At 39.6% G+C, this 72,089-nt stretch overlaps 1 long non-coding RNA gene across 2 annotated transcripts; it reads right to left on the bottom strand.

Annotated features, from left to right (window-relative positions):
• Positions 1-64,330: 64,330 nt before the first annotated feature.
• Positions 64,331-68,093, bottom strand: LOC138891088 (uncharacterized). 2 transcript variants are annotated; one of them, XR_011407398.1, is made up of 3 exons: positions 67,631-68,093; positions 65,556-65,623; positions 64,331-64,602 (listed from the first exon to the last, which is right to left on the bottom strand). It is a non-coding gene; the product is annotated as an uncharacterized lncRNA (long non-coding RNA). The 2 variants fall into 2 exon arrangements; XR_011407399.1 differs by lacking the exon at positions 65,556-65,623.
• Between the last annotated feature and the right edge of the window lie 3,996 nt (positions 68,094-72,089).

Raw genomic sequence — 72,089 nt, 5'->3', positions numbered from 1 at the left:
ATCTTTGCCAAACATCAATATTTCTATTTTAAATCCAATACCCGACACTACCCACAACCTGTCTACGGAGCCTCTAAACATAACTGAAGAGTAATGTAATATGGAAATGTCGGTAACAAGGCTCCGGCTATACCTCAAATACAAAGTACATGATAAACAGATGAATCAGGACCCCGAAATGAAGTGGGGCTCACCAAGTCAGCTGAAAGGAAGATGTGACTCTAGTTGTGACCAACACTGCCTGCTATAGAAATACCTACATCCATTTAAAGACGTAGCGCCCCCGGCAAAAGGGACGTTAGTGCCATCGAATAGCACTAGTATATATAACTAAACATCATCTAGTTAGAAAGAATTATCATACCAGACCAAGAAATCATAAACACCTTCTCATTAGAAAGAACTAACAAACAAGAATAAGGAAATCATAAAGGTCAATTAAGAGCTTTAACAATCACCACATAATCAAACAAACGAACCATGTAATCTTTCACATAATTTCCATGACATTAGTTCGGGCCACTTGATATTGTACATCATCATTCATAATACCACCGCTTTCTTGAGCAAAGTCTGATCACGACCCGATCGGTTAGGTCGCATCATTTGAGACATGTATGTTAATCACAATCTCATTCTCAATTTTCGGAGTTCAATATCAGCACAATACCACCATGTGTGCGGCATGGTGTCCGATCACGACCCGATCGGCTAGGTCGTCTTACCAAGACATTGTTCCTTTCTCATTAATCATCTCATTTCAATCTTTATTTCACATATATCAATTCAGAGGCACCTGGGGCCACAATTATCACATCATACTTGGCACTAGGCCACATTTCATAACTCAATCTCTTCTTCCCCACATTTCACATTATTTCCACATATTTCACATCAATATCAATTTCAACAGCAAGTCATTCAATTCAAGATGTCAAGTACACATAAGAGGAATCATGAATCATGGGCATATACAATATTTCAGAAATCATACACCTCAAATTTATTAACACTGGAACTTTAAACACAACGGATTCTTCCAAAAAGGAGGGGACACATCATACCGCAATAAAACACACATCAAAGGCATAAGTAAACAATTAAATCAATTGTTCTTGAATTACTCTTTTCCAATCATGACAATATACAATTTTAACATCGAAGTATGTAACAACTCGGATCACATTAGATGTACTCATAAGGCAAAACATTAACTCGGACAACCACTTATGGCATAAATTGTGTATAAAGCCTTTAAGACACTTTATTATTGGAGTCATTTAAGGAAAGCAAAGTCGAGGCTCATTTCATAATTTGTTTCATATTTTCTCATGTCATATGTATCACCAGGTACAATTAGAATTCAAGTTCTCGGTACATTGGCCACACTCTATTTCCTAAATTCGTTTGATTACTTCAAACATTTTCATACATAGAGGATTTCACATAGTGTTGGCATAACATTTTCAATTTAAACTAGACTTTAAATCTAGGCATTTTAGCACATAGTTCACATTTTTCACATATCCTCATTTACCAAGAATAATACATTAAACATATGAATAATTACCTTCCACATACATTTTCACAACATTAATTCGCTAAACATAACCAAAAGCAAGTACTGCATAAATCACGTTTGGAACTTACAATATTACGCGGGCACCATGAAAGCTCAATTTCTAAAAGATGGGGTTTTAGCCATACATACCTCGTTTAAGCTTTCCTTAAATTACTATGACGTTCCGAAAATTCTAGCAATCTCAATCTACTTTGAAACATAACAAAATTGAACACAAATTAGGAAGGTATTCATGATTTCAGCTCATTTGAGCATTTTATCAAACACTAGTTGAGCATCTTGATATCAAATCTCTTTTACAAGGTTTCCTTCATTCCCCAACCCAATCTTTACTTATTTATGATCAATAATCTTCCCACAAACCTAATTTGTACATGCGTGTATACATAATACTATTACACCCAAGAATCATACCTCAATAACCCATCTCACAATCGCTACAATACCAACACAACCTAGGTTAGGCACCTATGGCTTCCAATCAGCATCCCATGAGTTACAATACTTAATCCACACTCATAACTCCATATATGTAAGTCTAAGGTGCTGGATTACCTCTTGTAGACCAAATCTTGAAAGACAACTTTGGGGTGTTCTTGAGATTTTTGAAGAAATCCTATGAAATCCAATCAAAATCATGTTGTAACTAGTGATTGAGAAGTGAAATCACCATGAAAACACACTTAAAAACTCACCTTAGGTGTGCAATTGGATGCCTTGGTCGAGTTGGGGGTGTAGAGGAAGCCCTAAGCTTGAGAAATGACTCAAATTCTCTTATTTCCGGTCCTTAGGTGTATTTAAAAGCCTTCCACTAGCGCGATCGTGCACCTGGTCGCGCTAAAGTAGTGCGACGAAGGCAGAAAGCTTTGCAATATGCGCGTCCACTAGCGTGATCGCGCATCTGGGCCCGCTAGTGACGCAGGCTCAGTAAAATGGTCATAACTTTCTGTATACACCTCCAAATGACGAACACTTTGTTGCGTTGGAAACTAGACTCAAAGGGATTTAATATGATAGGTTGTGAATCACACAATTCATTATATAACTGGAGATATGATTGTTCAAACAGAGGTCTTGTGCGCACTCATTTACAACTTTCGTCTATTATGAAATTTTCCAACTTGGCTTAAACTTAGGCCTCTCCTTAGACCCCAATTCACTTCTAATATGACTTATACGCTTATTGACATATCCAATTGATATCCATCATATCATGAATCCTTATTTGCACACAAAATAAAATAATTAGCCTACCTTGGCACGATGAAATCTTAAGTTACTTGAAGAAAAAAAACCGGGGCCTTACATTCTCCCCCCCCCCTTAGGGTCATTCGTCCTCGAATGAGGATCGAGGTTCACTCATTAGCCATCCTTATGTAACTTCAACTTGTTCACATCATGAAATATATCAATAGCCCCGAATTTGACTAACTCCCTAAATTTCCGAAAATTTCGCCAGAGTTTCCTTTGTAATTAGGCCTATCTACCTGTCAGAGAGCCCCCGAAACATATTTCCAAGTACCATTACACAGTTTCTGTCATCCCTACAACTGGTATACAATTCATTACCTCAACAACTTATGCATATTCATACACTTTAAACAACTAACACTTAGTTCATTCTCTTTATACCACAAATTGCACCTGGTTCAACCAATGTTATTTACTTGCATACAACTGGATCACTTCAATGAGCCCCATACAATTCAATCACTTTAACATTTCAAAAACGCTTCAATTACTCATTTACCTACCACATAAGTTTCATAAAAAAAATCATTTACCTCAAGGGTTGCACATTACCCTAATAGCATCAACATTTCAAATTTGGTACACATTAAGAAGTTACAACAATAAGGCAATTCGGGAAAATGGGGTGCCTTTGCACAAATCTGCACACTACCTCAAATTTCTTAAAGACAATAGTTCGCACGATCACTACTAGGCATGTTCGAACAGATTGGGATATTTCTCTTTCATTTATTTTTCCGCTTCCCTCGTGGCTTCCTCGACTTGTTGACTTCGCCACAAAACTTTAACTGAAGCAATTTCCTTGTTCCTCAATTTTCGGACTTGCCTATCAAGAATGGAAAATGGGATTTCTTCATATAACATCTCTTCACTAACCTCGATAGTTTCAACCAGCACAATAGCGGATGAATCTCCAACTACCTTCTACAACATGGACACATGGAACACTGGGGGTACTAATAACATCTTAGGTGGTAGCTCAAGCTTGTATGCCACCTGACTAATCTTTTGAATGATTCTATACGGCCCGACATATCTCGGACTTAACTTTCCTTTCTTTCCAAAACGCATAATATCCTTGATGGGGAAAACATTCAAGAATACCCAATAGTCTTTCTTGAATTCCAAATCTCTTTGACGAACATCTGAATCAGACTTTTGGCGACTCTAAGCAGTTTTCAACCGCTACTTAATGACCATAACCTTCTCCATAGCCTGATGCACGAGGTCTGGCCCTATCAATTCAGCTTCTCCAACCTCGAACCACCCACTGAGAGATCTACATCTCCTACCATATAATACTCAAAATAGTACCATCTTTTACTAGCATGGAAGTTGTTGTTGTAAGCAAACTCTATGATGGCTAAATGATCATCCCTGCTACCTTTTAAATCATAACACAAGCACACAACATATCCTCAAGCATCTGAATAGTCCGCTCTGCCTGCCCATAAGTTTGTGGATGAAGGGTTGTACTAAGATTTACTTGAGTACCCAAATCTTGCTGAAATTTTTTTCCAAAGGTTTGCCGTGAATTGAGCCCCTCGATCGGAAATGATTTAGGCTAGAGTGCCATGCAACCTGTCTATTTCTTTGATATACAGTTGAGCATACTGCTCCACTACAAGCGACGATTCAACCCTATTTTGCATAATTTCCCTACCTTCACTAGACTTTACAAGACAAACTCTCAAACTAGCCACTGGTGAACCTCCATGGCCAACGATCTTTGACATATCTCCAAGTGAGCTAAACTACCCTTCATACATATTCAATTCAGAAAGCTCCACTGGTCCGAACAATATGTCGGTACCATCTTTTCTTTCTAGCTGGAATATTCATTCCCATTCTATTTTGCTCATATTGCATAATTGATAGCATTATTGTGCCACACACTTTTCTAACTCCGTGAACTTGTAATATCATTGTGCCTGGTTTAGTGAGTTTATCATACCACAACTTCACCACTATTAGTCTCACTTTCCATTATATATAGACATGATCTATCTCTAGCTTCTTTAGTTACCATTCAGTGTCACCAAAGTCGGTAGCATTACGGTTAGTCCTTTATACCTTCTATTAACATTTGTGCTCCAGGTGAGTCCACCATTATGATATGAACTATTTTGTGATAACCATGGACATCTCAATTTATAGGTTTTCTTCCCATTTCCTCTCGCCTCATTCTTCCTAGCTAGTGAATAGCCATACACTCTTCCTTATGTTATGAGGTTTTTTCCATTAGTTATTTCATTCCGCTCACCTCTTAACTCTCGTTAGGCTATCCGTGGGAAAGTGTGTTCATCGTCATATCACTTAACACTTCTTTGCTTGTAATATGCTTTAGAGGCTCTCCATCAAGCCCAAATATCCTCTTGGGTCATTATAGCCTCACATTTATTTCTCCCACTCGTTCCAATTTTCTTAATGCCTTCGTACTTTGATTAAATCACAGATCTATGATTAACCCATTCTAAAAACTCGCAACCTTTCACCTTTGACCTATAGTACTTACTTAGGTTCCATTGTTCCTGACCCTCTAACAAGTATAAAATCCCTCTACAAACATATTCTTAGTTTCTAGAATCATTGACCTTATCATTCACATTGCCCTGTATGGAGAATTTACCTTCTTTAACCTTCCACCTTCTTGGGGGTACTAGCGGTCTATCATTAGAATATCCTTTCAGATAATCACGTCATCCATTATCACTTTTCTAGACTACGCATGTCTTCAACAAAATATTCAAACATCATATCTACATGGTCTTACTCTTGTTTCAGTGCATTTAAGTGGCCTTACTATGGCCCTTCCTCCCCCACTTAGGGCGAATGTCCCGGATTTTGACACAAGTCTTGAATTTAGCAACTTCATGGACATAAGTCTCATTTCTCTATCCCTCACATATATGTTCAACTATTAGGGAGATTGAAGTCACAATGGTATTAACCTCATAAGTTCTCTGCTCTTATTCAGCCACACGGGCTTGGGATTCCAATTCCTCATATCAATATCCTTTAGGAGTGTAATATCACTTTGTACACTTCTGGATTTTTATAATGTTCGTAGTACATGGGCCTTCTCATTATGGGTTTAGTTGACTCTCATTTCATAACTTCTTGTCTCCTAGGAGAGACTTGCACTCTCATCATTAATCTCCTAGTCATGTCTCCCATATATCACGTGCTTATATAAACAATTTTCTTTCACACCTTAGGATCATTTACATACTTCTCACACTATCCACATGCTCTATTCAAGTTTACATATCACTTATCAATTCAATGTTTCTTTGGAGGTCACAATCATTTTTTTAACACTTCCTCAAATAAAGTATGCTTATGGTACTATGTACGTACCTCATTAATTCGTACCATTTGTTCAACATGATACGTATGCCATCTCCTTAATATTCAGGCCTTTGCCCATTGGTCATGCCATACGACAACATTACTTGAAACAGACGAAAGAGCGTTTGAACTTATCTTGAATCTCAATGACGAGTTAGAAGACAATCTCATAATCAATCTTTATCGCACGATCTGGAGTGTTGAAGAAGGGTAACATTCCTAAATGTCCGTGTAGCCTCCAACTTATAGATGTGGTCGACAACACATCGATAAGAAGGACTCTACTAGACACGGCTCTGAGACATCCTAGGACACTTTAAAACCTTAGGCTCTGATACCAAGTTTGTCACGCCCCAAAATCCGAAGAGCGCGACCAGCGCTCAACCGAGTAAACCCGACTGAGCAAGCCTATTAGGTTTCATTCTACCCAAGCCAACTCATGATTAAATAGGAGATGGACTCCATTGTTCAGAATTAGTAAGTATTTCATTAACAACTTCCCATTTCATTTCCATTAGCAACTTAAGTCATAATTATCAAAGTATTACAAGTTTTATAAATCTTTGCCAAACATCAATATTTCTATTTTAAATCCAATACCCACTACCCACAACCTGTCTACGGAGCCTCTAAACATAACTGAAGAGTAATGTAATATAGAAATGCCGGTAACAAGGCTCCGGCTATACCTCAAATACAAAGTACATGATAAACAGATGAATCAGGACCCCGAAATGAAGTGGGGCTCACCAAGTTAGCTGAAAGGATGATGCGACTCTAGCTGCGACCAACACTACCTGCTATAGAAATACCTACATCCATTTAAAGACGTAGCGCCCTCGGCAAAAGAGACCTTAGTGCCATCGAATAGCACTAGTATGTATATCTAAACACCATCTAGTTAGAAAGAACTATCATACCAGACCAAGAAATCATAAACACCTTCTCATTAGAAAGAACTAACAAACAAGAATAAGGAAATCATAAAGGTCAATTAAGAGCTTTAACAATCACCACATCATCAAACAAGCGAACCATGTAATCTTTCACATAATTTCCATGACATTAGTTTGGGCCACTTGATATTGTTCATCATCATTCATAATACCACCATTTTCTTGAGCGGAGTCCGATCACGACCCGATCGGCAAGGTCGCCTCATTTGAGACATGTACCTCAATCATAATCACAATCTCATTCTCAATTTTCGGAGTTCAATATCAGCACAATACCACCATGTGTGCGGCATGGTGTCCGATCACGGCCTGATCGGCTAGGCCGTCTTACCAAGATATTGTTCCTTTCTTATTAATCATCTCATTTCTATCTTTATTTCACATATATCAATTCATAGGCACCTGGGGCCACAATTATCACATCATACTTGGCACTAGGCCACATTTCATAACTCAATCTCTTCTCCCCCACATTTCACATTATTTTCACATATTTCACATCAATATCAATTTCAACAACAAGTCATTCAGTTCAAGATGTCAAGTACACATAAGAGGAATCATGAATCATGGGCATATACAATATTTCAGAAATCATACACCTCAAATTTATTAACACTGGAACTTTAAACACAACGGATTCTTCCAAAAAGGAGGGGACACAACATACCGCAATAAAACACACATCAAAGGCATAAGCAAACAATTACACCAATTGTTCTTGAATTACTCTTTTCCAATCATGACAATATACAATTTCAACATCGAAGTATGTAACAACCCGGATCACATTAGATGTACTCATAAGGCAAAACATTATCTCGGACAACCACTTATGGCATAAATTGTGTACAAAGCCTTTAGGACACATTATTATTGGAGTCATTTATGGAAAGCAAAGTCGAGGCTCATTTCATAATCTGTTTCATATTTTCTCATGTCATAGGTATCACCAGCTACAATTATAATTCAAGTTCTCGGTACATTGGCCACACTCTATTTCCCAAATTTGTTTGATTACTTTAAACATCTTCATACATAGAGGATTTCACATAGTGTTGGCATAACATTTTCAATTTAAACTAGACTTTAAATCTAGGCGTTTTAGCACATAGTTCACATTCTTCACATATCCTCATTTACCAAGAATAACATATTAAACATATGAATAAGTACCTACCACATACATTTTCACAACATTAATTCACTAAACATAACCAAAAGCAAGTACTGCATCAATCACGTTTCGAACTTAAAATATTTACGCGGGCACCATGAAAGCTCAATTTCTAAAAGACGGGGTTTTAGCCATACATACCTCGTTTAAGCTTTCCTTAAATTACTACGACGTTTCGAAAATTCTAGCAATCCCAATCTACTTTGAAACATAACAAAATTGAACACAAATTAGGAAGGTATTCATGATTTCAGCTCATTTGAGCATTTTATCAAACACTAGTTGAGCATCTTGATATCAAATCTCTTTTACAAGGTTTCCTTCATTTCCCAACCCAATCTTTACTTATTTATGATCAATAATCTTCCCACAAACCTAATTTGTACATGCGTGTATACATAATACTATTACACCCAAGAATCATACCTCAATAACCCATCTCACAATCGCTACAATACCAACACAACCTAGGTTAGGCACCTATGGCTTCCAATCAGCATCCCATGAGTTACAATACTTAATCCACACTTATAACTCCATATATGTAAGTCTAAGGTGTAGGATTACCTCTTGTAGACCAAATCTTGAAAGACAACTTTGGGGTGTTCTTGAGATTTTTGAAGAAATCCTATGAAATCCAATCAAAATCATGTTGTAACTAGTGATTGAGAAGTGAAATCACCATGAAAACACACTTAAAAACTCACCTTAGGTGTGCAATTGGATGCCTTGGTCGAGTTGGGGGTGTAGAGGAAGCCCTAAGCTTGAGAAATGACTCAAATTCTCTTATTTCCGGTCCTTAGGTGTATTTAAAAGCCTTCCACTAGCGCGATCGCGCACCTGGTCGCGCTAAAATAGTGCGACGAAGGCAGAAAGCTTTGCAATATGCGCGTCCACTAGCGTGATCGCGCATCTGGGCGCGCTAGTGACGCAGGCTCAGTAAAATGGTCATAACTTTCTGTATACACCTCCAAATGATGAACAGTTTGTTGCGTTGGAAACTAGACTCAAGGGCTTTAATATTATAGGTTGTGAATCACACAATTCATTATATAACTGGAGATATGATTGTTCAAATAGAGGTCTTGTGCGCACTCATTTACAACTTTCGTCTATTATGAAATTTTCCAACTTGGCTTAAACTTAGGCCTCTCCTTAGACCCCAATTCACTTCTAATATGACTTATACGCTTATTCACATATCCAATTGATATCCATCATATCATGAATCCTCATTTGTTGGGGACGGTTGTTGCTCCAACTATTCTACACGAAATATACAAGAACTCTTCCTTTTCTCTCTAACATATTCTCTCGGTATTATTGCTCATATTTATTGCATGCATACTTGTTCTTCATTTTGTAATTGGCCATAAAGAGCATCCCTTAATTATATCCTAACTATTAGCCCTTTCCCATTCTCCTCGATAGCTCGAGCCCGAGCCCAGGCATCAACCTCGAGGCCCCTCATCGGTCAGTCCGAGGCCCGAATAGCTAACCCCTCGGTTTTGTCATAACTCTATTTAATTTGTATTTCGTCTTTAAACTTCACATACCCAGCATCAACTGCTTAACAACTAGCATAAAAATAGATCACGTATTTTTAGAGTCCCATCAATAAATTTAATTGTTATTACTATTTTCATGCTAAATAGTTTGGCGCCCACCGTGGGGCTAAAAATAAGAGTGATTATTTTCTTGTTGGTTACGTTACACAACGGAAGTTATCTTTCACACTTTTTCTTGTCCAAGGTCTTCGATTTCAGGTCAAAATGTTTGGCTCAGTGAACAGATTTGAGAACGACAACCTTGAAAACTATGGAGAAAACAGTGTGGATGTTCCATTTGTTGGCACGCCACCACAGAACCTTGATAATGCACTTGGACCGATTCCAGCGGACGCGGGTTCACAAGACGCACAATAGGTCAACGAAACCTCACACAGCGATAGGAGCATACAACATGGCGACCAACAGGAAGCCCAAAAAACCCTAGCTCGGGAATAACGGGATGTTAGCCTTCATGTTACTTTTGAAATGTTGCAGGCACAATGGCTGGCTATCATTCAGCTGCAAAGCCACCCGAAGAATCCCAGTACAGTAGCACCGGAAGCTACTCCCTCGACCGAACAGGTACTGGAGAGATCGAGCAACAACGGATCAGTAGCCGATCCTGCCATCGTAAAAATGCTCGAGGACCTCACCAAAAGGATCGAGTCGGGAGAGAAAATAATAGCAGCCAACGACAAGAAGGTCGAAACCTATAACTTTAGGGTCGACCAAATCCCGGGCGCACCCTCGGTCTTGAAAGGTGTAGATTCGAAGAAGTTCATGCAATGGCCGTTCCCAGAGGAAGCGGCTCCAAAACCCATTCCAAAGAAGTTCAGAATGCTAGAACTCCCAAAATACAATGGGACCTCAGATCCCAACGAACATGCCACTGCCTATACATGTGCAGTAAAGGGAAACGACATAAAAGACGACGAAATCGAGTCTGTCTTACTGAAGAAGTTCGGAGAAACAATCTCGAAGGGGGCCATGATATGGTATCACAACCTAGCTCCCAACTCCATAGACTCATTTGCCATGCTAGCAAACTCCTTCATAAAGGCACACTTCGGTGCCATCAAAGTAGCAACAAGGAAGTTTGACGTATTCAAGATTAAGCAGAGGGAGAATGAAATGCTGCGAGAATTCGTATCTCGCTTCCAAATGGAACGAATGGAACTACCCCCGGTCTCTGACGACTAGCTGTGTAGGCCTTCACTCAAGGCCTGAATGAACGAAGCTCAGTGGCCTCAAGGCAGCTGAAAGAGAATCTGATCGAGTATCCCACCGTAACCTGGTCGGACATCCATAACTGGTACCAATCAAAGTTCAGGGTCGAGGATGACCAGCTGGGAGCCCCCTCGGGCTCAGTATATCCGAGCAAACTCCTGACGAAGGAGTTTAAAACCGAATAGAGAGAGGTATCAGCCGTACCCTAAAGATAGGAGGAATGTCCCGAGACTCAATCCTCCCCACAATGATCGATTGGTAAACCGAGGATAGAACCCTCGAGGACTCATCAACAGAAGCGAATTTGATGGGTACACGGAGCCAACAGGAGCGCCTCACCTATCAGAATACAACTTCAGCATCGATGTATTAAACATCGTGTTCGCCATCAGTAAAATTAGGGATGCCAAACGGCCCAAGCCTATTCAGTCGGATCGTTCCCAGATGAATCACAACTTAGTATGTGAACCTCATAATACGCACGGCCATAGGACCGATGATTGCCACCAGCTCCGATATGAAATAGACAGGCCACTCAATAAAAGTCACCTCCAACATTGTTTGAGCGATCGGGCTAAAATTCAGTTCTGAGAAAGAGAGGCGGCCTAAAAGAACGAAGAAAATGAGCCACAACATGTTATCCACATGATATTGGGGGCGTCAACACTCCCCAGGAACCCGTGATGAGAAGGACAAAAATATCCATCACCAGAGAAAGGCGAACCCGGGGATATGTACCCGAAGATGCCCTCACTTTCAGCGAGGAGGACTCAAAAACTCATCCCAACCTCATAACGATGCACTAGTAACCTCTTTCCTCGTTAATTCATTTTGAATAAAACATGTGCTCGTGGATCCATGTAGCTCGGCCAACATTATCAGGTCGAGGGTAATAGAGCAGCTCGGACTGCTAGACCAAATTGTGCCCCCCACTCGGGTCCTTAATGGATTCAACACGTCGATCGAAACAACAAAAGAAGAGATCACTCTCCCAGTCAGCGTGGTCGGCACGACCCAAAATGTCAAATCCCATGTCATTAAAGGAGACATGAGATACAACGCCTTATTCGGGTGACCATGGATACACTATATGAGAGCGGTACCATCCACTCTTCACCAACATGCGGCAAGGGAAATGTTTGCAGTACACGACATGGCACCGGCACTCGCACCTTCGCCCGCAAAAGAGCCAAAGGGTAATCGAGCCACACCCTCGATCAAGCCTGATTAAACGAAATAAGGGATCATATCGTGTCCTCATCTCGAGTGATTGTAACATATCGATCCCCAAAACATCGTCGGCGCGTCTCACATTAAGGTACGACCATCTCCCTTTTTATTTTTTATTTCAGACTAACCCTTATGCAGGTGCCCGATCGAAGCGGTCAGAACGCTAACACAGCTCAAAGACCTTAAGGTTTTAAAGCATCCATTGCACTCTTTTCCTTCGACCGAGTTTTTATCCCGAAGAGGGTTTCGCCGGCAAGGTTTCTAACGAAACAACACCTACATGCTACCTAAGGTGGATCCAACAAGTATTCAAGGCTTGTTTTGCAATCAACCCCGAACACTGGAGGGCATCCCCTCGAAAGGTCATAGTCGGAAAAACCAAGGAACGCTGAGCAAGGTTCCAGTAGGAAATGATATACCGGGCCATACGGTCAAATAAACTGTGTCCGTATAAGCCAGACCTATGGTAGCAAAACGACATGTACTTGTGCCAAGCAATCAAAGACTGTCTTTTGCCAAAGCATCTCGTACTCCAAAGGAAACTCAGCATTGTCACAGCAAAGATTTCTCCACCGAGGACGCCCCAAAATACTCGGAGACTGGCGTCATCAACTCGGCACCCGCATGACCTCAGGGTCAGAACCCCAAACTCATAAGCCCTCAATAAGGCAGCACAAAAATCATGAAACATCTCAAGGAAAGAAAAACTTCCCGAACACTCGGAAACTGGCATCATGACCTCAAGGTCGGAATCTCCAAAATCGTAAGCCCTCAACAAGTCAATTCCGAGCTTACGAGTAATGGCTCCCGAGCCTAAACAAACTCGATGACTCGAATACTATCACCAATCGCCATTCATTAAAAAACCCAAGGCAATAAGACCCCGAGCGAGTAGACTTGGTCTTGTAAGGCCTACACAAGGCAACAACACAAAACTGTAAGACCTCAAGCAAGGCATGAATCATATTTGTACCAAGTATCAACAAAACAGTAAGACCTCAAGCAAGGCATGAATAATACTTGTACCAAGTATCAACTATATCTGTAAGACCTCAACGGCATGAAAAACCTGTAAGACCTCAACGGCATGAAAAACCTGTAAGACCTCAACGGCATGAAAAAACTGTAAGACCTCAACGGCATGAAAAAATGTAAGACCTCAACGGCATGAAAAACCTGTAAGACCTTAACAACATGAAAAACCTGTAAGACCTCAACGGCATGAAAATTTTGTAAGACCTTACTACAGGCATAAACTCGATCCCGAAGTTTAGGCCGTATATCGAATTTGTAAGACCCCTAAAAAGGCATACCCTCAATATAGATGCCTAAAATACTACACTCAGGACCAAAAATGGCTCCGACCAAGCACAAATAATAATGGTCATACGGTTGTACCAGTCGAATTAATGCGACTCGGGGATGCCCGACCGTCGCTACAAAATCATAGGCCATTACTTCGAATCTACTTTGAAAATAATCGGTTAAATAGGCTACCCTCGACAAGCAAAAGGGCTTCGACCATGTCAGCTCCAATCACAAGGCTTCGAGCTACTCAGCCAACGAGCCAAACCTTCCGAGGTGCTCAAACATCGCTGCAAATGACTTGAAATCGAGGTTCTTCCTGAACCGACGATGGGTCAGGCAAAATCATTTCAAAAAGTCCTTAATGAGATGAAAACAAAGTCTACATATGCCTAAGGGAAAAGTGTAAGAGCCATTGTCGCCAGCTTAACGAGCTTTAGGGCCACACACACTAAAGGTTCGCAATGACCAAAAGCATAAGAGCCACTGTCACCAACTCAAAATTTGAAAGCTTGAGGGTCAAAATGAGCTCGAGTCGTAACCCGATTCGGAGACTGGACCCAAAATAGTTAACTATACATGCCTAAGGGCAAAGCGTAAGAACCATTGTCGCCAGCCCACGCAAATACAAAATTTTAGAGTCAATTGTGCTCGAGTCGAAATCCGACTCGGAGACTAAACCCAAAATAGTTAAAATACAAATGCCCAATGTCAAGGCATAAGAGCCAGTGTTGCCCGCCCATGCAAACACAAAAGCTTGAGGGTCGAATGAGCTCGAGTCGAAGCCCGACTTGGAGACTAAACCTAGAATAGTTGAGCAAAAGCATAAGAGCTCTAACGCCAGCTTACACTAAATGTCGCATCAACCGAGAGCGTAAGAGCCTTTAGGCCTACCTAATAAGCCCTAGGGCCATATCATGAATCTAAGGATTCTCACCAACTCTGAAACTAGTCCACTTGGTTAGAAGCGAAACAGAAAGGGGTACAAAAGAGATAAAGCCACAAGTTTTCTTTTATTTACATACGTGAAAAAGTGCACCCTCTATTTACAAACATGCTCTGCATATATCACATGCAAAATGACAAAGTCTATGCCCCGCCCCTGAGGGCTACGGCCTATCGGCCTCATCTTCACTCTTCTCGACGTCGGACAGGAGTGACCCAGCACCACGCTCGTCTGCCCTCGCTCGTGCCAACTCTTCTGGGAGAACAAAACCCCTGGCACTGATCTCCTCAAGAACCTTTCTTCGGGATCTGCAACGAGCATATTCGTTGATCCTCTCTTCACGATTGAGGATCCTCTTCAACTCGGCTTGGGCATAGGTAGCATCCTTCAAATAAATCGCCATCTCCTGATCAACCTTAGTCCGGCTCAGTGCTACTTCGGTCCGAGCATCAATGATCTCAGCCTTGACCTTCGAAAGATCAAATTCAAGCTTTGTGATCATGTCCACTTGAACTGAAGCATTATCATGGGCTAAGCGGAGTTGAACCTCGAAGGCGGGAACTTTAGCCAATGCGCCTTTCTCCTCTGAAGCTTGAACCTGCGCGCGAGCTATTAGCTCACCACAATTATTCCAGGGCCTCCATCTTTTTCTGCAGCTGGCCAAGCACACCTCTGTTAATATAGTTCCTTCGGCCCTAGAAGAATCAACCCTGGTCGAAGCATGATCGCTCGGAGAAACCATCTCTCCAGAACCAGAAACTTCGGGTGCAGCAAGCTCGGACGATGTTTTCTTCTCAACGACTCGGCCCCATTTCGCCTTGCTGTGAGTGCCATCGTACTGCAAATGCATATCCCGTTTATTATTGTCGTCCTTTAGCTAAGAAGATGGCAACCCATCCCCCTCTCTGAAGTAGCACAGCCTCACCCTTGGAGACCCTCCGATACCTACAATGGCAAGATTTATACATGAAAAGGGAAAAATATCTTCCCAAATGTACGAGGGACAAGGAAAAAGCAGTACACACACATACCATGATGTTTTGTTTCCCATCTACCCCGGGACACAGCTCGCCACCTGTGCTTATCACAAGTCGAATGGGTCGCCAGCTTCCGGACCCAATCAGGAAGATTAGGAACTTCGCCCGGCGCCCATGAAATTGCTGCAGAAAAGGAGGAAACATGATTACTAAACTAGCTTCCGCCATGAGCAAATCTGAGAAAGCACGAGACGCTCCACTCACGCGTATAATTCTATTCCTCGGGGAATGGCATAAGTTCCACGGGAATAACTTTAGTCGTCCGGACCCGGATGAACTGACTAATCCACTCTCGATCTCCATCTTCCTCATCGTCAACAACAAAGGGCGTGGACGAGCGGCACCACAAGGTTAGTAGACCTTGATGATGAAAGGGCCGGTACAGCCTGACAAGATGACTAAGCATGAATTCAAGCCATGCCTTCTATGCAAAGAACCTCATCATCAGCACTATTTGCCAAAACGATGGATGTATCTGTGCCAAAGTAACCCGATACTTTACACAGAAATCGAGCACGACCCTATCAAGGGGGCCCAATGCGAAAGGGTACAAGTACACGTTCAGGAAACCATCGGCAAGGTCCGTGATACCCTTATCCGGGGGAAGCATCTATAACGCTACCCCCTCGCCCCATCCGCAGTCTCTCCTCACCAACTCAAAGTGCTCCTTTCTTATCAAAGACATAGTCTTCAAGGTAAACTCCCATGGATTGTGAGCGCTAGGAGTGGAACTCTCCCCTCTCTGTCGGGCGGACCTTGAAGTAGCAGTCATGGCTACGTCAAGACTAGAGATCTCAAGCAAGAACCTACACAAATACTCTGATGCTAAGGTAACGAAGGACTAGATGCCGAAATGGAAGGATAGCTATCTAAAACAATGCGATCTCCCAAGAAACGGAAGCGACCCCATATATATATGGGGATATAGCAATGGTCTAACTGACCAATACACGTCCTGGGAGGACAATAACTTCCATGCAAGTCCCGGGGTGGTACCCGACCTCGGCGACCTCCATCAAAAGGCAGTTGGGCTTCAAAGGGCTAGCAACATCATCTCCAGTCCCGAGGTGATACCTGACCTCAAGGACCTCCATCAAAAGGAAGTTGGGCTTCAAAAGGCCAATAGCGTCTCCAGTCTCGAGGTGGTACCCGACCTCGAGGGCCTCCATCAAAAGGAAGTTGGTCTTTAAAAGGCCAACAATGCCATCTCCAGTCCCGAGGTGGTACCCGACCTTGAGGACCGCCACTAAGAAGAAGTCAGGCTCTAAGAAGCCAGCGACATCATCTCTAGTCCCGAGGTAGTACCCGACCTCGAGGACCTCTATCAATAAGAAGTTAGGCTTGAAGAAGCTAGAAGTATCGCCTGCAATCTCAAGATGATACCTGATCTCGTGAACCTCTTCCAAGAAGGGAAGTTGGGCTCCAAAGAGACTTCAACACTATTATAGAATCCGGGAGGGTATCCGACCTCGAAGGTTCCTCTCAAAAAGAAAAGTAAGCACTTCGAGCTCTGTCCATGAGGGCTCGACCTCAGGACACCGCCTAAATATGGGTAACCCCTCCTCAGGGACCTGTCTACAATACCTTAAAAGGTTATCTACATCATGTTCAAAGTAAATCTCCAGGTGCCTGAAGCTGACCTTCACTCAGAGACCACTCTCAAAAATTTCAAGGTTCGATGTGCTATCTTCATGAGACTCGAGGGTCCCGATGACCCGAGTCTATCAGACCGTTTTAGTCTTGGTTCGAGGAACAACGGTGGGCTCGGAAAAGAGCCATTTCTATCAACCAAAGACCAGAAGGAATACTCGCATCCGAGTTAGATATTGACAATCGTCAACAGAGGCATGCATCCAGAATACCCCCATTTATAGGAAGTAATGACACGGCCTTCAAATGCCTTTGAAAGACTGATCGGTAGGTGCAATCAATGCATTCTTGAAGAAATGAATTGACGGCGATACTATCACTTTGAAGAACAAGAATCGACAATGCATTAAGTGGCGTCGAAAAGACAAGTCCATGGGATATCCCGGTTATCGTGAAGACTCACGTCATAGGTTGCATCATCTGTATGAAGTTATCACGGGAAGCCCAAAGAGTCTGGCATTATAATCGTTCCCATCGCTTCGTTCTAGGAAATGCGGAGACTATCTGTATGCGGCAAAATCAGAGGGTTCAATTTTTTGCTATTAGTTCATTTCAGAAGAACATCTCGAGGCCTCGAGGACACAAAGTTGCGACCGAGTTCCCTCCTTTAAAGCTCGTCGAGGCTAGAGTAAAAATGGGGAGTTCCCAGCGCACGTGGCTAAGTCTGACAAAGCTGGCCTGCCTAGAGCCTGTGTCAGGGTGTCGCGTCTAGCCGTCCCATCTCCATACCTTTATAATTAATACTTTTTGTACTATGATGGGATTCCCCTTCTATATAAAGGGTATCCTTACCATTTTGTAGGGGACGGTTGTTGCTCCAACTATTCTACACGAAATATACAAGAACTCTTTCTTTTCTCTCTAACATATTCTCTCGGTATTATTGCTCATATTTATTTCCTGTATACTTGTTCTTCATTTGTTGCTTGTCATTAGCCATAAAGAGCCTCCCTTAATTATATGCTAACTGTTATCCCTTTCCTGATTATCATCGATAGCTCGAGCTCGAGCTCAGGCATCGATATCGAGGCCCCTCATCGGTCAGTCCGAGGCCTGAATAGCTAACCCCTCGGTTTGGTCATAACTCTATTTTAGTTCGTATTTCGTCTTTGAACTTCACATACCCAGCATCAACTGCTTAACAACTAGCATAAAAATATATCACGTATTTTAGAGTCCCATCAACAAATTTAATTGTTATTACTATTTTCACGGTAAACAACGATTTATTAGAGTTTCGCGGATCAGTACGGAGATGTCTGAACTTATCTACGAGAGGCTTGTAACTGTTAGGAAAAATTCCACTTCATTTGATTTCCTTGTCGTGCGAGATTTTTGACGTCACAATTCTAAACCTTTGTCTTCTATTCTCTCATAAATGGTGAGGACACGTGCTACCGGAGATGACCAGGCAACCGCACCCCCTACTAGGGCCGCCAGAGGTCGGGGCTGGGGTAGAGGACGAGGACACGTATGTGGTGCAGCCAGAGCACCCGCGTGAGCTGCCATAGAGGAGCCACCAGCAGCTCCAGCCAGAGCCCAGGCACCTGATACGCCTACTTCTACTACTATTCTAGCTCTTCAGTAGACCCTTGCACAGTTCATGAGCATGTACACCACTCTAGCTCAGGCAGGATTGATTCCCCTTGATACAGCCACATTCCAGGTCGGGGGAGGAGCACAGACTCCCGCCGCCGGCACCCCAGAGCAGCGGGTCCAAGTTGATCAGATCCTAGAGGTTATACCTGTCATGCCCCAAACCTGGGGAGGCGTGGCTGGCACTCGATGCCAAACTGGCCCGAGTGAACCACTCTGCAACTATTTTATTTTCTTTGTAACTATCATGGGCCAACATGGCCACAACTCATAATGTATAACTATAAGTGAGAAAACACTGTATTATTGAATCGTTTTTCTTAAAATATGAATACATATGGGCCGTCAAGGCCTTTGACATACTGTATTAAATGAACCTCTATCTACAAAGCCTCTAATTAATATCATTTTACAGGAATAAATAACATAGACATCCTTAACTGCTAAGAGTAGAAACACTTATGAAATAACATTACGTTTACGTATCGTTGCCTAGATCATGCGAAAAGAAAGAAGGATTAACCTTAACATACCTGAGTTGATTCTCTTGACAATCCCTCGAACACACGTCAATGGCAACAACACGTAAAGGCGGACCGTTGTAGGAAAATAATCCGTATGATATTCTTGGAAAAGGTTGCACATGAGCTTCTGAGCCAAACTACAAACATCATGAACCAGCCCAACTAGGATGAACTCTAACTTTTCATGTCGATATGCAGTTCATATACTGCTTCAAAACACTCAAGACTCTGAGGAGGAAGTGAAACTGTCTAGAACATAGTACAAGAAAATGAGCGTACATTGGCAACTAATGAATATGCTATCGATGCATGGTTTGTGAACCTACAAAAGGTTTTCCAACCTGTTAGCCAACCTAAATCTAGTGATGTTGATACCACTTTGTCACTAGTTTACTGAAAGACTCCTATGATGAAATGAGACAGTAACATGGAGAGATGATCCTACTCCCCTGCCCAAGAAGGCAGCTTGTGTTCCATTAATCACGGAAAACAAAAATAAACCTATGTGAAGAATTTAACTATATAAAGATCTAATAGGAAAAATCGAAAAATAAAGAACAGGTAATTTTTTTGCCTTACCAACGCTGAACTGTGGACAGTCGTGCTAAGATAAAGATGTATATTGTTCTATGTTAAGTCTACCATCTTTTTATTCAATGCAGCACCAATCCAATAATAATTTTTTAGGAGGAATGATTAAATACTTATAACATGAAGAGTGGTAATTAAATTGGAAAATGAATGAGAGAAGAAGTGTCTTGTGATTATCAAGCTAGGTTGTCACATAGTCTAAAGTGACTAAGAGTCACTTGTTTGGAAAGTGAGGGGCAGCCACGTGGGGTGGGAAAGATTATTAAAATATTGAATTAATTAATTAGGTAATGACCTGTTATCCGATAATTAACCAATTACCTACGTAATTAAAAATTATCTCAAATTACTTAAAATATTATTCTCTTTTAATACACTTTATACACCTTACTATAATATATTTTACTATCGTGGTCATGTAGTACCATATAAAATTAATACATACATTATTATTTTATTAAAATATCCATGTAAAAATACATATATTTTCTCAACTTAAAATTTTCCTAATCTCATATAAAGAGTAAAAATTCTCGTGCGCTTAATTCTTTAAATGGTAAAAGATAACCTTCTTTTCTTGTGACAAAATAATTTCTTTCTTTATAATAAATAAAATGTCATAAACTTTCTTATATTATGTATATAATTTAAAACATATTCGAAGGTAATAATATTAATAACTTTATAAAATTATATTTTTCAACCTTTTTACAAAAACGTTCCACTCAATATAAATAACATATCAAAATATATCTAACATTAATCTAAATAGTCAAAATGGTTAATAATTAGCAAAAATCAACTCCAAGCATCTTTTTTTTTATACTTCATTCCCAACTTATCACAAAAAAATCTTATTTAAACCGAAATTAAACTTTGAGATCACCTCGAACAAAATTATAAAGAAGAATACAACAAATAAAAGAATCCAATAGAAATACATCAAAACATAAAAAATAATATGCATATCTGTATATAAGTGTATCAATTTATATAAACTGATTTAGCAAGTATAGAAAATACGTGTAAATAAAGTACACTTTTTTTACCTTTCAAATGAGATCCAATCCGCCCAAATTGAGTCGCTGTAAATTTGTAGAGATTGCTCCCCCAATATATAAATGTTTCTGTATATGTTTATATAATATATAATATAAATATACAGTGATCTCATTCTCCCTTCGCTCATATTAACAGTCGTGGTCATTAAAAGTAGTGTTTCAAATCCTCTGTAGAAAAGTACGAGATGTAACATCCCTCTTCCCTTTAGAAACATTCGTCCTCGAATGTTAATTCTTTGAGATTTTCAAAATTTCCGCTAGGGTCTTCTCTGTATAGTAAACTAAAACCCAACCTCTATCTGAGCTCTAGAGTATTCACATTTTTTTGTACTTGAATATCTTGTATCTTTTGCCGTTTTCATAACCTCCCTTCCACAAAGGTAGAAATTACATCTATGCCTTAAAGCTCTATTGTGATAGCACCTCTAGTGCATACAAAATTTTGGTGGAAACTTTATACTGATTTCTTACGACATAACTCTATGGCGCGATCTGGAAACAAAAGAAGGGTAACATTTCTTAAATGCCCTATAGCTTCTTAATAATAAATGTGGCGCGCAACACACCCATAAGTGAGACTCTATTAGGCACGGCTTTGTAGACTTCCTAGGACAACACCCGCTCTGATACCACTTTGTCACGCCCCAAACCTAGGAAGGCGTGGCTATCACTTGTTGTCACACTGGCCCGAGCGAACCACTCTGCAACTCTTTTATTTTCTTTGTAACTATCATGGGCCAACATGGCCAAAACACATAATGTATAACTATAAGTGAGAAAACACTGTATTATTGAATAGTTTTTCTTAAAACATGAATATATATGGGCCATCAAGGCCTCTGACATACTGTACAAAATGAACCTATATCTACAAAGCCTCTAATTAATATCATTTTACAGGAATAAATAACATAGACATCCTTAACTGCTAAGAGTAGAAACACTTATGAAATAACATTACATTTATGTATCATTGCCTGGATCATGCCAAAATAAGGAAGGATCTTGAGTCGATTTTCTTGAAAATCCCTCGAACACACGTCAATGGCAACAATACGTAAAGGCAGACCGTTGTAGGAAAATAATCCGTATGATATTCTTGGAAAAGGTTGCACCTGACTTCTGAGCCAAACTACAAACATCATAAACCAGTCCAACTAGGATGAACTCTAACTTTTCATGCCGATATGCAGTTCATATACTGCTTCAAAACACTCAAGACTCTGAGGAGGAAGTGAAACTGTCTAGAACATAGTACAAGAAAATGAGCGTACATTGGCAACTAATGAATATGCTATCGATGCATGGTTTGAGAACCTACAAAAGGTTTTCCAACCTGTTAGCCAACCTAAATCTAGTGATGTTGATACCACTTTGTCACTAGTTTACTGAAAGACTCCTATGATGAAATGAGACAGTAACATGGAGAGATGATCCTACTCCCCTGCCCAAGAAAGCAGCTTGTGTTCCATTAATCACGGAAAATAAAAATAAACCTATGTGAAGAATTTAACTATATAAAGATCTAATAGGAAAAATCGAAAAATAAAGAACAGGTAATTTTTTTGCCTTACCAACGCTGAACTGTGGACAGTCGTGCTAAGATAAAGATGTATATTGTTCTATGTTAAGTCTACCATCTTTTTATTCAATGCAGCACCAATCCAATAATAATTTTTTAGGAGGAATGATTAAATACTTATAGCATGAAGAGTGGTAATTAAATTGAAAAATGAATGAGAGAAGAAGTGTCTTGTGATTATCAAGCTAGGTTGCCACATAGTCTAAAGTGACTAAGAGTCACTTGTTTGGAAAGTGAGGGGCTGCCACGTGGGGTGGGAAAGATTATTCAAATATTGAATTAATTAATTAGGTAATGATCTGTTACCCGATAATTAACCAATTACTCACGTAATTAAAAATTATTCCAAATTACTTAAAGTTTTACTCACTTTTAATACACTTTATACACCTTATTATGATGTATTTTACTATCCTGGTCATGTGGTACCATATAAAATTAATACATACATTATTATTTTATTAAAACATCCATGTAAAAATACATATATTTTCTCAGCTTAAAATTTTCCTAATCTCGTATAAAGAGTAAAAATTCTCGTGCGTGTAATTCTTAAAATGGTAAAAAGATAACCTTCTTTTCTTGTGACAAAATAATTTCTATCTTTATAATAAACAAAATGTCGTAAACTTTCTTATATTATGTATATAATTTAAAGCATATTCGAAAGTAGTAATATTAATAACTATATAAAATTATATTTTTCAAACCTTTTTACAAAAATGTTCCACTCAATATAAATACCATATCAAAATGTATCTAACATTAATCTAAATTGTCAAAATGGTTAATAATTAGCAAAAGTCAACTCCAAGCATCTTTTTGTTTATACTTCATTCCCAACATATCACAAAAAAGATCTTATTCAAACCGAAATTAAACTTTGAGATCACCGCAAACAAAATTACAAAACAGAATACAACAAATAAAAGAATGCAATAGCAATATATCAAAACATAACAAATAATATGCATATCTGTATATAAGTGTATCAATTTATATAAACTGATTAAGCAAGTATAGAAAATACGTGCAAATAAAGTACACTTTTTTACCTTTCAAATGAGATCTAATCCGCCCAAATTGAGTCACTGTAAATTTGTAAAGATTGGTCCCCCAATACATAAATATTTCTGTATATGTTTATATAATATATAATATACACACACACAGCGATCTCACTCTCCCTACGCTCATATTAACAGTCGTGGTCATTAAAAGTAGTGTCTCAAATCCTCTGTAGAAAAGTACGGGATGTAACAATACTGATACCGCCTGTAACCCCAGTTCAGCCCGAGGATAGGGCAGCAGCTTCAAAGGATGAGCAGCGGAGGCTTGAGAGGTTCAAGAAGTACAAGCCTCTTATATTCAGTGGTCTAGCATCAGATGATGCTCTGGGATTTCTGGGAGTCCGATTTTATGATCGTTATGACATTCCACGGCTCGTCTTCAGAAGGCCCGAGGCACATCTCTAGGTTCGACCCCGAGGTTTCCCAATGCCCAACCTCGGGGAAACATAAATTGATGACTATCTTGGATAAGCGGGAAGTTCCCAAGGCGCGTGTTCAAATCTGACAACGCCTGCAAACATAGTATAAGTTCGTACGGTGACATTAAATAGTTGTACCAGCTGTAAATCTTTATAATAAATGCATATGTACAATGTTGGGATTCTCCCTCCTATATAAAGGGGACCCTTATTATTTTTTTCAAACATGATATTTAATACAAGAACATTCTCTGCTCTCTAACCTAAACATTCTCCATTGTCTCTACTTTGATTTATTGCTTACATTTATTGCGTTTCATTGATTATTATTCATTTTTTATTTATCATTGATCATAAAGATCCATCATAAAGGCTCTCAAAACTGTTAGTCCTTCATCGGTCGGCCCCAGTATAGCGTATAGCTCGACCTCGAGGCCCGGCGTAGGCTAACTCGAGGCCCCGATTCTCTGTCATTCGGTTTGCATAACATATTATCTTCAAGCTCTTATCTCTTTTTCTCTTCTCACACTTAGCATCTATTGCTTAACAACTAGTACTAAAATGGTTCACATATTTTTAAAACCACAAAATCAAATCTAATTGTAATTACCATTTTCAAGGTAAACAATTTGGTGCCTACCGTGGGGGTAAAAATAATAGTGATTGTTTTAGTGCTTGTTTACTGAAAATGCAAGTTATTCTTCACACTTTTTCTTGTCCAAGAATCTTTGATTTCAGGTTAAAATGTCTGACTCAGTGAATGCACATGAAAACAACGGTCTCGAGGACCATTGAGAGAATGGTGTAGCTATTTCAGGCACCAGTGTACTGCTGCGAAACCCTGAAGATGCACCAGAGCCAATCCCTGCGGGTGTGGGCACATGCAATGCCCAACACGTCGATATAAGCTCCTACACTAATGGGAGTGTATGCCAAGAAGACCAACAAGAAGCTGAGAGAACCCTAGCTCAGGAGGAGTGAGAGTTTAGCCTTCACGTCATTTTTGAAATGTTGCAGGCACAACAGTTGGCGATCACTCAACTGCAACGCCACCAAAAAACTCCAAACACAGCAACGCCAGAAACTGTTCCCTGAGCCGAACGGGTTCCAGAGAGATCGAGCAACAATGGGTCAGTAGCCGACTCTGCTATTATGAAGCACCTTGAGGACCTCACAAAGAGGATTGAGTAAGGCAAAAGGAAGATAGAAGCCAATGACAAAAAGGTGGAGACCTACAATTCAAGGGTCGATCAGATCCCGGGCGCACCTTCGATTCTAAAGGGTGTAGATTCAAAGAAATTCGTACAAAATCCATTCCTATCGAGTGCTGCTCCAAAGCCCGTCCCAAAGAAACTCAGAATGTCTGACCTCCTGAAGTAAAACGGAACGTCGGACCCCAACGAGCACATCACTGCTTACACTTGTGTTGAAAAGGGAAATGAGTTGAAGGACGACGAGATTGAATCCGTCCTGTTGAAAAAATTCGAAGAAACACTTTCAAAAGGGGCCATGATGTGGTATCACAACCTATCCCCAAATTCAATAGAATCATTTGCCATGCTAGCAAATTCTTTCATAAAGGCACATGCTGGTGCCATCAAGGTTTCTACAAGGAAATCCGACATCTTCAAAATCAAACTGAGAGAAAACGAGATGCTACGAGAGTTTGTATCTTGCTTTCAAATGGAGCGATGGAATTACCGCCAGTCTTCGATAACTGGGCAATGCAGGCCTTCACCCAAGGTTTGAACGAATGAAGTTCGATAGCTTTGAAGCAGTTGAAGCAGAACTTGGTTTAATATCCTGTCGTGACTTGGGCGGATGTCCACAACCGATATCAATCAAAAATTAGGGTCGAGGACGACCAACTAGGAGCCCCCTCGTGCTCAGTATATCCTAGCAGGCTCCTAGCAAAGGAGCCAAAACCAAACAAGTAAAGGTACGTGTCGTACCCTGAAGATCGATGAAACACCCCAAGGCGTAGTATACCCCGAAACGATCGAAGGGCAGATCGAGGTCAGAATTCTCGGGGACTCGTAAGCAGAGCCGGTTTCGACAGGAATGCAGGACCGGTGGAAGCGTCCCGATTATCTGAGTACAACTTCAACGTTGATGTGTCGGACATCCTATCGGCCATAAGTAAAATCAAAGACACCAGGTGGCCAGAACTCATACTTTCAAATCCGTCGCAAAGGAACCCTAACCTGGTGTGCAAATTTCACGGCACACACGGTCATAGGACCCAAGACTGAAGACAGCTCCTAGAAAAAGTAGCCCGACTAATCAACAAAGGGCACCTCTGAGAGTTCCTCAGCGACCGAGCCAAAAATCAATTTCGCGAAAGAGAGGCGAACAGAAAAAATGAAACAGAAGAGCCACAACATGTCATCCACATGATTGTTGGAGGAATCGATATCCCACATGAACCCATTGTCCAGTGAACAAAAATATCCATCACAGGGAAAAGCAAACTCGAGGTTACAAACCCGAGGACGCTCTCACATTTAGCGACAAGGACATCGAGACCTTGTCTCAGTATCATAACGATGCATTGGTAATTTCTTTTCTTGTGAATACATTTCAAATTAAATGTGTACTTGTGCATCTAGGTAGCTCGGCTAACATTATCAAGTCGAGGGTGGTGGAGTAGCTAGGACTGCTCGACCGGATCGTGCCCGCCTCTCGAGTCCTCAATGGATTCAACATGGAAAGTGAGACAACAAAAGGAGAAATCACCCTCCAAATCAATGTGGCGTACACAACCCAAAACGCCAAATTTCATGTCATCGAAAGAGACATGAGGTACAATGCCTTGCTCGGAAGGCCATGAATACACTGCATAAGAGCAGTACCATTAACCCTTCATAAAATGATGAAGATTCCAACAAAGGACGAAATAAAAATGGTATACGAAGAGCAGCATGCAGCAAGAGAGATGTTTGCGGAGCATGACATAGCACCAACGTCGATCCCTTCAACATCGAAGGAGCCAAAAGATAAAAAAACAGCGAAGTAGCAATTGTAAGCTATACTCTCGGCTGCACCCGAGCGAATGAGCAAAGGACCGTACTACATCCCCAGAGCAAGCAGTTGAAGAATAACGAGGATCGAAGTGCCATAACTGCTCAGGTATAACCATCTCCCTTTTCATTTACGCCTTACACTAATCTATATGCAGGTGTCCGGTTGGAAAAATTGAAGCACCTTCCAGCTTGAAGCCCTTGAGTTTTAGATCATGCGTTGCACTCTTTTCCTTCGATCGGATTTTATACCAAGAAGGGTTTTACCGGCAAGGTTTTTAATGAGACAAAATCTACATGCTACCTAAGGAGAACTTAACAAGTATTCAAGGCTCCTCTCCAATCAACCTCGAATACTGATCCCTCAGGAGATCACCTCCCCGGAGAAATCAAAATAAGCCAAAGAGGGCCTCGATAGAAAAATGATGTATCGGGCCAAACAGTCAAATGAACTATGTACGCATAAAATAATCAAACCTTAGACGATGAAAACATGTATACTTGTACGAAGTGATCAAAAGAATATCTTTCTCGCGCTTCAAAGAAGTTTTCCATTTCTACAAGCAACGGCCCCAGGGCCAGAAATTTCCCAAAAACTTGAGAACGTGACATCAAAAAACATGTCTCGAGGACTGTCACCCCAATTATCAAAAACTCGAGGCCATAAGACCCAAGTGGGCAACCTCGAGCTCGAAAGCCCTCCATGTGGCGATGCCTAAAAATGTAAGACCTCCATGAGGCATTGTCAACAATGTAAGATTTTCATAAGGCATTATCAACATCGTAAGCCCTCGATGAGGCATCTTCAATGCTATAAGACCTCCGGGCATGCTCAAATTTGTAAGACCTCAAGCCAGGCATGATTTTACTTGTACCAAGTAACCTATCTGTAAGACCTCAAGTAAGGCATGTTCAAAATTGTAAGACCTTACAAAAGCATAATCCCGATCTTAAAGTCAATGCTATATATTCGAACTTGTAAGACCCCTTGAAAGGCATACCCACGATATAAATACCGAAGCTACCTCACTCAGGGACTAAAAGGCTACGGCCAAACACAATGACTCCGGTCATAAGGCTTTGGCCAAACTAATGCGACTCGGGAACACCCGACTGTCACCATAAAATCACAGGCCTTCAATTACTTCGAAATACTTCGAAAAGAACCGGTTAACCAGGCTACCCTCGGCATAAGCAAGAGAGCTTCGACCATATTAGCTCCAAACAACAAAAAAGCTTCGAAACAATTCAGCCATCGAGTAAAACCTCCCGAGGTTCTCATCTACCATCACATAACAGCTCATATCGAGGTTCTTATCGAACCATCCAAGAGTCGGACAAACACAAACACTTCAATGAGGGAACAATTAAGCCTATACTAGAGGTCGTGCTGACCCTACGCATAAGATCCACTGTCGCTAGCTTAAATTAAAAGGTCATACCGATCCAATGCGTAAGAACCATTATCGCCAGCTTAAATTAAAAGGCCGTACTGACCCAATGCGTAAGAGCCACTATCGCCAGCTTAAATTAAAAGGTCATACCGACCCAATGCGTAAGAGCCACTATCGATGGCTTAAATTAAAAGGTTGTGCCGACCCAATGCGTAAGAACCACTATCGCCAGCTTAAATTAGAAGGTCGTACCGACCCAATGCATAAGAGCCATTTTTACCATCTTAAATTAGATGGTTGTACCAACCCAATGTGTAAGAGCCACTGTCGCTAGCTTAAATCAAAAGGTCGTACCGACCTAATGCGTAAGAGCCATTGTCGCCAGCTTAGATTAGAGGTCGTACCGGCCAAATGCGAAAAAGCTTATGGGCCAGCCTAACAAGCCTCAGGGTCGATTTGTAGACCTAAGGGTTTTTACTCGAAGGCCAATTCATCTGGCTAATCATTGACAAACGTCAAAACTCAAGACAAAGAAAGACATACACAAGCAAATGTAAATTCATGAAAGGAGAAAACCAAAATGTTTGTTTATATATGTATGTATGAAATAATGCAAGGCTACATTTGCAATGCTCTCTGAGAGCCCTATACATAGAATCAGAAAAGAATAGCCTATTCTACTTTCCCCTCGGGGACTGCGGCCCTGTCGGCCTGTCCCTCATTATCTTCAGCATCAGATACGAGGAACTTGGCATTGTATTCATCTGCCTTGGTTTGCTCAATCTCTTCCAATAGATCGAAGCCTAAATGAGGTCCAAGCCACTGATGGTTGGAAGAGAAAAATTGACCGGTTGGCCTCGGAGAAGGAAACCACGCAAGCACAGCTAGCGTCGATACAGGTTTAACTTCGGGTGGCGAAAAAGAAAGCCAATAAGCGGTTCTAGTTGAATGATGAACTCCGAGAACAATTGAGATCGCCTCTGGAAGAGCGGGATGCCCTTGGTAATGAATGTGAAGCTACAAAGACTCAGGATATCCCAAAGGGAGACCCTAGAAGAGATCCATTCCCGAGGTTTTGACCTATCTGTAGAAATCGAGGAGGCAAAAAGACTTGAGGTCGAGGCCAAGAAGTTAGGTGAACCCGGAGGTGAAGAGGGCTCTGATGAATCCGAAGTCCCGACGATTCTAGTGACGAGTTGGGTTCCGGTGAAGATCATATGTAGATGCCTTTGAATTATTTTTGTTTTTGTTTTTTTCATCATGTACATATACTTTGTTGAGGCCGTTTTTGTTGGGCCTTTGTAAAGACATTCCGGAATGTATAAATTTTTTCCTTTTTTCAACAAATTTGAGTCTATTATATTAGCATCTTTTTACAATTACAAATATTTCTAATGCCTTGGCACCGAATCAGACGTAGTAATAAGTCATTTTTCAGAGCTTGATGCAATTTTTGATCGAAACTCGTGTAAACTCATAGTGATCGGAAATTTTCCCAAGTGCTAACTTAAATGCTTTTAGACTACTCCTTTGTCGAGGTCAACCTTAGAACAGGTTTAGAATTTTATTGAAGGCCTTAGTTTTTGATTACAGGTTTCGGACATCTCCAGTCCATTTAATGTGGTCGTAGCCTTTTAGGTTTAGGAATTGCCTTTTAGGCTTTGTGCCTGCGAGTTTCGATAAGTCGAGTAGCACATACTTATTTCAGACGACAGTCCGTGAGTGGGGGTACTCTTTTGAGCTCAGATAAGGGTAGCCCTTGGGATCAATAATCTTTTTGTAGGAAAAGCCCTTGGGCATGTACCTTTTATAAGCGAAAGGACGTATTAGCAAGGAAAAAACTTTCTTTTAATTCTGTGTGTAACGTACAAGATGGTAAGCGTATAAACGCTTGTATTATGGCTAAGGTGGACTATGTGGGAAAGATTCATTTTGACCGTTTGGACTTTACAATAAATCCTAACCACTGAGCCTAGACTGTTCAAGCAAAACATTTCCTTCGTTGCTTAAAGTTTTGATCCGAGGGTGATGGACCTCAGCATTCGAGGCTAACCTTGAAAGGGCTAGGATGATGTTGATACGTCTATTGACTCCGGTTTAAAACCAGTCTTCAATTCTAAGTTAGCATAATCCATTATTGCCTCATTAAAACCTTGCTGGAAAACCCATTTGGGACCAAACCGCTTCAAGGAAAAAAGAGTACAACACGTGCTTTCAGACCTAACAACCACATTCTCCTATGGTTGTTTCCTGTAGGTGTTAGTCTAAAAAATAAAAAAAAAGTGAATGAGATTGTACCTTAGCAGTAGTATCGTTTTAACTGCGTCACATTACTATTGTTCGGTAGATGTGCACCGTTCTTGCTTCGAGTTTATATGAACCTTTACTGGTAATACTGATGACTCTATGTGGTCCTTATCAATTCGGTCCCGGCTTCCCTTTGTTCGGGTTCCAGGTGTTCTGTGTTAAGTTTCTGAACACCAAGTCTCCGATATTGAAGTATCAGAGGATGGTTATTCTGTTGTAATATCTCTTAATTTGTTGTTTCTAGGCAGTTAGCTAGACTATGTGCCTCTTATCCAATAGTTCCAGCCTCGTACTCATGGCTTCACCATTTGATTCTCCAGTCGCATATTGAAACCGGAGGCTCGGTTCTCCCATCCCAACCGGTATTAGTGCTTCGACACCATAAACTAACAACAACGGAGTATCCCCAGTACTAGATTTGGAAGTCATACGGTACGCCCACAAGACTTTGGGCAGCATTTCCTTCCATTTCCCTTTGGCATTAGTTAAGCTTTTCTTAAGGTTTTGAAGTATGGTTTTGTTTGTATACTTTGCATGTCTGTTCTCACTAGGGTGATACGGTGTTGACAGGATCTTTTTTACCTTATTATCCTCAAAATATTAAGATGAACTGCTTCCCGTAGTCACACACACTTTCTCGGCATATATTCTGAATCGGCATATTATATGGTCCCAAATGAAGTCGATGACCCCCTTTTCCCTGACCTTCTCGAATACCTGAGCTTCGACCTATTTAGAAAAATAGTCAGTCATAAAAAATATGAATTGATCCTTACTAGGTGCCCATGGTAGGGCACCAACAATGTCCATTCCCCATTTCATGAACAGCTAAGGCGACAAGACCAAAGGTAGTAGCTCTTCGGGCTGATGGATCATCGGTGCATGTCTCTAACAGCCAACACATCTTTGCACAAAGTCCCTTACATATTTTTCCATGTCGATCCAGTAGTAGTCAGCCCTAATTATCTTTCAAACCAAAGACTCTGGCCCAAATGATTTCCGCAGGTGCCCTCGTGAACTTCTCTTAAGATGTATTCCATGAAGCAATCAGTGTTAGCTGTAATTTGTCCAAATACCTTCACATTCGTTCTTCTTTTACTTCGAACGTGCTATTTACTTAATTTAAAACAGGAAGGGAGTCGCACTTAGCTTTGACCACTTCGCCCCCAGGCATTTAGCAGGTCAATACCTATAAACATGGCCTCATACTTGGCCTCATTGTTAGTCAATTTTACAGTTCTAATGGATTGCCTAACTACGTTACCCGTAGGTTCTTGAGCACAATGCCGAGTCCGGACCTCTTTGCATTCCAGGCTCCGTCTGTAAAGAGGGTCCATATTCCCGAGGAAGTCCCCGATGTTAGCAACAATTCCTTTTCGACTTCGGGTATTAAGGCCGGTGTAAAGTCGGCCACAAAGTCTCCCAACATTTGAGATTTGCTGGAATTCCGAGCTGATATTTTACATCGTACCCGTTAATTTCTACGACCCATTTGGCCAATCGGCCCAAGATATCGGGTTTATGCATTATGTTCCTTAGTGGGTGGGAAGTTACGACACATATGGGATGGCATTGAAAGTACAACTTCAACTTTATGGAGGTACTTAGAAAAGCAAGCTCCAATGTTTCTAGGTAAGGGTACCTTGTTTCGGCCTTGCCTAGAGCTATACTAACATAATAGACAGGGAATTGCGTACCTTTTTTTTCCCGGACTAATACTCCGCTTACCCCTATTTCGGATACCGCTAACTACAGGTATAATTGTATGTTTGTCTTCGGAGTATAGAGTAAGGGTGGGACAGAAAGGTACCGTTTGAGTTATTCCAAAGCTTGTTGGCACTTCAGGGTCCATGAGAAGTTATTCTTTTTATTCAATAACTCGAAGAACTGATGGCTCTTATCGGATGACCATAATATGAATCGGCCCAGAGCGGCAATGCGCCTGGTTAGTCTCTGAACGACCTTGACACTATCCACTGTGGTCATATATTCTATAGCTTTGATATTGTCGGGATTGATCTCGATCCCTCAGTTGGACACCATGAATCGAAGAAACTTCCCATACCTGACTCCGAATGCACATTTCTCCGGGTTCAACTTCATATTGTATTTCTTCAGTATGTCGAAGGTTTCCTACAAATGTTTCAAATGGTCCTCTTCTTTCAGGGACTTAACCAATATGTCGTCAATATAAACTTCCATTGATTTTCCTATTTGTTCTTCGAACATCTGATTTACTAGGCATTAGTAAGTGGCACCAGCATTTTTTAGCCCAAACGGCATTACGTTATAATAGTAGGTGCTGAATTTAGTGATAAAGGAACTTTTTTCTTGATCGCCTAGGTCCATCCGGATTTGGTTGTACCCGGAATAGATGTTGATAAAGCTGAGTATCTCATTCCCGGCCGTCGCATCGATCATGTGATCGATGTTGGGCAAAGGAAACGAATCATTGGGGTTCGCCTTGTTCAAGTCTTTATAATCTATGCACATTCTTAATTTATTTCCCTTTTTAGGCATTACTACTATGCTAGCCAACCAATCTGGGTACTTAACTTGCTGGATAGAACCTATTCTAAGGTGTTTTGATATCCCGTCTTTGATGAATGCATGCTTGACTTCGGACTAAGATCTCCTCTTCATTTTAACCGGGTTGAACTTTAGATCCAAGCTTAACTTGTGAGTGATTATTTTTGGTGGGATCCCCGTAATGTCTAAATGGGACCAAGCAAAACAGTCTATGTTAGTTGTAAGGAAATTAATGCATTTTTCCTGACCTCGAGTGTTAACCCCATGCCCAGGTATACTTTCCAATCGGGAAGTGTACAATCAATGTGACTTTCTCCAGATCTCCGTTGATTTGGTGGCATCAGAATCATCAGGGGTGATGAACGACTTGGGAACTCCGTAATCATCATCCCCACTTGCTTCTTGTCTCTCCTATTTGGTTGGGGCTGGTGTCAGTGATTGTTATTTAGTTTCTTACTTCCTAACCAGCTCTGAGTGCTTCAATGTCAAGAGTGCAGAAATTGGGATTACCTCATTGACCGCGCACATTTTTTTTTGCGGTCGGTTGTTCTCCATAAATTGTCTTTATCCCTCCCAATGTGGGGAATTTCAATGCATGGTGTAGTGTCGAGGCTACTTCCCTCATTTTGTGAATCCATGGCCTTTCGAATAGAGTGTTGTACCTCATATCACCTTAAATCACATAGAACATTATTTTTTGTATAGTCCCGGAAGTGTTTACAGGTAGGATTATCTCCCATTTAATAGTTTCGCATGGATGTTGAATCTGTTTAAAATCCAGATTGCAGGCACTATTCGGTCTTGAAGACCCAGTTGTTCCACGACCTTCGATTTGATGATATTGGCCGAGCTACCTGGATCAATTAACACACGTTTAACTCGAGATTTATTTATGAGTACAGATATTACCAGTGCATTATTATGTAGTTGCACGATGCCTTCATCATCCTCATCGCTGAAAGATACGGTCCCCTTCAGTTTGTAATCTTGGGTACGCTTTTCCCTTGTAATGGACACCTTACTGCATTTTAACATTGGATCCTTGGGGATGTTGACTCCACCAATGATTATGTTAATGACGTGCTGAGGTTCCACTTGCTTAGTCTGCTTGTTGGAGTCCCTATTTCTGAAGTTATTTTTGGATCGATCACTTATGAATTCTCGAAGGTGTCTGTTATTGAATAACCGGGCTACTTCTTCCCTTAGTTTTCAGCAGTCTTCGATCATGTGGCCATGAGTGCCATGATACTTACACATCAGGTTGGGGTCCCTTTGGGTAGGTTCAGACACTGAAGTTGTATTCCGATAATCTTGATGCCTCCCTAGCCTTGAGTGGCCTGTCAAAATCATTTTTAATCATGAGTCCCCGACTATTGCGACGACCGGATCCATTACCCCTTTGATCTCCGCTATATGGTTGATACCGATCTCTTTTTGGTCTTGGTTCATGACCGGTGTCTCTTTTAGATATGTCATAGTTCTAACGGGGTACACGGATCCGGAAGGAGACCCAAGATGATCATCTTTGACTCTAATTTTTTATTGGTATCTGTTATGGATGTCGGCCCAAGTTACCGTCGGGTATTCGCTCAAGTTCTGTTTTAACTATTGTGAAGCCAAAGAGCTTTGGGGGTTGAGTCCTTGGGTGAATGCTTGAACGGCCCATTCATCTGCGACCAGAGGCAGATCCATTCATTACATTTGAAAACTCAACACGAATTCCCTAAGCATCTTATTATCTCTTTGCTTTACTTTGAAAAGGTCCGACTTCATGGTCTCGACCTTGATGGCCTCGGCATGTGCCTTTACAAAGGCATCTGCAAGCATAGGAAATGAATCAATAGAATTAGGGGGTAAGTTATGATACCATATTATAGCTCCTTCTAACAAGGTTTCTTTGAATCTTTTCAGCAGAACAGACTTGATTTCGTCATCTTCTAAGTCATTCCCTTTGATGGAACACGTGTATGAGGTCACGTGTCCATTCGGGTCTATTGTTCCATTATACTTCGGAACTTCAGGCATTTGGAAATTCTTCGGGATTAGCATTGGTACCGCGCTGGGAGGGAAAGGCTTTTTGACAAAATTATTAAAATCCAAGCCTTTCAATATCGGGGGTGCTCCTGGGATCTGATCAACGCTGGAGTTATAGGTCTCTATTTTTGTCATTGGCTTCAATCTTCTTTTCCCCCAATTCCACTCTCTTTGTCAGCTTCTCAAGCATCTTTATTATTTCGGGGTTGGTCCCGAGTTCAATTTCACTCGACCTCTCCGGCATTCATTTTTTTCTTTGGGTGTTCTCTCAGACGGTTCGGGCTCGACTCTACTAGGGGCAAGGCTTTGGTTTTGTAACTGGGATATCGCCACCTGATGAGCTTGTAACATTTCGAAGATCACCCGCAAATTGATCCCATCACCTTCACCGTCGTGCGTACTCGAGCTATCGATATGGCTCTTCCATGAACATTGTTCTCTGGTTTGGTAGCAAGTTTGCTTCGATGGCCACATGTGGGTTGGCATCGATTGGATCTGCGATTGGCACTCTGTTGGGCTCAACATGAGGGATCTCGTTGATAGGTACCATGTTGTTGTTCTCACCATGGTGACTAGACTCAGTATAGACATTCAAGTGAGTAAATTGAGAGTTTGACATTCTTCAAAATTACCTCAAAATCTTAAATAAGAAGCATAAAACAAAGTGTGTTATTAGAATTTATATCAAATTGTCAGTATTATCCTTAGCCCCACGGTGGGTGCCGAATTATTTACCCCAAAAAATGGATAACAACTGAATTTATATGTGATTTTAAGAATATGTGGATTAATTCAATACAAATGATTAGTGGTGTTGGGTTAAATAGATAAAAGACGTAATAAATTACAAAACCAATAATGAGAGTGATGGTGCACTCGGTAAATGGCTTAACGAAGTGTCGGCCTTCGATCCTGGCCCTCACTAATGAAGAATTGATGCACAAAAATAAGAACTTTGAATGACTGAGAGAATAGTAGTATATTACCTTGATATGCATATTACAATGTGTTCTATGAATAATAACTTTTCTCCTTTATATAGTAGGGGAATTTTACTCTAAGTACAATTCTAAGAAAAGTAAAAAACTTCTATTTTACTAATCATTGATTTTCTGCCAATACGGGCCGAGATTCACGTCGTGATATCCTGTTTAGCACGGACATCACTTCCCTTCGTTAGTCGTGTGCAGCCGTTTGATAATGTTCTTTGAAGTCTTGAGGCTCGAACAGGACCCGGAGGGCGTGATTCCGATGCCTTTGAGGGCAGGTGTTTTACTCGAACCTCGATACATGAGGCTCCTAGCCCTGATTCTGATTCCTTACAATCATGTTCCTGCTCTATTTGTCTTACCAAGAAATCGAGATGTTTGATGGCCTCGATTTTACCCATATACAGTTCGAATTTATGGACATGTTTATAATCTCCTTTGTTTTTCATTTCTTCAAATAATTGCAACATTGAACTTGTTGGTGAAGTAGAGACACAGTAGCTTGAAAGTGCAAACATAAGTTAAGAATACACGAGCAAACTCAGTAACTAAAATTTTAGAAATATGGGATATTGATAAATATAAGAAGAAGAATGAGCGAGCATAGGCAGCCCGAGCCTCTCAAAATAGTGGCTCGTTGCACACCGGAGGATCTATGAGTTTTGATGCGCATCGACGGATATTGGTAATTTTCACCTTTATTTAAACACAATTGAACTTTTATCTAAATTCTAAATCCTATTAATTTTGTAGGAAAAGTCAAAAGTGGGCCAGTGTCTCATCTGAGGTCTTTGCGGAGAAATATAAGAAAAAGAAGAAGGACGGTTCAAGAGAAGAATGGGTTGAGACACGTGTATCAGAAACATATGTAAGATCATAACTTTAAGACTATTTCCATTTTGCTTTGATGTTAATTTATTTATATATTCCTTATTACTTTTATTTCAAGATGGATATCATAGAAGTTTGGATGAATGGCGTCAGATGCAGCCTACTTCTAATGATGGTACCCCAATCCAACCGTCACTCGATGATATGACTTCAATATGGATAGATGTCGTAGGTGGTGTATTGAAAAGTAGAGTTTACAGGCTTGGAGTACTACCTTCTTCTTCTCGTCCATCACCATTATTGTCGGATGCTCCTAATGAACAAAATCATGAAGACATGAAAGAAATGCAAAAGCAAATTGAGTTGTTTCCGAAATGGTGTGAAACAGCTGAAACTCACATTGCTAGAGTGGATACATTCATGAAAACGCATATGCCCCACTCTTATGATGATGAATAGAATGATATTATGCCTGGTAGTGTGCCTTGGGTGATTAATGTTCTTGGATGTTTAGACTTTATATTTAGACTTAATTTGTAAGTTTAAATGTTGTGGTATATGTGTTTAGACTTTATTATATTAGAGTTGATGTGTATTAGCTACTTAAACTTAATTAATATTTTAATTTGATATTATGGGGTTTGAATGTTTGAATTGATTGGTTGAAGTTGGAATTGGCTGAATTGGTTTGTTCTTTTAGATGTTTATTGTATTGTTCATTTGACAGGTGGTATGCTAATAAAATAGTAGTATTCTGTCAAAAATTAACTCAATTTTTTGACTATTGTAGTCAGAAAATGTGCCCAAGAATTATTTTTTACTCGGATTTAGTAGTCGAAAACATTACTGAAAAATTTCCAAACAATTTAAAATTCTGACTAGTGTGGTCGGAAAATAAAATAAATATAATTAATAAATAATTATTATTTATATAATATTTTCATTACAGTAGTCAAAAATATGTTTTAAAATAAATAATTATTTTATTAAATTTCCAACTACTGTAGTCGGAAAATAGCTCCCTTTTCGAATTTTTGGCAGAATAAACTATTCAGAATTTTTTTTCCAACTACTGTAGTCGGAAAGTTTATTCCGACGTATCATTTTTCAACTACCATACATTAGCCGGAAAGTAGTCGAAATAGGTACTTTGCCGACTACTTTTCAACTATTTTGGTTGTCGAAAAATAGCGAATTTCTAGTAGTGTTGGAAAGCATGCTTATTTTTCTGCTAATGTGATCAAGTTGAACTTGTTATTCTTGAGCTGCTTTTCTTGTTGCTATTTTCATTATGTTGTTATTATTATTGTTGGCTGATGAAAGTGAGTGGCGGACTTTGCCAATCTCGTCACACTCTTCAATCTGACGTTAGACCTTGTACTTACAGAGCACATGGGTCGGTTGTACTCATGCCATACTTTGCATTTTATGTGTAGGTACAGGTGATGCTGATATTGTTGATTGTTAAAGCGTCATATCAATACCTATTATTGATTTAAGGGTAGCTCATGTTTTGTTCGCAGGCCTTAGAATCTATATTCTTACTTTTATTATTATTGTTTATGTTCTTCAAACACTATTGTGTCATTATTTAGACCGTTGTACTTATTTACTCTATAGAGCTTATGTACAGGTAGATACTGGGTTCTAGGATGGTATTTCAATTGTATCGCTATTTGGCCACACTTATTTATCTTATTCCGCTTGAGACTATTTCTTATAGTTAATCAGGGTTATTTCTGTATAATGAATATCTTCTTGCCTAGCAAGCAATGTTAGGTGCAATCATGGCTTCGGTGGGATTTGGGATCGTGACACTAACCTCTCGAAAAACCAGACCACCAACCTCACAAGTTATAAAACATCAAAAGTAACCTACGGAAAGCATAAAATAGTGGAATAGGGTTCTAGAACTCAAAATGACCGGTTGAGTCATTATATTCTCCACATCTTAATCAAACATTTGTCATTGAACGGGTTTAGAAACAAACATCTGTGGTTCTAGAACTCAAAATGACCGCTTAATACATATTTGTTTAATAGTTAATTATCTGTTTAATACATATGTTAAACCTATTGTGCATTTTTAGCTTTATAATCGCTTTTATTTAATTTAATCCGCCTTTAGGATTTATGAATTTATATCTTGAACAAGTTACGATTGTCGTACACTTGTTTGTTTGATACACATTGCGAACACGGAAACCTTACCCACAATATACAACATATTTAATTTATTAAATTTATTAGAAGTTGTGGCCGGGTCATATAAATGTACCCCAGATATAGAAATTATGTATCACAACAACGTCACAGAAATCGTATTCGTAGTTATGATAATTTTATTATAAACGCATCTAAAGTAACCTACGAATGTTCAAAGTGTTTTCTACACTAGTTATGAATCTTCCAAGTATTTTTCACACTAGTTTCGGTATTAATATGAGGGCCATAGGTTATGGGATTCATTTGTGGATGACACGCCTCAATTTATTTCAAAGGATTGTACTCAACTAAAACAAACTATGGATATTTATATTTAAAACTAATTTGAAGTTCAATATAAGGCTACTAATTATATACATGCTTTGGGTATATGTGTTGGATTTTTAATCATTTTGGATAAGGAAATTGGGCCACCAGTAGCCCATTGGTTACTTGGTCAAGGACAAATCAGCGTTGAAGCTGCATTAGGCCCAGAATTTAGCCCAGAAGCAAAAAGAAACTCAAAGGCCTTGACAGGCCTACTTTCGATCACGGCTGCCCTGATTTCTAATTGACCAAACATAATAAAGAGGAGTTGAAATGATTAAGACCCTTTAACTCATAATAAAATTGGCCTTTAGTAGGCTTTGGATTCCATCCCAATAAAGCCTTGTCATAGATGAGCGAATGCTAGTCTACCTAAATCAAATTTCAACAGGCCCTGTCCAAGAATCACGAGGCATCATATTTCCTTAATTACTTTGCTACTCACCATCAGATTTACCTTAAAGAAATCAGTGAAATCGAAAGAACTCTAAATTTTGACGTCAACTGAAATTTTCAAACCTTGACATGCATCAGCAATAGAGAGATGTTGAAGGACAAAGCAGAGTTACAAAGTCATGAATAAATTCAACTAAATAAGAGATAAATGATACTTTAATAATACTAGGGAAACATGTCGAGTCATTAGATCACCTCACAAGCCAAATATAATCAAGTTTTACTAGAATCCAACTATGACTAAATAATTCTACCAAATTTCAGGGAATACATAACTAGAGAGTTTATATTACAAAATCTAATATAAATGAAAGTTACTAAAAATGACATTTTTTGCATTCTGTAGCATCACAAATGGGGCCCGTAGCCTTTTTTATAACAAAATGCTCGAGTCAACACACTGAACCTTTACTTCATGAAATTAAAAGCTCCATTTCAACATATGGAATCCAGACTTTGGCCTGCAATTGCTCAAGCTTCCCAAATCTCCATTTTTCATGTTAAGCACATCACTAGCTATGGCTTTAATACAAATTTTCATGAGACCAAGAGTTATATGACTAAATGTATCATAAAAAGTTTAAATGTTGACTACTAGCATGTTCCAGCAGGATTAACAAATATCAACAACATCTGAACAGGAATAGTCTTAACTTTAAAAAATTCAACTGATTATTAAGTGGAGAAAGAGCTGATATTAACAGCTGATGCTAATAGAGAGACATAGGCAACACATGTAGCAAAGCAAATACAAAATAACTCAAACAATAGGCATAGTTATGGAATCAACCAACTAAGGAACCTCATTTTTATACTTCAAAGAGAAATACAAAAGTGTTTTGGCATACCTAAAGGCAGCAGGTAGCAACAGAATACCAGAAATAGAAAATAAAATCCTGAATCGATGATAGCTAGCCCAAAAACCTCACAACAGCTAATGGAAGATGAGCAAACACAACTACTAACATCAGTAAATCCCAGAAAAAGAAATCCTCATATTCAATCCATTTTTCGACTTATGAGAACCAGAAATCCTAAAGAGGTTCTTTAAGTTTTGCTAAAACCAGAAGAAAAGGGAATTATCTACTAATGAAACAGTAGGTAAACCTTTAGAGTGTTTTTTAGGGTTCTGAAAATCTGATGAGTGTCCCCCTGAGAATGAGTGAATGGCTTTTTTTTATAGTGTATATCCAAAATGGCATCAAAAGAATATTCTACCCTAAATTCATTAGGTAGTACATCATATTTGACAGAGAATAATGGACAACTGTCCATTTTCCAACATCTTTTAAACAATTCTGGACAGATGTATACTTCTAGAACCTTCCTTTTTCTAGATATTTTTTCTGAAAATCATCCTAAGTTTCTTTTAGTTAAATTAAACCCTTACAAGTTTCTAATGTTGTACAAATCAAAGAAACAAGGATAGGGCCAATAATTAACCGAAATCAAATCAAAACAATAATCAGGCAACAAAAAAATGCAATTGAATCCTACAACAGAAAACCTAAATTAAACTGACACTAACATGAATCGAATTATGATGGAATCAGCAGGAATTCCATGCAATGAAACTGCTAAAACATGCTAATTTATACTAACATAAGCAAGATGAACAAACACTAAAACTGGAACACTGAAAAACCCTAAATCATGCAAACTGAACAAAGAAGAAAGGAACAATAACAAAAGAAAGAATAGGAAATACCACAAAGACTCGTTTGAGACAACCACGAACTTGGAAGAATTTTGATGGGGGTAAAAATGAACCTAAACTAACATCAATCGATTGCTCTCATCAAGAGCAATCGACTGATATAAGTCATGGTTTAAAGGGCTAACCTTGCATGCCCAAATCAGAATCCAGAAACGAAGCTAGGGTTCCAGCAATCAGATCTAAAATTAATGAAGCAAGTGCAGGGGTTTTGGAAAATCGGTTGTGGTTTAAAGTTCAGAGAGTTGTAAGGAGCGTGGGGTGTAGTTTTGGGGTGGTTTGGTCGATTTAGGTTTTGGGTATGAATTTTGGATTTGGATTTAAAGGATTTGGGTAGTTATTTGGGGGAAATTAACGATGGATTAGTACTTAGGAGATAGTAGAGAGTATATAGGACGAATTTGGGGTGTTTTGGTGAAGCTCCACCGCCGTAGGGCGATTTCCGTGCGACGGAGAAGCGCGGAGCCGACAAGGGGATCTTAGGGCGGCTAAGGTTTCTGTCTAAGAGCTTGAGACAGAACGAGAAGGGGTCGATGGGGGGGTCTATGGGATTAGGACATTTTTATGTAAAAATGGGATTAAGTTCCGAGCCGTTGGATCAAAGAATCCAACGGTTGTAATGAAAGAGGGGGGGAAACGGTGTTGTTTTGGATAAGGGAGACAGGCTGGGTAAGGGATTGGGTTGGGTTTGAACGGGTATTGTATTTGGGTTAATTAGAAATTGGCCCAATATACTAAGATAAAATATTTTCCATTTTCTTTTCTCTTTGTTTTTTTTCTTTTTCTTTAATTAGTTAAAATCCTATATCAAATCCTAAATTAACCTAATTTTGCAAAATTAAACTAATTATCTAATTATAATATCATAAAAATTAGTTAAACGTAAATTAATGAAGAGGAAATTACTAAATTAGCATTAAAACTAAAAAAATGTAAAAATGAATGATTTTTTTTGTGATTTTTATTTTAATAAAGCAATTAATTAACTAATTAATCCTAAAATATGAACACAAAATCTAAATTCAATGCATGATATTTTGATATTTTTTAAGGGGCATTTTCATGATTTTAATAAAAATTAAACGTGCACAAAAATGCAAACAATTAATAAAATCCTACAAAAATCTTATAAAATTGCAAATAATTGGGAAAAATCTATTTCTTTAATTTTGTAGGAGTATTTTGAATAGGGAAAAAATCACATGCTCACAGTTGCCCCTCTTTGCTCGGAAATACGAAGAATTTTTGGACAAAGATAAAATGAGCAACTACGAGCGATTTTTGCCCGTTTGAAACTCCATGGGAAGCATTTTTTTTGGAAAAAGTCTAACCAAACCTTGCTTCGGAGGTTGGCTACATATCCATGGCTATAAAGGAATCAGGTCAGTGTAGTTCTGGAAATTTTAGTAACTGGGGACTACCAAGAAACTGTGATTTCACTGTTGTTGCTGCTGTTTCTGCTTGCTGAGCTCCTTATTGCACCAAAATGAAAAATGAAAAGCTAAAATAGCTAAGCCTATCAACTACGAGTTACAAGATCCCTATCTATAAACCTTCTAAAGCTTGATCTTGAGTCTTGGCTGGTTCTTCCTGCAGACTCTGATCTGAATTTTGATGCTCACTAGCTGCAACCGCTGGTTCATTCTTTTTCAACTTTCGGATCAAGGCGGGACATGCAAAGCTTGTGACTTCAATCATATCTTTAGCAGTCCGCATCTTTTCTCCGCTTCTACACTTAGAGTTCAACTTCTTTTCTTATTTTTCTTTTCTTTTATTTGGATTGAGACTTCTTCTTTTGATCATCTCAAACCTCGTGTCTTACTGTAAAAACCTATTCAGGCACCAAAACAAACAAACAAACAAACTTTTTCTGCCCTAGTTTTCACTAAAAAAAATTCGTGAGTTATTGTAACAAAAATCTAAACTACTTCTTTATTAAAAGCAATAAAATTAGGATTGTATACCCTTGAGAAAAAGAGATTAGGGAGTGGAGACCTTGTATTTAAAATGAAATCAAATGAGAATTGGAGGCCCTAAGTTGGAAAGATTACCAGGTTATGTTGGCATCAACTAGGGAGTGGGACATTGTGCCGTAAACGATTACCAAGTTATGCTAGCAAGCTAAGGAGTGGGACCCTATGTTGGAATTGGAAAATATTACCAGGTTATACTGGCATCAGCTAAGGAGTGAGATCCTATATTGGAAAAAATTACCAGGTTATGCTGGAAAAATCATCGGGTTATGCCAGAAAAGTCCTCGGGTTATGCTGGAAAAGTCATCGGGTTATGCCGAGAAAGTCATCGAGTTATGCCGGAAAGGTCCTCGGGTTATGCCGAAGAAGTCATCGGGTTATGCCAGAAAGGTCCTCGGGTTATGCCGGAACGGTCCTCGGGTTATGCCGGGAAAGTCATCGGGTTATGCTGGAAAGGTCCTCGGGTTATGCCGGAAAGGTCCTCAGGTTATGCCGGAGAACTCATCAGGTTATGCCGGAAAGGTCCTTGAGTTATGCCGGGGAAGTCATCAGGTTATGCAGGAAAGGTCCTCGAGTTATGCCGAAAAGGTTCTCGGGTTATGCTGGGGAAGTTATCGGGTTATGCCTGAAAGGTCCTCGGGTTATGCCGGAAAAGGTCCTCGGGTTATGTCGGGAAAGTCATCGAATTATGCCTGAAAGATCCTTGGGTTATGCCGGGAAAGTTATTGGGTTATGCCGGAAAAGATCCTCGATTTATGCCGGGAAAGTTATCTGGTTATGCTGGAAAAGTCCTCAGGTTATGCCGGGATCAACTAAGGGGTGGGACCCTATGTTGGAAAGATTACCAGGTTATGCTGCCATCGACTAGGGAATGGGACCCTTTGTTGGGAAAAACGTAGCTAGAGATTGGAAACCATATGCTACCATGGTTTTGAATTTTTCTTCTTCTTTCTTTTTATTTCACTTTCAATTTATTTAGGAGAATGAATAAAGAGTTTGAAGGGGACTTCCCTTTTTCGGGTTAACTTTTGTTGCAGACCCGTTTTGGTTTCTGCGTATTTTGCTTTTATCACACTTGCTCCTTGTGGAGTTGTTTTGGATTGTTATTGTTTACCTGTTTTCAAATCAAAGAAAATTTTGTCAGTTTGAAACGGTGGTCGGCTTTATGGCCTTGATTGTTTCAATCACTTGATCTTGGCCTAACTCTTTTAATAAAATCTCCATTACTTGCTGGCTCTCTGGTAATTGGTTTCATTTCTAAACCCGGGGATCTTGACTTTCCAAAGTTCCATATGATGATTGACCTGTGTGGGGCTTGGCCTTTTTCCGTCTTATTTTGCCTTTATGGGCACTTGGCTTTGACATCCTTTATTTTCAAGAGTTTTTGACTCTAGAGCATCGGCCATCATGGCCAGTCGACTTGATGCACCTACTAAGGCTGGATGCTTTTCTTGAATTTTAGCTTTTGTCAAACAAAACCCTGTAAAACAAATCTTGCCATCTTTTCTTTGTATTAGTTTCTGAGAACAACTAGACCGAAAGGGATTCAAATAAAAGTAAACAACGGACATGATAATGAATTTAAACGAGAATTGTCCCTTTCGGGGAAAGGAAAGAAGGACTTATCTGGAGTGCATGCGGACTTCAATAGACATGACATGCTTCTTGGACATGATACTCGATATGTGCAAACCATCCAACTCTCATAAACCGATCGTAACTCATACCACAAAATCGAGAAACCTTGCCAGGACTCTATTAGTGCTGATGGTTGTAAGGGGTCCGTTTTTCGATCAATAGGGCCCTTTACGGGTATTCATCCAACTGACCTCTCTCATTTCTCTTCTCATCGTCCCCTTATAGTGCTCTTTGTGAGTTTTAACTAACAAGACTCTCTCATTTTCGATTTCTCTGTTCACCATTGCCTTACGGTGCCCGTGTGAATTTTTACCAATGTCTCTCTCATTTTATTTCTCCCATTTGATTTTATCTGGTCCAAGTAACCACATCCTCCAATTTCGAACATCTTTACCAATTGATCAGAAGAACTTGAATAGGATTTGGGGTAAAAAGAGTTTTGGATTGAATTACAACTTTGGGAAGACTGTCTCGAGCCACTTGTTTGTTCTATCTGAACCAAAACTCCCTAAAACCTTCCTTGGGTTTCTTCTCCATCAGAGATAGGGAGGAGCGGTCTGGGATAATATGTTCATTGTACTGATAGTGTCGAACAAAATCTTGAGCCATGTCACCCCATGTATGCCACTTACTGACATCTTGACGAGTATGACATTCCAAAGCTACCCTAGTCAGGCTCTCACTGAAATACGCCATCAGCAACTCATCTTTCCCGCCAACACTTCTCATTTCAATGTAATAACCCCCCTAGATGGGCTACTGGATCTCCACGCCCATTATACAAATTAAACTTTGGCATCTTAAACCCTTTTAGCTTTTTGGATGTCTCATCTTGCTCCACTGTCTTAGTAGGCTTTGCAGTCTCACCGGGAGGCTCAAAATGAGGAGCGTAAGAGTATGGACTCGAAACCTTGAAAATTGGTTTAGGAGCATAGTGTTGGGCATCGGGGATTTTGAACACAGTCTCGCTAGAGGATCGAGGAAAGGTAGCAGGTGGATGGGCTAGAAAAACATGAGTGGTCAAAGAAACGGGATATGAGGTGGTTCTGGAGGGTGGAGTGTGAAGAGGTTGTGGGGAGATATCCTGGACTTGTGATAGTGGCGGAATGATGACAAGGCTTTCAGTGTAGTTAGCGAGGACTAATGGTGGAGGACGTCCACTAATCCAGGCTTGGTATATTTCAGCCATCTGTCCTTTTAACCTTAGGACCTCTTCTTTCAGCTCAGATTCTGATTAAACAATACCCTTAGACGGATCAGTAACACCTGTATCCAACTCTTTGCAAGCCATGACTACCTTGCTCTTTGACCTTGTGTTGTATGGATGAGTTACCTTAAGAACCACAAACCAACCACCCTTCTGCTCAATGAAGATAACAAAAGGGAACAAAGTGGGGTCATCCTGTTGGCATTAGAGCATTTAGTAGCTAAAAATATCACATTGCATGCAATGCACTTAGCAATAATTAACGGCTTTAGAATGACTTCGAGGGTTACCAGGTCATTTGGCATCATCCCAATTTGTTCCCTTCAATCTTCTCTTTTCGTTTCTTTTCTAGCACTTGTTTGCTCATTTTCCTTCCTCTTTTTTTTCTTCTAATTATCACTCTTTTCTTTCCTCTAGTTTCTCACATACCATAATTTCATCTCTTTTTTTCTTTTCTTTTTTCTTTTCTTTTTTCTTCTATTCCTTTAATAGTAAAAAAATAATTCGATCGAACTCTATGTAGGTTGCTTACGTATCATGACGCCGCATGAATCAGATCTTTGCGTAGTTCGGAAAAATTGAGAATAAAGTAAACACACTAACGTTCTCATTTTTTTGTTTTCTTTTTTACCTTAATGACTAGTCTAACGAGAAAAGAGAAATAAAAGAAGCAAATCCTTTTTTTTTTTTGAATTTTCTAGACATAATGTTCTATAACCAAAGAAAAACATTTTGAATTCGTTTGATATCGTGAAAGAAATATTTCGAACCAAGAAATGAAAAAGATAAAAAATATTTTTGGATTTTAGTTTTAATTACCTAAGGGAGAAACTCTAAAGATAAACCAAAGATAAAGTATATTTTTTTCTTCTATGTACAAAGTCCTAAAGTTATAGTGACAATAAAAGAATATTTTTTTTGCTTTTTATATATTACCTAAAGAAGAACCTCAAAAGAAAATATTTTTTGAATTTTTTATATTAATTAAAGGAAACTTCTAAAGAGGTATTAAAAGAAAATTCTCTTCTTTTTTTTTTTTGGATTTTTAGTCTTAATTTACTAAAAGAAATATCAGAAGCAGAAAATTTTTGCAGCTTCAACAACATCTCCACTCCCCGTCAACCATCCGAAATCACCCCGAGGCCCCTGGAACCTCAACCAAAGGAAAAACCATATCCTAATACCTTATTCAAACTAGTACCAATCTTCAAAACACCTCAAACAATATCAAATCAACCAAAACACATCGGATTCAAGCCCAATTTTCTAAAATCTTTCAAATTCTGCTTTTGATCAAAAACCCAACCAAACCACGTCTGAATGACTTGAAATTTTGCACACACATCCCAAATGACACAACGGAACTACTGCAACTCTCGAAATTCCATTCTGAACTCTATATCAAAATCTCGCCTACCAACCGGAAATCGCCAAAATATCAACATCGCCAATTCAAGCCTAAATCTATTCTGAACCTCTAAAACATATGCCGATCACGCTCCTAAGTCATAAATCATCTCCCGAAGCTAACTGAACCATCGGAACTCACATCCGAGCCCTCTAACACATAAGTCAATATCCGCTTGACTTTTCCAACTTAAGCTTCCTTAAAAGAGACAAAAGTGTCTCAAACCTTACTAAAATCATTCCGGATTCGATCCGATCAACCCGATACCACATAACACGGATAACAAAGCATAAAAAAGAAGAAATGGGGTAAACGGAGTAGTAACTCATGAGACGGCTGGCCGGGTCGTCACAAAGAACCTCAAAAGAAAATCTTTTTGGATTTTTGGAATTAATATCATAAAGAAAACTTTAAAAGAGGCACTAAAAGAAAATTCTCTTTTTTTTTTGAATTTTTAGTCTTAATGTACTAAAGGAAATATAAAAAGCACTTTTTTTTAGTTCTAGATGTTAATTTTCTAAAGGAAAAACCACCTCAATTTTTTTTTTTAATTTCTAGGAGTAGTATTTCTAAAGAAAATTCTAACGGAAATATAAAAACGCAAAAATATCTTCTTTTTTTGTTTTGGATTTTTGATTTATAATAACTTTTTCAAATACAAAATAAAAAGTACAATAACAAAAGACTCGACATTATTGTACAAAACTAAAACTCCTAAGCAAAATAAACTAGACTCGACATTACTGTACAAAAGAATAACAGACTCACAATGTAATAACTAAAAAAATCTCCTTAAGCAAACTCCTAAATGAGCGACTCTGACTGGATGGTCCTAGGGCGTCTGTCATGCCCAAACCCCGGTAAGTAGATCCACACCTGTATGAGAAAATTAAGACCAAATAAATTTAAAGACCTAGAACACTATGTGAGACAATAAAACTCCCTATTGGATACATGCAAGACATGATTGTGACTATTTTTCTAAAATTAACCTATGTGGCTAAAAGTGGCTAAAAATGCAAGATTTGGCTAAGACCCCGCGAAGCCAAGAACCTAAGACTCACTAGGAAGACCGAACCCTATGTGGGTTGCCTACGTATCCCGCCCCAAGAGAAGAGAATCAGGTTCGCATAGTTCGGGAAGATTGGATACGAGCGAGAATTAAAAAAAACAACCAATTTAGAGAAAAATATATCTTTTGTCTTTTTTTAATAAATGATGAAACATATAAACTCTTTTTGGATATTATTTTACTTTTTTTACATTTTGATTTTCGGAAAATGATGAAAAAGTGCAAAATCTTTTTTTTTTGAATTTTGAATTTTTTGTCTTTTTCTTAGCAAAAATGTGGAAGAAAACATAATCGGGCCCTACTTGCTTTATTTTCACACTTCACCCTCTGTTTTTTTTTCATTTGACCTCAACTATCATTGGTCCGCCAAATGACCCTTTTGCCCTTGAAGAAATGCAATATGTAGCACATAGGATGCATCAAGATGACCTGTTATTTTGGGTACACCTATCTAGATGGACCCAACCCTTGTGTTGAGTCCCCAAAGTCAAATGTACATGATGCAAACAAACGTGCCTACTAGGGATCCGGCATGAGGTCATGTTATTCTAAGTTTAAACCTGGGGTTGTTTTGTTGACCTGGCTTATTCGAGCAGACTACCCGAGCCGAAGAGGGGGCAATGTACCGGGAGCACTAAAGTCTACCTGGCCTTGTTGCTGGCCCAGCCTCATTATATTTGGTATAACTTCTACAGAAAAAATGGGCTATGCGAACATGTGCACCATTTTTAGAAGACTTAGAGGGGTGGCATAAGAAGGCATTTTAATACAATTGAAACAATATCAAAGCGGTAAATAAACGACAATTAGCACAGTAGATCCACAAAGTAGAGTAATATCAACAATAAATGAAGCCAAGCCAAAATCATATTAACAAGCTCGAATTTTGAAACTTGAACCAGAAGTTCTGGGTTCTTATCCCCAACAGAGTCGCCAGAGCTGTCACATCTCCTTTTTCCTGCCCCCGAAAGGGTATATAAGTGAGTTTTTTCAAATTTAAGTGATAATCGAAACGGGATTACTTATTTAAAATTCAGAGTCGCCACTTGGGATAATTATGGTGTCCCAAGTGTCGCGCCCTGTTTTTCCTTGCGGAATCAGGTTTATGACATTTTGGTATGGGACAACTCATTCCTTTTGGGAAAGAGGGGTTTACATATTTTGAAGCGTCACCACCTAACGATTTAGGTGCGTTAGGGCACCTATAAGGTTCATTTATAACTACATTTGGTAACTAGAGATAGGGTAAGGGATTGAAAGTATCCTAAGGAGAAGGTGTTAGGCACCCCTGAGGATCCACTAGTGTGGTTCCCGGCTAAACAGTTTTTTGTGAATTTTTACCATTATCAAATAAACAAATATGTCTCAAATAGTGGGGGATTTAAGTTTAAATACACAAATGTTTGAAAAACAATTAGTGAAAAGCGAGATTTTGAAAAGAGTTACAATCTAAGCATGTTCGTGAATGAAGGAGGGGTGTCCTAGGTTTGTTTATAAAATGGATCACATCAATGCAATACCCGGTATGACACTCCTCAAAGGGGGACTACACGTGGTATTTACGCATCGGTCATCATATCCATATCTACTCTTTCCCGCCCCGTGAAGGTACTTAAAGCGAGGGTTGGTCCTGACCCCTATTGCATGCTATTACCCGTCCCTTCCTATCAGTCCCGGAGGAATTTAGGACTCATATCCTAAAAGGGGGGAGGTTGTAGGTAGACCCTCAAGTTTATAGGCAAAATACTAGGCTACAAATAAGAACATATAAGAATACATTTAGGGGGAAAACATAGAAACAGATAGAAGGCTCAGATATACCTCCACAAGTAATGCACAAAGACAGCACGACTCATACATAGGTAAGGTCCATATTTGAACTCAGAATTCTAAAGCATGGTATCTAAGTGATAACAGCAGAACCAGATTTATTACATGACTCGGAAAAGAAGTCCGAATCAGGTTTGCCTACTAATTTTAACGCATTGATAATTAAACACTAATCACAAAGACAGTTCTGATTTTATTTAAAGTTGACTGCATGAGGCCTGCCTAGGCACGGGATACAGATGACTACAAGGCAGGTTTTTAAAGCTGACTCTTGAATCCTTGTAGGCATGATATCTAATGATAAATCATGGTAGCTTTTGAAAGAACTTGTTTTAGATAACATAAACCATTAATTAAACCAGTTTCGAAACGAACTAAAACGCGGACTGGGTTGATTCATTTAAATGAAACTAGTTGAGATCTATAGGTAGCATTTCCAGAGTTATTCCCTATAGGCATGACATCTAGTTATTTAACACTTATTTCAGAAACTTTGCAGGCATGATGACCAATGAAAGAAAGCATGTGACACTTATTATAACAGAAGCTTGATGAATTTATATCCTATAGGTAGGGCATCTATTTGTGAAACTGATTTTGAGACCTATTAAACATGATTTCTATCATGGCAAGGCAAGTATAGTAAAACCCTATAGGCGTGATTTCTAACATGGTAAGGCAAACATAGTAAAATTCTATAGGCATGATTTCTAACATGGTAAGGCAGGCATAGTAAAATGTAAAGTCCTATAGGCATGGTTTCTAACATGGTAAGGCAAACATAGTAAAATGTAAAGTCCTATAGGCATGGTTTCTACCCGCCTTACCCCACAAACATGTAAATACCCGCCCCTTTCACTATTACCCTAATATTCGTTTACAAATTATTACATACCAGCATTTAAATGAATTACATAAGTAGAAATGAAAAATAAGAAGTTACACTATAGAGAGCCTGATTAGGACTTCTTCCATGAGTTATGTAATAATCCACCTCAAGTGCCAAGATTGTTCCATATCCTTTTTCATATCTGGGTGTGTCAGAGTTCCCTAAGGACCTCAAGGGATCCCTGGCAGTTCTAGCACCCAAATTGTATAACCAAGACGGAGTAAGTGCAGTTTGGAAGCGCCAACTTTTATCTGTCCAAGTTCAGAGGGAACTCAAGAGTCCCAAGGAAAGGCTCATTCAAAAGGGGCAGAACCTAGTGGTCTAAGAGTATATATGAGAGTGCTTGACATAGATTTAAAAGAGGTTGAATTGGAAAGCAGTTTTGAAATAACATGTTTGAAATAAGTTTGCAATACAACAGAAGAGTTGCTTAGGGAAAAAACAGTTTTGAAAGGGTAATGGGATAGAAGCAACAACAACTTGGAAAAAGCTAGCACACACAGAACAAACTCAAAGAATAGTATTATTCACAAGCAGGGAAGTAAGGGGGGCTGGGGACATAGAAAGCCTAAATCAAAAACAAATAAACATGGATGAGAAGAGAAGCATATAGACCAACAAGTACAAAGAAGAAGTAGCAATTGATTGGCCTCCAGAATACAAAACTACTACTTCAAAGTGTTAACAAGGGAATCATGCTCGAAATTAGAATAGTAATAAGACATAGGGACAGGTATGTAAGTAGTCATGTTGAGGACAGGGGTTCATTACACCTAATTAGTCATTCCACTTCGTGTTAATCAAGTATATTAGAGGTCTATGATACTAACATGGAATACTAGTTGAGGGAAATAAACAAGAACTCAAGTAGACATGCTGATTACACTTGAACAAGAGAGGGCAAAACTTAAGCATGCTGAATAAATAAGTAAATGAGAAGAGCAATTAAACACATAGGCCAATAAATTAGTGTAAAAGAAGACATGGATTAACAGACATGGAGTACATAGAGTTGAGTTTCAGAATTGAACTAGGAACATACCAGTTAAGGAAGTAATGTCCAGAAAAGTAAAGCAAGTAGAGTTCCACAGTCTAGCCTTGGCTTTCAGCCGGCTAGACAAGCAGTTAGCACAAGTAGCAGAGAAAGAAGAGAGAGTTTGAGTGTTTGTGTGTGTGTGTATTCTGAACTGTGTCCGTATAAGAGTCAGAATGAGAGAGTATATATAGCACTTATGGAGACGAAACAATTAAGGTAAAAAATGATCTAGAGTTCATAAATAAAGCAGATAAATATAATCAGCAAGTTAATTGGGGCTAATCCTCATTAGTTTTGCACAAACAGATCCGGGAAAGTCACATTAATACAAGGAGAATCCATTACCTGCCCTGATTGGGGCTTAAGTAAGGTAACAAATCATAAATTGACCATAAAATAATCAATCAGTCGGCATAAGGCAAACAACACTAATTACAAGCCACAAATAAGGAAAGTAAGTAAAACTCACAAAGAATACTGACTTTAACGGGAAATATTGGTTCAAATGCATAATAGAAATCAATTAAGCAAAAAAATCCCAAATAATACTGGTTTTAGCAGGAAAACTGGTTCAAATCCTTAATAGAAATCAATCAGTATGTTGGGACAGAAATAAACAAATAACGGGTAAAACATTAAAAAAAATCAATGCAAGAAATAGAAACATCTAGGTTTTAAGTATATACACGAGAATCAGTCAAGATAGTAAATAAACAAAGCGCTGAAGAGTTAGAAAACCCCTTTTGAAAACACTTAGGGGGAGCCTTAATTTCAGAATAAAGCGAATGGAGTCGAAATAGTTAACCAGAATAGGAGATCTTCAAGAGAAAGTGATAGATAATACTCGAACCCTTTCAGATCTACAAAGATCTGAACAGATTCGAGTAGTTGTAAAACTAAGGTTTTCAAAAACAACTGAGATGAAAGAAACTTGATTAAAAGCCGTAGTTTTGAACTAAAAACGAAAGGAAATCAGTACTCACAAACAAGGATGACCCTAGATAGGCCTGTAAACAAACTTCGGACGAAGGAACATGTCGAATCTCCTTGAGATTCTTTTAGGGATCCATGCAATCAACAACCAGAGGGAATAGAAGGCCGGTAGTGGCCGGAGAATACTCAGAATCTCTATAGATGAGAGTTTCTCGCCGATGACGACGATTAGGGTTAGGCCTAGGATTTGAGAGCGTTTGAGAGAAGAGGGATCAAATGTCGGCGTGAGAGAGGAGTGAATGAGAGGGTTTGGGGAGAGGGGGTTAGGTGTAGGTTTAATTAAGGAAAAGGGAATGGGGACCGTTGATCTGAATGATCTACGGCTAGGATTGAATGGGTTAGGTGGGTTCCGGATGGACTTAGGGATTGGGTCAGATTGGGCCTGGGGTTTGGGTTGGTTTAATTTAATTGGGTTGGGGCTGGTTATAATTTAAATAAGGGTGGCTAGTTGTTAAATACCCAATTAAAATTAGATAAATAATTAGTAAAATAGCTAATAATTTGATAAAATGAAACTAAAGCTAAATAGGTGAAATTAAGGTAATTAACTAGTATTAAAAATATAAAATGACTTATTATTGAATTAAAATAGCATAAAGTGTACAATTAGGCTATAATTACAAAATTGTTGTAATTATAACCAAACAATACCAAATTGGCTAATTTGTGAAATAATTATATCCTAATAGGATTAAAAATGATATATTGAGCTAAGAAATACTTTGAAATGACTTGTAATGTAATTGATTAATAATTATTGGATATAAAGTACTGAATAAATTAGAAAATAAATTGATAATAATATGAAAAATTATGGAAAAATACCAATTATTATAAAAAAATGATTTTGAAGGCATATACGCAAATTTAAAAAATAGTTTAAGGAAAAATTGGGTATCAACAACTGCCCCTATTTACCCGGGAAGAATGAAAGAATTTCCGGGTAAAGAAATGATGGCCAATTTTGACCAAGTGAAACGGTTTGAGAAATTTAGGCCGCACCCTGGATTCTGAGTTGCCTACATATCCCTGGTTTTATAGGAATCAGGTCGTATGTAGTTCAGGATCCATCGACGGAGTATACCGATGAAGTCATTTCAAGAATGGACGTAACATCTAGGGCTGGGTGAGTGGACAGTTTACAGGAATGGCTAGGTTTGTTATGGCTGAGGGAACTGTAGCAGGATCTCTCCTGGTGGGATAGTCGTTGCTCGCCGGCTTACCTGTAAATAGAAGCAATACAAGCATATATTGTGCATAAATTTAAACATGATGCAAATTCCAGTTGGACCATGAATGTTGTCTTTGGATGGTTCGGAATGGTGTCCTCAGACCATGATGTCCTGGGGCATGAACCGTATGATAAAGGATTTGCAGGCCACGAAATGATGTTCTCGGGCTATGAGGATGGTGCCTCCAAACCATGACGCCTTTGAATAATGATATGCAAAAGATTGAAAGATATCCTCAGGCCATGACATGGTGTTCTCGGGCTATGAAGATGGTGCCTCCGAACAATGATGCCTTTGGATGAGTTGGCGATATTTCAGCCCATGAAGGATGTAGTAGTATGATGCGAACAAGACAGAGCTGTCTTGCGAATTGAAGGGAAGAGCTTAGCCCGTTAGAGAAGCAAGATAAATAGTGCTTGGGATAGTGCTTAGTTTCGAAGAAAATTGGAGGCAGATCTTAGCCTCGGAAGGCAGAATGGTATCCTTATGCAATGCCATGTAAATGGAGGTAGAGCTTAACCTCGGAAGGCAGAATGGTAGCCTTATGCAAGGATGTAAATGCAGATGCAGATAGAGGTAGAGCTTAACCTCAGAAGGCAGAATAGTAGCCTTATGCAAATCGGAAGGCAGAATAGCAGCCTTATGCAATGCAGATGCTGATGGAGGTAGAGCTTAACGTCAAAAGGAATAATGGTAGCCTTATGCAAGTCAGGAGGAAGAATGGTAGCCTTATGAAAGAATGCAAATAGAGACAACGTTTAGTCTCGGAAGGTAGAATGGTAGCCTTATACAAGTCGGAAGGCAGAATGGTAGCCTTATGCAAGAATGCAGATGGAGACAATGCTTAGTCTCGGAAGGCAGAATGGTAGCCTTATGCAAGAAATAAGATAACAACTGATAGTACAATTTTCTTAGCCGATAGCAGATTGCGGCGTTGTGATTACTGGGAGCATTGTGACATACGGAACAACACTGGTGTGTGCTGATAGCAGATGTTGGAAAGTGCAACAGTTCTGAGAATCGTATTCTTGAACAGTGTTTGTCCCGTGGGCGTACAGTGTGTCTAATGATTTCATGATCCTAGTGCCTGCATCTAAAGAAAAATCGTGAGTTTTGTAAGGGGGAAGGTTAGTTCGTATCCCCGCTGGCTTCGCTTGACTCGTTTGGCTTTGATCTGGTGATACCGTCTGTATCATTGGGGTAGCATTACTAAACAAAGCAATTTCAATAATAATCATGCATAATTTTGTAAAACTATGACATAAATTAAAAATAGCTTTTAGATGAACCGACGACTGTGACGTGGTTCAGGACATTGCAACCTCTCATGCTATAGAATTTTGAGGGTCCTACTCAAAATTCTGCCCAAGTTTGATGGGTTGACATTTTTGACTATTGCTCGTGCAGCGATCGGCTAAAATTAGTTCGGAATTTTGAGGGTCCACCTCAATATTCTGCCCCAGTATTCAATTGCGGGGGAAATGAAAATTTTATTGAATTGTGACCGAACCCAGAGGGCTGCCTACGTATCCCCTCTTAAATGGGAATCATGTCAGGCATAGTTAAATTTACATCATATAAGGAAAGCATAAAGATTACACATAGTAACGCTTGACTGTATCTGAATTGATCGGCTTTGGCCAAACTTCTCCGTCCATTTCTGCAAGTATGAGGGCTCCTCTTGTCAAAACCCGGTGAACCATGTATGGACCCTGCCAGTTGGGAGAGAACTTCTCTTTGGCTTCATCTTGATGTGGAAATATTTTCTTCAACACTAGTTGCCCCGGTGTGAACTGTCTTGGCTTGACTTTTTTGTTGAAGGCTCTGGACATTCTGTTCTGATAGAGTTGACCATGGCTGACTGCATTCATTCTCTTTCTGTCTATAAGGGCTAGTTGCTCATAACGACTTTCTACCCACACTGCATCGTCGAGCTCAACTTCTTGTATGATCCTTAGGGAAGGAATTTCTACCTCAGCAGGAATGACAGCCTCTGTACCATAAACCAGCATATAGGGGGTTGCCCCGGTTGATGTGCGGACTGTGGTACGATACCCCAGAAGAGCAAGTGATAACTTCTCGTGCCACTGTTTGTAATTCTTTATCATTTTCCTCAATATATTCTTGATATTCTTGTTGGCGGCTTCTACAGCTCCATTAATCTGAGGTCTTTAGGCTGTGGAATTCTTGTGTTTGATCTTGAAAGTTTCGCACATAGCTTTCATCAAGTCTCTGTTGAGGTTGGAGCCATTATCCGTGATGATTGACTCTGGAATTCTGAATCGACAAACAATGAGGTCGCGGACAAAGTCTACCAAGACTTTCTTAGTCACTGCTTTGTAAGATGCTACTTCGACCCATTTGGTGAAATAGTCTATGGCTACTAGGATAAACCTGTGCCTGTTGGAAGCAGGAGGCTCGATTGGTCCAATAACATCCATTTCCCAGGCGGCAAATGGCCACGGTGAGCTTGTCGTAATAAGCTCGCTTGGAGGTACCTTTATCATGTCTGCATGTATTTGACAGTGGTGACATTTCCGTAAATACTAGATGTAGTCTGTCTCCAAAGTCATCCAAAAGTAACCAGCCCAGAGTATCCTCTTTGCTAAGAAAAAACCGTTCATATGCGGATCGCAGGTCCCAGCATAAATTTCCTCTAGTAGCCTGGATGCTTCCTTTACGTCGACACATCTTAATAATCCGAAATCGAGAGTCCTTCTATACAGGATTCCTCCGCTGTGAAAGAAGTTGTTGGACAATCTCCGAAGTGGGCATTTCTGAGTAGGATTCGCAAGCTCCAAGTACTCTCCTTTTGCCAAATATTCCTTGATATCATGGAACCAAGGCTTTCCGTTTGCTTCCTCTTCAATATGGGCACAGAAAGCTGGTTGATTATGGATTTTCACCGGAATAGGATCAATAAAATTCTTGTCGGGATGCTGTATCATAGATGATAGGGTAGCCAATGTATCGACGAACTCATTCTGGATTCTGGGAACGTGCTGGAATTTCATCCTCGTGAACATCTTTCTCAATTCCTGTACACGATGTAGATATCGGAGTATCTTGGAGTTCTTGGTTGTCCATTCTCCTCATACCTTATGTATAAGCAAGTTTGAATCTCCAATTACTAGCAGTTCTTGAATGTTCATGTCAATGGCCAATTTTTATCCCTAATATGTAGGCTTCATACTCGGCCATATTGTTGGTGTAGGGGAACCTGAGTTTGGCAGACGCCGGATAATGCTGACCGGTTTCTGATATTAGGACTACTCCTATTCCAACTCCTTTGCAGTTTGCTACTCAATCTAAGAACATTCTCTAACTGTCATAGGATTCTACAATGTCTTCTCCTATGAATGATACCTGTTCATCAGGAAAATAGGTTTTTCAGGGGTTTGTATCCTCCATCCATGGGGTTTTCAGCAAGGTGGTCTGCCAGTGTTTGTCCCTTGATCGCTTTCTAAGTTACGTAAATAATGTCAAACTCAATCAACGGGATTTGCCACTTGGCTAACATACTGGTAAGCATGGGCTTCTGAAAGATGTACTTCAAGGGATCCATTCTCGATATGAGATATGTAGTATAGGTGCAGAAGTAATGTCTCAGTTTCTGAGCTACCCAAGTCAAAGCACAACAGGTGCATTCCAATAGAGAATACCGGGCCTCGTACTGGGTAAACTTTTTACTGAGATAATAAATGGCTTGTTCCTTCCTCCATGTTTTATCATCTTGCCCTAGAGCGCAGCCAAAAGCCCCATCTAACACTGCAAGGTAGAGTAATAAGGGTCTACCTGGCTCGGGCGGGATTAAGACTGGCGGTATTGACAGGTATTCCTTGATTTTGTCTAAGCCTTTTGGCAGTCGTCGGTCCATTTGGTGGCGGCGTCCTTCTTTAGCATCTTAAAGATTGGCTTACAGATAACCGTAGACTGTGCTATGAATCGGCTGACGTAGTTAAGCCTTCCCAAGAAACTCATCACATCCTTCTTGTTCCTTGGCAGTGGTAGTTCTTGAATGGCTTTGACTTTCGATGGGTCCAGTTCTATTCCTCGGCGGCTCATAATAAACCCAAGCAATTTCCCAGCAGGAACCCCAAATGCGCACTTTGCGGGGTTTATTTTTATGTTATATCTCCGCAGTCTATTGAAGAACTTCCTTAGATCTTCTATGTGGTCAGTGGCCTTCTTGGATTTGATAATAACATCAACCACATATACCTCTATCTCCTTGTGTATCATATCATGGAAGATGGTAGTCACGGCTCTCATGTAGGTGGCCCTTGCATTCTTCATGCCGAATGGCATCATCTTGTAATAGTAAACTCCCCATGGCATAATGAAAGCCGTTTTCTCAACATCTTCCTCATCCATCAAGATCTGATGATAACCACTGAAGCAATCTACGAATGACTATAACTCTTGGTTGGCACAATTGTCAATCAGGATGTGTATATTTGGAAAAGGGAAGTCATCTTTCGGACTGGCCCGGTTGAGATCCCGGTAGTCGACACAGACTCTAACCTTCCCATCCTTCTTTGGTACTAGCACAATGTTGGCTAACCATGTCGGATATTATACTACCCTGAGAACCTTAGTGTTGATCTGCTTGGTGACTTCTTCCTTGATTTTTAAACTTATATCAGGCTTGAACTTTCTAAGCTTTTGCTTTACCGGTGGACACATTGGATCGATTGGCAGTTTGTGAGCCACAATAGACGTACTCAGACTAGTCATGTCACCATACGACCAGGCGAATATGTCCTCATACTCCTTTAGAAATTTTGTGCATTCTTTCTTCTCTGATGGCGATAGGTGAATGCTGATTTGTATTTCCTTGACATTTTCTGCATCTCCCAGGTTGACAATTTTGGTCTCATCCAGGTTGGACTTAGGTATGTTCTCAAAGTTCTCAACTTCTTTGACGATCTCATCGGGTATGTCATCTTCTTCTGAATCCATGTCCGTTTGTTGCGTTGTCTCATTGCATGTCACAGTCATTGGTTCATCAAGATAAGTAATAGTAAGGCTTTATTGGTAAAGAAAGAAGAGAAAACAATAGCAATAACTATTAATTCATAAGAAAAATCAAAATGCTTTTGATAGATTGAGTAACGTTTTTGAACATCCAAGATCTTATTGCGGGAATTGAAAAATGTGAAGAGAAAATCATTTAGTAAATAAAACAGTGAATAATGCTTATATTAGGCTTGCTAACTCGAGGCTCGTCAGGCTTTAGTTGTCCTGATGGTCCAATTTTTGAGATGTGTTCCTCTGTTCACAACCTGTATGAAAGGGCCTTCCTCCCACTCCTCCTTGAGAATAATGCAACAGTCCATATCACTATCCTCTAGAAACAAGTTCTTCACTGTTGCAAGTGCTTCTTCTTCATCTGACCCATAAATAATGTCAGCTTGTTGGAAGGTCTGCTTCAGATGCAGTATTGGTTGCTCTAGTGGGTAGTAAGGATCGCGCCATGGTGGCAACCAGTTATTGAATTCTTCCCAGGTGTATTCATATCTCAAACCGAAGGTAGTGCCATGTTTCTTGAGTTTTATGGGTTTAGAGATTCCATGGAGGCTCTTGCCGAGCCTTTTGCCGGGTTCATACCCACTCCAACTCAGTATACTCTCGATTTTGCTATTCCACCATTTGTCTTTGTCGATAGAATTGACCCGCTCAATATGGTGGTAAGTTTCTCCACCCAGCTTCCTTCTTCCCTTGATTGTCGGAATGGTCTGGCGACTGTATATAGGGTTGTTATCGTGGCCATGAATGATCATTTCCTGGTGATTCCATTCAAACATCACTGCTTGATGCAGGGTTGATGCTACGGCCCCAGCGGAATGAATCCATGGTCGTCTCAGCAGCAAGTTGTAAGATGCCGGTACATTTATTACCTGGAAATCGACCTCGAACCAGGTTAGTCCCATCTGCAGGCAAAGGCTAATCTCACCAATGGTGGACCTCTGAGAACCATTGAAGGTTTTCACATTGATTGCTCCATCTTTTATCTCATGCAGCCCTTTACCCAACTTCTTGAGTATTACCAGCAAACAAATGTTAAGGCTGGTACCGCCATCGATCAGGATTCTGGTGATGAAATAATCTTCGCATTGCATGGTGAAGTGCAGTGCTCTGTTGTTCCCCAACCCTTCAAGTGGTAGCGCGTCTTCATAAAAGGTGATATTATGGCTTTCCAACACTTGTCCTACCATATTAGCCACTTCCCCGCTAGTGATGTTACTTGGTACGTACGCTTCATTTAGCACCTTTAACAAAGCATTATTGTGCATCTCAGAATTTTTGCAGCAAATAGAGAATGGATATTTGCGTTGGCGTCTTGTTTAACTGGTCGATGACCGAATATTCCTTGGCCTATATTTTCCTAGAAAGGTCGTCCGGACCTGTCTCAATGAGGGGCGACTGATTGGAGGCCTGCTTGCTTGTTTCAGCCAGATGTTCAGGGTATACACTCTACCAGTTCTTGTCATACCATGTGCTGCGACAGTTTTTTCAATCCTGACCTTGCCCTTCCTTCTTGCCTCGGTTGTATAGTCCCAGGGTACAGCATTTGTATAGACATTGCCACTAGAATCGGCGCGACTATCCTCACTTCGAATGGAACATGTGACTTGGGTGGCAAGACTGCAACCTCAAATGGTGCGGGAGCATTTGCCGGAGACACGAATTCAACCTCAATTGGTGCCGGTGCCTTTGCGAATGGAGCTGCTACAAACTCAAGAGTTATAGACATATTCACCTCAGCATTCTCAAACGGTTGGATTTGGACTATGATTGGATTGAGAGTAATTGTTGGTTTCTTTAGGTCATCACCTTCTGAGATCAACCCGATTGATCCCTTGGGATCCCAGTCATCTTTTACTTCGATCATGTGGATACCTCCACCCTTATGGTCTGGCAGAGGGTTGTTGCAGACGTTCGAAGCGTATTCCTTTGCCACAATGATCTTGTTATCAATCAAAGACTGTATCTTGTCTTTCAAGGAGTAGCATTCATCGATGGTGTGCCCTTTCATGCCAGAGTACTATGGACAGGACTTGTTTGGGTTAACCCACTGAGAAGGATTCTCAGGGGTTGCAGCAGGGATGGGGGTGACATATCTAGCATCTTTGACTTCTCATACAGGTGGTCGATGGGTTCAACGATGGTTGTATATTGTTTTGGAGGTCTGCGATCAAAATTAGGTCGGGGTCTAGGGAAGTTTTTGGATGCAGGGGGTGATTGATAATAGGATGGTTGAGCATTATAAGTTTGGTAGACATGAGCGGGTTGGGAGTATCTGGGTGAAGTAGGTTGATATGTAGGAGTTGGAGATGACTGATAAGTTGGTGGCGGAGCTTGGTATGAGGGTGCTTGGTAATTTGGGGTTGGCTGGTATGCGAGTGGAGGTGTTGGGTAAGCTTGGTATTTAAGGGGAGACTTGGTCCTTTTTGCAACCATCACGGGCCCTACGTCCCTTTTCTTGGACACACCACCGGACTGTAAAGCATTATTAGTAGCTTGCAAGGCTTCAAAATTTGTAACCATACCACTTTTAATACCTTCTTCAATTCTTTCACCTAATTTGATAATGTTGGAGAACTTGTAGTTCTCAATGATCATCAGTCGTTCATAGTACTGAGGGTCCTGAGCCCGGACAAAGAACTTGTTCATTTGCTCCTCTTATAAGGTAGGTCTAACCTTAGCATCTTCGAACCTCCAGCGAGTAGCATACTCGTGAAACGTCTCTATGGGCTTCTTCTTCAAATTCTGGATAGAGAACACGTCTGGTGCATTCTCTATATTAAACCTGAATCGGTCCATAATGTCAGATGTCATGCCTACCCAGCTTGACCACTTCTTGGGATCTTGGCTGATCTACCAAGATAATGCATCTCCCTTTAAACTCCTCATGAACAACTTCATGCGTATCCTTTCATCCTTCCCTACTCCAACCATCTTGTCACAATATGTTCTCAGATGGACCTTTGGATCACCCGTACCATCAAACATTTTGAACTTAGGAGGTTTTTACCCCTCAAGCAGTTCGACATCAGGATGTATGCAAAGGTCCTCATAGTTTAGCTTCTCGATTCCTTTGCTTCCCTCAACGCCCTGAATCCGGATGGTCAGTTTCTTAAGTTCCTCGGCCAAGTTCCTAATAAGCAGATCCTGTTCGAGGACTCAGGTATGCCTGAGATAGGTTGGGTGAAGTGTGGCTGGTCTCCACATTAATAGGAGTGTTATGGTGGCCTGGTGTATAGGTGTGGAAATGGTCGTTTGTGGAGTTCTGAGGTTCTGGGATGAGTAGCGGAGTGTCGTTTGGGGTATGGCAGGTGTTACATTGGTTCTTTGGTGGAGCAATGTGATGATGAGGAGCGGGATGATTCTGTTGTTTTGGGATATTTTGAGGAGCTGTAGGTGTCACACCCCTTTTTTACAACCTCACTAACCCTCATAAAAATAATAAAATGATTTGTAAAGCTCAAACAAGGGTTTTTAATTAAAAAGTGGCAAAATTGTGTTCAAAAGGATTTACTCAGAGTCGCCACCTGACATTTATTTTCAGTGTGTCAAGTCAACGTTTTTTAAAAATGATTTTCCTTTTAAAATACTTTGGACTCCAAAACTAAGTCTACACCAGAGATTCAGGTAAGGGGTTCATTTGACTCAGGGAGAAGGTGTTAGGCATTCCCCGAGTCCCGTAACTAGTACGGTTGCGTACATGATCAAGTTGGCTTTAAAGAATACTCAAATTGAGGTAGAAAAACACAAAAGAAAATAAACAATAAAAAGAGGCGCGAGGTCGTCCCCACCTAATAAAAATAAAATAAAAATAAAATACTACATGTTCTACTTAGCCCCTAATTACATAATACTACGGGGCATACCCCAGATAAAAATATATATAAACACTTCGGGGCATTCTCATGATGCATTAATTGACTAAAGGGGATGACCTCTCACCTCAAAAGAAATTAAAAAGAAACTAAAGCATGAGTGTCCTAAAGGTTTGTGTCACGACCCTAAACCCGAACCCGGTCGTGATGGTACCTCTCGTGAAGAAAAGGCCAGCCAAATAAACCCAATTCACTTTTTAAACAGTTAAATAACATAAAAGCAGTCTAGAACATGATATAGCAATACTAAGTAGCGAATAATGCCAATAAAGTGTGGAAGTACAACCCAACACAGCCCTAACCGGGGTGTCACAAGTCACGAGCATCTATGAGCTATAATACAAGTCTGCTGAAGTCATAAACTACCACAAATGTTTGAGAAGGAACAAAAGTGCTAGAGGAGTAGAGACACGGGGCTGCGGACGTCAACAACTACCTCGTAAACTCCGAAAGTCCCGCCTGGAACTGGAGGAAATCAGCACTCCGGAGCTGAACCAACAGCGCATGAATCTACACACATGGGTGTAGGGAGTGAAGTTAGTACTCCAACTCAGCGAGTAACAAAGGTAAATAATGACTGAAAGTAAGAAAACACGTAAGGCACAAGGCATTCTAAAATGAAGCAGTAAAATCACTTAAAACCAGTAAAACCACTTTCAACCAGTAAATAGGTAATTGACAGATAATTAAGATAAAGTAAACAAATAGAAGTTTGCCCATCGGGCACAATATCAACAAATCCACCCCTCGAGCAACATCTCAAAATAGTATCAGCCCCTCGGGCAATCACATAGAACAATACTGGCCCCTCGGGCTCAATCTCACATCATAATGGGTACCCGCGCTCACTGGGGATGTACAGACTCCTGGAGGGGCCCCTTACGACCCAAGCGCAATAACAAGTCATCTCATGGCATCAAATCTAGGCCCTCGACCTCATATCAATCAAGCCACCTCGTGGCGTATATATATCTCAGGCCCTCAGCCTTAAATCAGTATCAGTGTTTCCTCACAATATATATGCCCTCGGTCTTACTCAGTCAAAAATCATCACAAGCCTCTCGGACAATAGTAAAATAGTGTTTCGCAGTGCAAGCATAGTTTAAAATATCATTTAAGTCTTAAAACTGAGTAAGCATGGCTGAGTATGAAAACAGTGGGAAATAACATGACTGAGCTCAAGTAATAAGTAAAAATAGTGAAGAAAATCAATAAATAGCCCCGAAGGGTTCAAATAGTAGGCTCTAGGCCCAAATATGGCATTCAGCCCAAATAATGATGATAACAAATAGTTTTAAGTCAATTACATGGTAAAATCATCAACCGGGACGGACCAAGTCACAATCTCCAATAGTACACGACCCCACGCTCGTCATCAAGCGTGTGTCTCACCTCAACATAGCACTATAATGTGCAATCCCGGGTTTCAAACCCTCAGAACATCATTTACAATCATTACTCACCTCGAACCGGCTAAATCTCTAGATCGCGATGCCTTTGCCCATCGAATCGGCCTCCACACGCGTCGAATCTATCCAAAATCAGAATGAGGACGTTAAAATATGCTAAGGGAACAAAGCCCAAGCGAAAACAATCAATAAAGGGCACAAATCCCGAAATTAGCAAAACCCGAGCCCCGGGACCACTTTTTGAAACTCATAAATTTTAACATCATTAGATTTCTTATCTCCCCACGAGTTCATACATGTCAAAAGTTCTCAAATCCGACCCCAAACGGTCCTCCAAATCCCCAATCAAAAGTCCAATTTCTCAAGCCCTAGTTCTTCAATTTTAGGCTTAGTTTTCATGATTTTCTAGGTAGATTTCACAATAGAATCAAGTTTTAAGTCCAAAATTCTTATCTCCAAACGTTTCCCCTTGAATCCCTCTTTAATCTCCTTCAAAAAGCTCTAAAACGATCAACTATGGAGGAAAATAGACCCACATTCGCGGACAAAACGACCTTTTAAATATTCTGTCTAGGCCTGGAAATCCCTCTTCGCGAACACGGTCAAAGTCTCGCGTTCGCGAAGCACAAACTTATTTTGACCAAATTTCCTTCTACGTGATCGCGACCAAGCCCTTGCAAACATGATGCTTCACCCAGGCGACCTTTAGCGAACGCGCTCCATCTCCCGGGAACGCGAAGATCAACTTGACTTCAAACCCAGCTGACCCAGTTCTTCTACGTGATCGTGAACACCTTCTCGCGAACGCGATGCACAGCCTTGCAGCCCTTCGTGAATGCGTCATCTGCCTCGCGAATGCGAAGGCTAAACCTTCACCTCCCTCAGCATACTCTTCGCGAACGTGAGGGTCCTCCAGCGAACGCAAAGACCAAAAATGTCTGCAACTGCTGGAACAGTTTTTCTGCAATTTTCCAAACTCCAAAATGGTCCGATTGACCACCCGAAACTCACTTGAGGCTCCCGGGACCTCAACCAAAAGCACCAAAATATCCTAAAACCTTATTCAAACTTGTTCCAATCATCAAAACACCTCAAAAAATATCAAATCACCCAAAACACATCGGATTCAAGCCTAAGTTTATAAACCTTCCGAAATACGCTTTTGATCAAAAACCCAACCAAACCGCGTCCAAATGACCTAAAATTTTGAAAACACATCCCAAATGACATAACGAAGCTACTACAACTCTCAGAATTCCATTCCGATTCCTATATCAAAATCTTGCCTATCAACCGGAAATCGCCAAAATATCAACTTCGCCAATTCAAGCCTAAATCTACTACGGACCTCTAAAATTCATTCCGATCGCGTTCCTAAGCCACAAATCACCTCCCAAAGCTAACTGAACCATCAGAACTCACATCCGAGCCCTCTAACACATAAGTCAACATCCGGTTGATTTTTTCAAGTAAAATCACTCTAAAGAGACTAAGTGTCTCAAACCTTACCAAATCCTTTCCAAACTCGATCTGACCCAACCCGATACCACATATCACGAATAATTAAAGAATAGCAAAGTAGAAATTGGGAAAACAGAGCGGTAACTCATGAGATAGCTGGTCGGGTCGTCACAGTTTGCCTACCAAAGTGTTGATTGCCTAAACATACTACTAGCGATTAAATTAGTAACACAAAATAAAGAATTGACAAAAAACTTTCACAACTCAAATTGTTGTAATTTCTAGTTCTCTTCTATGACTATCTATGTTTCTAAAATTCTTTCACGAAGCCATGCTTATTCTCAATTGTACAATACGTCCAAAATACTCTCCAAAACAGAATGTTTCTACTAGTAATCCCATGATAGCAAATTCCTATTTAGCTTTTAATCCAACATCCCCAAAACTAATTCACATACAAATCATATCGTTCATACAACTAAGTAAATTAATAAACTAACTAATATGTGTTTGTTCCCAAATACCGCATCAATGACATTAATGAAAATTTTAATATAAATGAACCAACCTAAGAAAACAAATAACGAAACAAGCAGAACAATCACAATCGTTGAAGCCTAATAACGATGAAAGGAAGAGGAAATTCAAAATTAGATTAAGAAATTGACCTCAAAGATTGATAGCCTTTCCCATTATAGTAGCGATATATGAGTGCAAACTTGGACTGAAAAACCTCGATGGCGAAGGGAACCCGAACACGGATCGGAATCTCGGACTCAACCGGGGCAGCATCTCTTCGAATTCCACCAAATCTTTGCAAGGAATGGAGCATAAAGATGAGAGATTGTGTACTTTTGGATACTGGTTGATGAAGTATTTTTAGGCAGTGTTGGGTTCGATTTTTTCTTTGTTGGTTTTGATTTACTAAACTTAAAGAGGAAGCAAAAGCACTTAAAAATCAAAGTGTTAGATTTATGAAGTTTTCTGTTGCTCTCTCCATGTCCTCACTCTATTTCCATTTTTTTCTTTTGTTTGGAATCCAAGCCCTCCTCTGTTTCTGCGTACTGTTCATGTGTGCATGGTCTCCGGTTTCCATCCAGTACTAATGGTGAGGGAGCGGCGGCTGTGGTGGTTGGGGTTGGTACGGCTTATGGTTCAGGGGTGTTCTCTCGGGTTAGATTTTAAGTTGTAATTAGGTAGATATATGTGGGTGGGGATTAGTTTTGACCATTGGATGAAAGAGACTGAATGGCTAGGATAAAACTAAAAAGATCTGATGGGTTAAAGGGTTTTGGGCTTCATATTTGGGTCTAAAATTGGACTAAAAGAAAAATGTCCAAACTTTAGCTAAATACCTTTTAATATAAGCTAAATCTACTACATATTGCAAAAATCTATCTGAATAATTAAACTAAATTATATATAAAATATGAAACTATTTTTCAAATGTCAAACTAAAATAATAAAAAGATTAGATTAAAATCATCGCAAATCGAGATAATACTACTACCCAAAACACTAATATCCTTGAAAATAAAGTGTAACTATTTTTTGTATTTTTGAATTTTATGTAAGGTAGATAAACTAAAAGTAACAAGATAAAATATCAATAACCTAAATAAAAGATAATATTTTTGTAATTATTATTTTTATGACAAAATAAAGTAAAATAGTTAAAACTAGGTAAAATAGCGATATTAGGCCTAAACTAAATATCTAAAAGCTAAAATGAGTAAAAATTCGGGGAGGGTCAAAAATTACATGTCTACAGCTGCCCCTCTTTGACTGAAAACACGAAGAGTTTTCAGACAAAGAACGACAAGACAGTTTTTTGACCCGACCCTTATTTAGAGAGACCAAAAACTAAGAGAAATGAAGAGAATGTGGCTGAGCCCTGGTATATGAGCTGCCTACATATCCTTGGCAATAAAGGAATCGGGCCACGTGTAGTTCAGAAGTGAATGAGGTGATGGAGTATACTGAGGCAGAGAGCCGATCGAGGTGCCGTTCTGTCGAGGTTCCGGTCCGCGGTCCTGTTATTACATCAAAATCAAAAATGAAAAAGACTAACTAAGCCTGTCAACTATGAGTTACAAGATTCCTATCTATAAGTCTTCTGAAGCTTGATCTTGAGTCTTGAATGGTTCTCGCAGACTTTAGATTTGAACCTTGACGCTTGCTAGTTGCAAGTGCTAGTTCATTCTTCTTTAGCTTTTGGGATCAAAACCGGACACACCGTGCTTGTGACTTAATCATGTCTTGAGCAATCCACCTCTTGTCTCAGCTTCTGCATTTTGGATTCACTTCCTTTTTCTTTTCTTTATATATATTCTGAATTGCGACTAACTTCTGTTGATCATCTTAGACTGTTGACTCGCATTCTTCCCGCGAACTTCTGCTACTTCTAACTTGAATTGGATTCTAAAATGACTTCCCTTGTTCTCCAAGTGGGCGCCTGATTGCTAAAACTTGAACTATATTCCTTTGTTCTTCAGGTGGGTGCCTGATTGCCAAAACTTGAACTGTATTCCCTTGTTCTCCAAGTGGGCGCCCGATTGCCAAAAACATGAACTATATTACCTTGTTTTTCATGTGGGCGCCTGATTGCCAAAACTTGAAATAATTCTAAAATGAATTCCCTCATTCTCCAGGTGGGTGCCTGCAATCAAAATAACAAAACAAACAAAATTTTCTGCCCCAGTTTGCACTGGGAAGATTTGTGAATTGTTAGCAAAACTGTAAATCACAAATGCTATTGAGGCAATGATGAAAGTAAAAATAAAGACTTGATTGGACGTGCGTTTCTTGTGAATCAAACCGAGAATATTTGACTAGCAAGTGTGTCTTCTAAGAATAGAACCTGAAAGACCCAGACTAGGAAGTGTGTTTCCTAGATTTAAGATTGAGCTTGCGGAAAACTATAAACTAAGCTTGACAAAAGTAAAAACTGACCCTATTCTCCAGGCGGGACCACTTATTTCAAGAAAACTAAAGATTAATAACTTAAGAAAACTAAAGACCTATCCTAGGAGAAAATTCATCAGACTAGGTTTCCTATCATAGGAGAAAAATTCATCAAACTAAGATTTCGATCCTAGGAGAAAATTCATCAGACTAGGTCTCTTATCTTAGGAGAAAGATTCATCAGACAATGATTTTGATCCTAGGAGAAAGTTTATCAAACTAGGTCTCTTTTTGTTATCTTAGGAGAAAGATTCATCAGACTAAGATTTTGATCCATAGAGAAAGTTCATCAGATTAGGTCTCTTTTTGTTATCTCTGAAGAAAGATTCATCAGACTAAGATTTCGATCCTAGGAGAAAATTCATCAGACTAGGTTTCTTATCATAGGAGAAAGATTCATCAGACTAAGATTTTGATCTTAGGAGAAAGTTCATCAGATTGGGTCTTCTATCTTAGGAGAAAGATTCATCAGACTAAAATTTTTATCCTAGGAGAAAATTCATCAGACTAGGTATTTTTATTTTTTATATTTTTTTGGGTATCTTAGGAGAAAGATTCATAAGACTAAGATTTTGATCCTAGGAAAAAATTCATTAGACTAGGTCTTCTATCTTAGGAGAAAAATTCATCAGACTAAGATTTTGATCCTAGGAGAAAGTTCATCAGACTAGGTCCATTTTTGTTATCTTAGAAGAATAGTTCATCAGACTAAGATTTCGATCCTACGAGAAAATTCATCATACTAGGTCTCTTATCTTTGGAGAAAGATTCATCAGACTAAGATTTTGATCCTAGGAGAAAATTCATCAGACTAGGTTTTCTATCTTAGGAGAAAAATTCATCAGACTAAGATTTTGATCCTAGGAGAAAGTTCATCAGACTAGGTCCCCTTTTTGTTATCTTAGGAGAAAGATCCATCAGACTAAAATTTTCTATCCTAGGAGAAAATTCATCAGACTAGGTTTCTTATCTTAGGAGAAAGATTTATTAGACTAAGATTTTCATCCTAGGAGAAAATTCATCAGACTAGGTTTTCTATCTTAGGAGAAAAATTCATTAGACTATGATTTTGATCCTAGGAAAAAGTTCATCAGACTAGGTCCCTTTTTTGTTATCTTAGGAGAAAGATTCATCAAACTAAGATTTTCTATCCTAGGAGAAAATTCATCAGACTAGGTTTCTTATCTTAGGAGAAAGATTCATCAGACTAAGATTTTGATCCTAGGAGAAAATTCATCAAACTAGGCTTTCTATCTTAGGAGAAAGCTTCATCAGACTAAGATTTGATTAGTAGGAAAATCCACTAGACTAGGACCTTTATCCTAGGAGAGAAAAAGTAAAGAGCAATGACAACATTTTATGCACACTAACAAGACAAATAAAGGCAAAGATTAGAGAAACTTCCATTTGTCGGCTCTTCTTCTCCTTTTTTTTTGAACAAACTTGTTTGCACTGTTTTGTTCTTGTTTCAAACAAACAAAACTTGTGAGTTTAAATGTGGTGGTTAGTTTGTGTCCTTGACCTTGAAGGCAACTACTTCTGAACTTGCCAAGATAACTTTGACATTAACTTGGACGACCTTCACTATTATCTACTACCCATTTTTTTTCAACCCTTATCACAAAAAAACACCTCCGCTCCATTCGATCTCAATATCCTCAATCTGTTGCATTTTCTCATGAGTTGACATTTAACGAACCCTTGCATTTCACATAAATCCCAAAGCATGTTGATTGTTACTAACTCAGTGCGCATACCACTTTTCCCTGACTTATGCCACTTTGATGTGATAGCCAAATTCGTTTTGTGCAATTGGAAAGCTGGTAGTAAATTTTGAAGTCATTTCTCACTTGTTCTGACCAAACAGAGTCATGAAGGGACTCAAACAAAACAAGTGGAACAAAATAAGGGACAATGGAAAGAGATGATACCTAACAAGAAAATTACAAAGTAGAAACTTATCAGATGTGGATACAAACTCTAATGACCATGACATGCACCTTTGAATTAAGTGGCCTAATCTCTCTAATTTTCAACTCTTGTTCTACCTCTTCGCTGTGAAACTGGACTTCAACATTTCAATTGTCCCATCTGATCCACAATCCCTAGTCGACTTGTAGTGCCCTGAAGGGTTTTCACCATCAAGTCTCTCTCATTTTTTGC

The sequence above is a fragment of the Nicotiana sylvestris genome, chromosome 5 (assembly GCF_000393655.2).
Source record: "Nicotiana sylvestris chromosome 5, ASM39365v2, whole genome shotgun sequence".
NCBI lineage: Eukaryota > Viridiplantae > Streptophyta > Magnoliopsida > Solanales > Solanaceae > Nicotiana > Nicotiana sylvestris.
The sequence above is the reverse complement of the archived record's forward strand: the minus strand, read 5'-3'. Positions and strand labels throughout refer to the sequence as shown.